At 35.8% G+C, this 70948-nt stretch overlaps 1 protein-coding gene across 1 annotated transcript; it reads left to right on the forward strand.

The window, feature by feature from the left end:
• Window positions 1-16416: 16416 nt before the first annotated feature.
• On the forward strand, window positions 16417-58043 carry IL7 (interleukin 7; the record flags this gene model as incomplete). Its single annotated transcript, XM_080694757.1, has 5 exons — window positions 16417-16451; window positions 22299-22422; window positions 51953-52033; window positions 53071-53202; window positions 57930-58043. The coding sequence occupies 5 exons, from the start codon at window positions 16417-16419 to the stop codon at window positions 58041-58043; spliced, it is 486 nt and encodes a 161-aa protein (XP_080550883.1).
• Window positions 58044-70948: the final 12905 nt, after the last annotated feature.

Here is a 70948-nt window from a genome sequence, read left to right on the forward strand (position 1 = left end):
TAGCCCGGAGGTAGAAAGCCTATGGGTTCCACCCCCAGTACCACCAAAAAATAAAAGAAATAAAAATAAAAATAAGCTACTGAATTGAATACACATTTATCAGAAGAAGAGCTACAAATGGCCAATAAATAAATGAAACTTACAAAACAGTAATTGACAAAGATAGTACTGGTTATTTTTATTTATTTATTTATTTATTTTTATTTTATTTTATTCTATTTTTTTGGTGGTACTGGGGTGGAACCCAGAGGCCTTCTACCTCCGGGCTATACTCCCAGACCTTTTTTATATTTTAGTTGGAAACAAGGTCTCACTAAGTTGCTGAGAGCCTCACTAAGTACCTGAGGCTGACTTCTAACCCGTGCAATTCTCCTGTCTCAGCCTCCCAAGCGCGGGGATTACAAGCGTGCGGCACCAATTCCGGCTATGCTGGTTATTTTTAATTATAACAATAATCAACAGACCGATTCCATGTAAAGTTTTGGTGGCTATTTCTTTGGAATTCTAAATAGTGAGTAACATTTTGAGCTAGCACTGTAGATCTTTGTTTTTCTACAAATACAAAACACTGGTAACATGGCCACTATTATCTGCAATTTTGCTGTTGATGGTACTCGGAAAACCATCTTTTTTCTTCTCAGAACCATTACAGCCCAGAAATACTGGAGTAATCAAAGTGAGTTGGGGAAAGGCATGTCGGGGATTCATCTCATGAACAAAGAAACCTGCTACTGAAGCAGAAGACTGTTGATTTGGTAAGTAAACATGCCTCTCGAAGGGCTGCATTTGGTTATTTTCTCTCTCCTCCCCTCTTCTCTCCTCCCTTCTTCTCTCCTCTCTCCTTTCTCCTCTTTATTGTGAATGCATACACACACACACACACACACACACACACACACACACACACCACCCTTATCTCACCACCACCATCACTACTTTGATACACTGCAGATAACACACTTCTAACTGCATTTTCTAAAATCTTAGTCTTTGTAGAAGGAGTATCTACATGAATTTCATTAGAGAACCAATTATCACTACAACTCCGTATAAATCTTAGGATCCTGTGGCATATCACTGAAAAAATACTAAGATCCTTTTTCACTATCTGTACTGTTTACCTCTAAGGATGGTGAAAGTCTATGACTATAAATTATTAAATTGTTTCACAACTGCAAAAAATCAGTGAATCAACCAAGGGTATTTCCCATTTACACAGCAATATACTTCTAGGTCTTCAATCTATTTTTTACCACCACATAAAAGACTGAATGACTAAGTGAAGAAATAAAGTGCCAACTAAAGAGATACCAAGGAAGAGAGTGATATGCCACATTTCTCCCTTGCAACTAGAATGGTCTCCACTCCCTGACTGTCATCCTTCAGTATCTTCTGCATCCCCAGAGTTACTGGACCTTCAGAGTGAGCAAGTTATCCTGAATGTACTAAGTAGATATTTAATATCCTAAGATGGTAGCTTAAGGAATAACTCAAAAGCATATCACCAAAATTGTCTTTTCCATTGGGACAAAGAGCCAAATAAATTTTAAGATGAATGTATTCATCACACAACTATATCCCTATCAAACAGAACACACTTATATAAATCACATATATTATAGAACTTCATGTTTTAAAAAATAGGAAATAAGCCAGGTGTGGTGGCGCATGCTTGTAATCCTGGCTCTTGGAAGGCAGAGACAGGAGGATCCCGCAGGTTCAAAGCCAGCCACGCTGGCTTAAGAGACCCTGTTTCCAAATACGAAAGTATAAAAATAGGTCTGGGAGTGTAGCCCGGAGGTAGAAGGGTTTCCAGGAACCCCAGAACCACCACCAAAAAAAAGGAAATAAGAAAAATAGAAAAAGTCAATTGATCTCATTTAGATAGTCTTTCTCATCATGAAAATGGGGAAAAAACTTTTTTGTCATGTTGGGGATTGATCTCAGGGCCATTCTACCTCTCAGCTCTACCCCAGTCCCTTTTTATTTTATTTTGAACAGAAACTTGTTAACATATGCTGTCCTCAAACCTGCAATCCTTCTTTCTCTGCCTCACTGTGTATAGCTGAGATAAAACAGTTTTAAAAGAACCATAGAAGCCGGGCGTGGTGGCACATGCTTGTAATCCCAGTAGTTGGGAGGCTGAGACAGGAGAATCGCACAGGTTTGAAGCCTCAGGTACTTAGTGAGGCTCCCTGCAACTTAGTGACACCCTGTTTCCAAATATAATAGAAAATAGGTCTGGGAGTGTAGCCCAAAGGTAAAAAGCCTCTGGGTTCCATCCCCATCACCTCCTAAAAAAAGAACTATAGATTTTTGTTTCAAAAATCTTTGAGTATTGAAATATATTATTAAATTAAAAGGCAAATACTAAAATTGAGTCCTTATTACCAATGACACAAAAGTGTTAACATGACCTAATACATAAATATGTTTTACAAATTGATATGAATAGCTTCATACAAATATAGGCTAAGTTCTTGAACTGACATTTTATTTAAAAAGCAATAAAGATAATAAATAACGTAAATGTTCAACAAATATGTGAAAGTTCAGACTCGCCAATAAGAATAAAAATAAATATTAAAATAACAGTACAATATTTTTATGACAACCTAGGTTATGATGATGTGGGTGCTATGTTATTCCCCAAATCTCAGTAACTTAATGCAAGAAAAGTGATTCATGCTACAAGTGTATCACAGGATTGATGAGGGAGTTAGTGTGTTTCGGAGGCCCTTAGGGACCCACATGAGGAAACAACCTATGAATTTACAGCTGCCGCACCTGGGATTTGTGACTTTCATAGTCTTAGTCATGAGGTATGACAGAAGACCAGAGGATCACGTAGTCTTTTATCGGCCTTGATACTTTTGTTCTCAATTACCTTGGCTAGTATTAGTCACATGCTTTTCCAATTCTAGCCTTGCGCTCTGTCTGCCATCTCTCGAAGGAAGGAAGGAAGGAAAGAAGGAAGGAAGGAAGGAAGGAGGGAGGGAGGTAGGGAGGGAGGGAGGGAAGGAAGGAAGGAAGGAAAGAAGGAAGGAAGGAAGGAAGGAAGGAAAGAAGAGCTGTGTTAAACTATTTCTTGTGAAAAGATAAAGTGAGATAAGGGAAGGGAGACATGAGAATATGATACATATGAAATTCTTCAAGATATTTAGCTGAGAGAGAATGAATGATAGGATGTAGGGAAGATAAAGAGAGGCCACCTGATATCAATCTCAAGGAGATGAGATTTCATACTGAAGATGATCAGGATCACTAAGGATTTTTAATCATAACAGTGTTATAATCAAATAAGCATTTTGGTAGATTGCTCTGGCTACTGTAAAAAATATGAAGGTAGAAGAATTGGAAAGTGAGGTATCAAGGAAGATAGTATTACAGAAAATAATACAAGTATTCATTTAAAATTAAGAATGTCAACTGCATAAAACATTTAAAGCTATCTCTTCTATTATTGCAGGAAGGGATCTCATTTTCTCAAATATGCATCTTACAAAAACTAAGTATTATAAACCAACTTTTTCAACCAAGCTAAAGAATTTAAAGTTGTTATTATAGCTGATACAAGAAGTTGCCAGAGCCCTTTTCCCAGCTATTCATCCTACCACAATTGTATTCATCATGAAATGTCTTTTTCTACTATGCCCTCCTTTGTAGTTACTGTGATGATACGGGTTTCCACTAGCTGCAGCCTCCAGTAAGCAACCACCTTCCATGGGGGGAGACCTTCTTTATTTTGACTATATAGGCTACACAAAATCCTCGTCTGATTTCACAAAGAGAGTTCAATCTTTAGTGTCATCATTTTGCAGTAACTTTTTTTCTCTTTCTTTTGTGTGGAGCTTTCTCTTTTGAAAAGTTACTTCAAAACACTTCTTATCATTTGCCTTCCCTCTATCATTCTTTCAACTGATTTAATGTCCTTATTAAGAAAGAGAAAGTCCAATGTAGGAGTTTAAAATACAGACTGAAACCAGACTTTTACCTTTTCTTTAGTCCATGTTCTTGAGTTTATTTCTTAAATTTCTCCTTCCTGGTTTCTTCTGGAATAAGGATGATAATAACACTCATCTATTGGGGGGGAAATTGCAAAAGTAGTAGTAGTTATTTTCTCCTACACTTAGCACTTTGACTTTGTCTCTTTTCTGTCCAAAATCAGAGTCTGGTCCCCAGCCCTTGAACCTGGGATAGTGTCTTGACTGCTCTATCCCATAGAATACATAGAAGGTGATGTGCAGACTGAGCCTGGGCTTCAAGAGGCATTGTGTACTCCTCTCTTTCCTCTTAGAACCTTGCTATGGCCATGGGGTAAACCCAGGATAGCCTTTTGAGACATGAGAGATGAGCCATGTAGTCCTAGCTGAGATTAACCAGCAGCCCCTGCTCCCATCCAAGGAGTCAGCTGACGATGGACAGGGGACTGAACTGAGACAATGTTATTTGGACTCAGCCTAAATGGGCACAAATGGTGACTTGTAAAACAAATATTATCACTATAATTTTTAATATATTGTCAAGTTTCATAGTGGTTTCTTATATAGCATTATTTTGGTAATAGAGAACTGATACACTGTTTCACAGGGTTACGGCTTAAATCAGAAAATATCTCAAGTACTTAAAAGAATTTGATGTTGAATAAGTGTTCTCCTAGTAGTAGAAAGAGAATAGAAATTGGATTGGAAATACAAATCTGAGAATAAGCACAAAGTGGTCACAAAACAAACAAAAAAACATGATAACGGATGGGAGCTTTTAGAATTGTTTACAAAATTAATTTCACCTTCTTTTTAAAACATGGCAGGTTGAAGTGCACATCTATTTCTGATATGACTGAAAACTTTCCAAAATGTAGAGAAATAAAAATTATAAAATTCCACAAAAGTAATAAGAATGGGAGAGAAAAGAACAGATGAGACAGGTCAATATTTTTTTTTTAATATAGAAGCATGGTAACTGACTTAGCAGAGTGAAAGGAGCTATAAAAGAGGTGATAAAAATGAGAACAGAATGAGATGCCTTTAACAGAAAGATTTTGTCCAGGTTCTATGGAAGGCGAGAGTATCACATAGTCTTTAACAGTGTAGCTTAAAGCCAAGGGTTGAAGACAAGCATCTGTATAGCTGAGTGGGATTCCAGTCCCACGATCCTACCTACAGAAACAGGCTACTACTCTTTCTATTCATCTTCCCATCTTCTCACAAGGGTGTGATATTTTATATTCTTTAAAAACAGAACCTAAGACAGTGGAACTTTAGAACAGAAAGCATAGTAGAAAAAGGACAGTGATCAGGAAAGGGATCGGGAGAATGTGCATGCGCAGGAGTGAGACCTACAGGCCTCTCTCTGATTCTCCAGGATAATACCAACTGCCCCCTTCAAAGAGACTGGAGAGGTATTCTCTGCTTTTAGCAACAGAAATAAAGGGAAAACAAAGAAATAGGAAAAATAGACTCAAGTAATTAAAGATAACACACGTAGAAAGTAGATATATAAAAATCCCTGTCTCTCCATTTTTCCCAACATAAAAAATATTACAACCACTAAAACATAAGTAGGTTGCTACACAGAAGCCTAAAAAAGAGTGCTTAGGAATCAGAAATATAAATCATAATTTGAAATGCAGTAGAAAAATAGGAAGATGAGATCAAATAAATTCTTCATATAATAGAACAGGAGAAGTATAGGTAATAAAAGACAAAGAATAAGAAAGAAAATTATCCCAGGAAGTCCATTATCTCACTAGTGGAAGATCCTGAGGAGGAAAGAAAATGAAGGCTAAGAAATTACGAAACAAAGCCTTCCACAATTGTGGTACATAAATCTCCAGATTTAGAGACACTTAAGCACAATGAATAAAGTAAAACACAAAAAAGCAGCAAAGGGTTGTGAAATTTTAGAATACTGGGGATAAAAAGATGATCCTAGTACTTTTGTTGAGAAGAAAATGTCACATCCAAATTATTGGAACCAAGATTAAAATTTGACTCTTCAACAATAATGAGATCTAGAAGATTATGGAGAACGCCTTCAAAAGATATAAGAAAATTTATTTTCAGTGTAGACCTCAAGACACAAAAAGCTACTCATTAAGTAGAAGAATAAAATAAGGTAAGAGTATTTTAAGGCAAATTCTCAAAATATTAATCTTTGTTTGATTCAGGGTAATGGATGACTTAAAATTCAGAATAATCTTCCAAGTGAGTAAAAATAAAAAGTTAGATCAGGCATGGTGGCACACGTTTGTAATCTCAACACTTGTGAGGCTGAGATAGAATCACAGGTTTGAGGCCAGCCTCAGCTACTTAGTGAGGCTCTCCACAACTCAGTGAGACCCTGTTTCAAAATAAAGAATAAAAAAATAGGACTGGATGTGTACTCAGAGGTAGAATGCCCCAGAGTTCAGTCCCCAGTAAAAATAAATAAATAAATAAATAAATAAATAAATAAATAAATAAAATAAAATAAAAATGATTTTTTTTGTACAGAGAAGTAAGCCAGAGCCATTCTACTTCCAAGCTAGATACTCTCAGCCTTTTATTATTTTATTTTGAGTCAAGGTCTTGCTAAATTCCCAAAGATCACGCTAAGTTGCTGAGGCTGGCTTGTGATCCTCTTGTCTCAGCCTCCAAAGTATTGGGGGATCATAGGTGTGTGCTGCCATGTCTGACATAAATAAATAAATAAATAAATAAATAAATAAATAAATAAATAAAATTTAAAAGCATCTGTGTTAATAAGAAAGAGAGATAATCCAGAGAGAAAACAAAAACCCAAAGAGGTAAGCCTAACTTTTCAAAGAAAAGGCTCTGAAGTTCAACTAAACCTCATATGCCTGTAAGACTAAACTCAAAGCCTGAGTCCTGCCAAAAATTAGTACTTTAATTAACCATTCACCGTTTTAAGCTGAAACATCAAAAAGTTGTACCTTTGCTGTAAGCAGTAACTCAATCCTTGCATAGACTTTCAGCACGATTCTTATCATCTGGATCAACTGGGTTATGTTAAAGCATAAACTCAGATTAATAGTCTCAGACAGGAAATGCCTCCACTTACATAGGAAAAGCAAACAAATGTGCTCTCTGGAGGAATATGTTCATTGTCCTAGACCTCCAATTATTCTTGCAAATTAGGTTCAAAAGCAATGTCCAGCACACAGTGCAGTAAAATCACTACAAAACAAAGAAACAGCAATGCATGAGTAAAACCAAGCAGAAACAACAATGAAAAGGAGCATATCCAAAATACAAAGAGATGTAAAATATAGTGGAAGATGCAGGAGATTTTGAGAATTTAATGAGAGTATAACATCCCCAGGACAAAAGAGAATGTGGCAGAAAAAATAATTTAAGAAATAATAGTTGAGATTTCTAGAACTGCTTAAAGATACCAAACTGCAGTTCAAATAGATCCATAAATGTAAGTCAATATAAATAAAAAGAAATCCACATTTAGACACATTATAGCAAAACTTTAGAAAAATCAATAACAATAGGGAAAGTCTTAAAAGTAACCAGAGAAGAAAAAGCAGGTTATTTTCAAAGGAGCAACATATCCTATGGTCCAGCAATTCTACTATATGAATAAGTTATATAATATATAGCCTCAAAAAGTGAGACTAAATACTCTATCAGATACGCTATTCCATTGTTGGAAAACTTTAAATATAAGAAAGTGCTTTCTTTGGCCCACTATCTCACAAATCTTGTATTCAAGGATATGCCGGTGACAAACATGTATGATTTGCTAATTTCTTTGGTGAAATTAATTGCAACACAGCTGACCTCAAGCAATCAGTGAGACGTGTGAATTCAGAGTTGAGTAGAGATACACGCTCATCACTTCTCATGGGCCAGAATTCATCGGATGCTCTAGATATTTCCCAGGTAGTTCACTGACTCAGTGAGCATGGAAGGGTTTATTATTTGCCCATAAATGTTCTAGGAAGTAAGGAAGCACAGAAAAGACTCCACCTGGAGTTCATGATGTGACCATGAGAAAAAGACAATAAACAAAATAATTAAATATTCAGTCTACCAAATGTTGAAACATGCTACCAGGAAAAATATGTGGGGATAAGGTAGGGGGAAATGCTGTGTTAAGTGGGGAAGACCATATGATGTCTTTCCACTCTGCTCATTCATTACCATGTGCTACAGATCACCAAGTGAGGAAAACGCATGCTATGAAGAAATCTGAATTTATGAAAAGTTCAGATAAAACTTGCAGACGATAAGCACTTTGAAAAGGCGTTATAGAAAGCAGAGATCACAAATTAAGTATTAAAAAAAAAACTAAGCCAACATTTAAAAATGGAGAAGGTCCAGTAATATATACCGGTTTTCAGCCTAGCCTGCCAGACTGGAAAGTTGGCACGGCAGATCCTGCACTCCAGAGACATTTAGAGGAGGCCTGTGCTCTCCTGTGCTGCAGTCCACAGCAGGCGCACAACACCCACTTTACACACCTACCTGGCCTCCATGGGCACTTGAATTTGGAGCAGGCTGAAGTTCATGTTTTGTTTTGTTTTTCAGAATTCTACACTCTTTTTTGTTTCTGAATTTTTTTTTCACTGTTCTTGAAAATTAAACACATTATTGAATCACAAGAATTTAGAAAATAATGTTTTGGAGACTCTGAAACCTACTCTAAGAGGTTCCGAGAAACATTTTGAGGGATGGTAGCAAGAGTATAAAATAGATCTTTAAAGTCACAAGGTAACGTTGAAAGGGAAAAATAATCAGAAAATAAAACTTACAGTTCATTAAAATATTCATAACATGTTATATTAATAATTGAGAGATATAATATGTAAATACTTATAGTGTTTTTCAATATGTATCTGTCCCAACATAAATTTTAGTTTTAGAGCACAATTTCTTTCTGTAATCACTCTACCCTATTAGCATTACTAAAATATAAATATGAGTGATATGGTACATTTTTAAAATAGTCAAAATATCAGCTAGATTTGTTACAAATAAGTGCAAAGTTTATTCAAAATTGAACATATCATAAAAATTATCAAATTATTCTTTATTATTTTTAAAAACATAAAATTATCAAATTATTGTTTATTATTTTTAAATTCGAAATTCCACAACACAAATAAACTTCAAAAATCAACAACAAACTCAACACCTATACTAGTTTTTTTTTTTGTTTTGTTTTGTGGGTTTTTTTGGTGGTACTGGGGTTCCTGGAAACCCTTCTACCTCTGGGCTACACACCCAGACCTATTTTAAACTTTTTTTTTAAATTTGGAAACAGGGTCTCTTAAGCCAGCGTGTCTAGTTTCAAACCTGTGCGATCCTCCTGTCTCTGCCTCCCAAGCGTGGAGATTACAAGCGAGCGCCACCACGCCCGGCCATAGTTTTTAAAACATATTTTATGGATTCAACTTATGCAACATAACCTTCTATCTGCTAATAAACTTACAAATCAATTTATAATGCCACCTAGAAGTTACTCTTTGTCATCAGAAATATTGCGATTACCAAATAACTCCCATAAAATATAGTAAATAAAGCCGCCCAATTTTAGAATACTATTTTGATCCAATTCCCCAATTTGAAATGTCTTATTTGTTATTCTTTGAAAGTAATGGGAGGAGAGTAAAATAACTATAACTTATATTATAATAAAATAAAAACATTTCAATTTCATAGTATTACTTAAAAGAAAATATTTAGGTAAAGGTTTGTTGTTAATCACGATTTTTATCAGTGCATCATGATTATATATAGTAGTGGGATTCATTGTTACATATCTATACATGTACATATACAATTTCATCAATTTAATTCTCCTTACACTATAAGAAGATATTTCATATCTAACTAAATTATCTTCCTCTTCACAGCTCTGTTTTAGCATATCTATTTCTCACTGTAGAACATACAAGTACACACATGCATTTGGTTGATATTAAATCCAACAAAAATCGTTTAAAAAAACAGTCATGTTTCATCTTTACATTGTTATCCCATCTAGATTATATGCGATCTACAGATAGAAACAGAGAATGTGAACAGTTCCATCTATTTAGAGCTATATTTTGAACACAGGCTTATATGCTACTTAACCATGACTGATATTAGATATGCATGATATAATAATATGTGTGAGTTTAAATATACAATTAAATTGAATGCATCTAAAAGGTGGAATCAGTCTACAATAAAATTTCTATGGAGAGAGGTGTTTCAATTAATCTATACCTTCTTTACCTCTGATGAGACCAGAATGAATAAATCTACTTCTAACACAATTCTGATTATACTCTTAATGATAATCCCCATGATGTCCTGGGACATGTAACTGACAACCCGATAGCTGTCTGCCCTTAGCAAACTGTGGGAGTTTATTCATATGACTTATGTAACAGCAGAAAAAGTCATCCATCCATTCAACAAACATCCATAAAATACCTGGTACAAGACAAACACTGTGCTAGGCTCAAATAATATCACAAACAGGAGAAGTCTATGACTTCAATGATCTCTCATTTTAGAGTAAAAACTGTCCAAACAACTACAGTAGAGTTGATAAATATGTGACAGAAAAAAGCACCTATTACATACAATGGACACTAGACAGAACAACCCCGAGGAAATAAAACCTGAGCTTAACTGAAAGGATGAAGTGAGAAGGTCGCTAGGCTGGAGGACAGCATGTAAATGGTGAGGAATCTGAAAGTCTGAGAGGACTGAGGGCTCCGGGTGCCTCTAGGATGTCTAAGTAATTTCAGGATGGCAGGAGAATGTTGAGTGCCACACAGTGTCCATGGGCAGAACCCTAAGGAAACAGGAAGTGATTGAAAAACTTTAAGCAGAGACAATTTTCTCAAAAAGATTTGTTAAGAAGGTTTTATATCCAGGGACAGATTTTTTTTTTTAAAGACCCTAAACAAAGCTAGTAAGAATGGATGAGAAAGGACAGTTATTATTAGCATTGGTGCAATAGTGCTTTATGATTCATTTTGTTCATGCCAGATTTAGATCCTGGGTTATAAATCCAAAGTACATATTCAGGGTAGGTAGAATGAGGTAGAAAATCAGTACCCTTTGTGTGTGCTGGGTTTCAGAAAACTAAGAAACTTAGGTAGAGATGCACCATACTGTTGGACAAAGCTTGAAATGTAGCAGATACGTAATGTATGTAAAGCTGTGGTGGAAACCATCCAAGCAGATGAGGGGACACAGGAAGTGCATGAGAGGAGGATGCTGCAAAGGGCAGAACCCTGGGGAACAGAAATATTACAATAGGCTGGCAGCAGAAGAGAATCCAAAGAATAGAAAGGGAAACTTAAGTGTATCAGATGAGAATGAATTAGAAAAGTGGAAACACAGGAGGGGAAAAATCCAAAAAAAATGTCAAATGCTTCATCAACGTTATATAAACGATGGCTAGAAATGTGCCCAAAGTGTTTTTGCAAGACTGAATCCAAACGTAGTGGCCTGCAATAGATACTGGCAAAAACAGATGTTTGTTAATAATATAACAATTACAAAAGAGCTAAATTTCAGTATGAAGAATATATTTATCAATTTTCCACACAAAACTTTGATGGGATGTCTTTCCATATAACCAAGTTTTTAGACAATGTAATTGTTAACAAATAAAAACAAATGAACCTAATCATATATTGTTAAAATAAATATTAAAGGAAAGATTGATTTTGACTCACTTTAGAATATAACATTTTGATAATACCTATGTCCTAAGAAGGATGTTTAAAGGAACAGAAGGAATTATATCTAAAGATAGTATAAGTTTCCTTTAGAAGTTACACTGTTTTATACAATGTCTGTTTTTGTAACTTAATAGGCATCCAGTGTTAAAAATAAGTAAGTTAATAATAGTAGGAGTCATTACTTTCAGTAGAACAGTAAACGGATAAAATTATAAATTTAAATAATTTAAGTGAAACATTAAAATATAACTAAAAATAGTAATACTAACTCATAATTTTTCCACCTGTAACCATTGAAATAGCTTGCTGGGGCAACAAGCACTTGTCGTGCCCAAGTGGAGAATTCTAATATAATAAGCTAATAAAATAAACAAGAGCTCAAAAGTATTAGACATTCCCAACTACCTGAATATTATATAAGAAAAGAACTTCCTGAAGTATAAATGTGAAGATTGTTGACTAAACAATGTACATCGTAATCTCATTTTGGTTATAATACATATGCATGCACACTTATGTGTGCTGAGAGATTATCATGATAACTAGTGTAATTATCACAAGAAAGATGGTTAAATGAAGCTTTATTTTTAAATTTTGCTTGTATTCATTCACAAAAGTTTATTTTTTTACATGATTTACTTTTATAATCTTTGAAAGGTCTATTTGAATAGTTTTCAACTAGCCAGTTAGTTCACTAGTGACCTTGGACATGGTAGATGAAACCAGAGTGGAAGAAGGTGAAGAATTAACAGGGGTGGAAACAGTAAGTATAAGCTCATAAAGGAAACATGACTAGAAAAGCTTGGGTTAAACATTAGGGAGAATTGCTAACATAATAAAAGGAACAGGGAAATAGAAGCATACAGCTGCCATTTAATAAGACATGTTACTCAAGAAATATATGACACTCAGTTGTTTGAAGAAATCATCATCTGACATAAAACTCAATAGAGTAGTATTTTGATGACTTGAATATTCTAATTTTTGTGCTCTTCTGACATGAATGGAAGTTACGGACTTTTCGGATGCAAGTAAATTGACACATAGTTGGCACATAGCAATAAACAACCTTCTAGGAATTCAGCAAGGTATAAGATATTGCTAGATTACTATTTACTTACTCAGTCACATATATTTTGGAGTATAAGAAATTCGATCCAGGTAAACTTTATCACCAAGATATGCCCCAGGTTTTTTTTTTTTAATGTTTTTGTTTAAGAAAGGATTTCATTAACCTTGAATTTGCAATCTTCCTGCCTCTGCCTCTCTAGGGGTTGTTCAAAAATTGAACACTTATCAAATCACAAGAATTTTTAAAACAATGTGCTAAAGACTCTGAAACCTACTCAAAGAGAGTTTCAAAGTAACATTTTGAAGGATGGTAGCATGAGTATAAAATAGATGAGAATGGTGTGTGTGTGTGTGTGTGTGTGTGTGTGTGTGTGTGTGTGTGTGTGTGTTATTGGGATTGAACCCAGGGGCATTCTACCTCTAAGCTATACCCCAAGCTCTATTTTATTTATTTATTATTTTGAAATAGGGAGGGTCTAAGTAGGTGAAATCTGGGATCCTCCTGGCTCAACCTCCCAGGCACTAGGATTACAAGTGTGAGCCACCACACCTAACTATCTTCCCTTTTAATACTTGTTGATTATAATTCTTAATATTTATGTTTGTCTCCTTGTTTACTTTTTTACAAAATCCATTGGTTCTATGAGCCAGCATAACAGGACCTACTCCGTTTCTTTAATTACAAATCATTAGTACTTAAAAATTTATAAAACATTTTATTTTTGCCCATTTGTGTAATGAAAAGTGATCACTGAAACAAGTTCACTTTATCAAAATAGCAACAACTAATGTGAGATTTTGTTTTGGAACTTTTTCCAAATAATATCAACTTTCTCATGGAATCTCCTCATCACTTGACATGGTGTATGCCCATATTCATACAATCATAAAAATACCAAACACTTTAGAAATATTCTCTTCGGAAAGTGGAGTCCAGGGAGGAATTTACATCTCCTCTTCTGGAGTTCAAAATAATCTCCCTTAAAAGTTTTTTTTTTATTTTTTTTATGCACAGGCTCTTATTCTGCCACGCTTTTAGATGATTGCATTAAAAAGGAAGACAGATTTCCTCTTGAGCAAGTCGTTGATGGATATTCTTTTGCTCTGTCCCTGGAAAGTTTAAAAACGGGAGAAAAAAATAAAAGTGCAAGCAGGCCATGAGCAGTTATACAAATCACCAACCCAGGCATGTTTAGTTATGGGATTCATCTTCAGTAGTCACTCCAGCCTGATCTCTGCCTCCTTCTACCTCCTAATTAGGCTTGTGTGAAATGAAAATACTTGGTTTTCCCCACTCCTGTCTCTTGGTGTCATTTGCCCCCCTTGTTTTCTTCCTCTTTCCTTCTATTTCCTTTCTCCCTGCACACACACAATCTTTCACAATACTAGATTCATACATTTTCAAGCTATTGTTTTCTCTTATCCTGTCACTCAGCAATACTGAATGCCAACCATGTGGTAGGTTAACTTTCTCATGGAATCTCCTCATCACTTGACATGGTGTATGCCCATGTAGGTAATATCTTAAATAGAAATGTACTTTCCAGGGCATGGGGAAGGGAAGGCCAGTGTGGAGCAAAATGAGGTTGAGGTGTGTACCAAGAAGGGTGTGGGGCCCAGATCCAGGCCTTGAGGACCTGGTGCACATGGGAAGGGGCCAGAGGGTAAGAAGCTCCTGTCAGATACCCTGCTGCTCTGTGCAGAATGCAATGGTTGTGGGAAAGAGGGGCAGCAGGAGGACCGCCTAGCCTTTGCGATCACCTGACAGGTTTTATTCTTGAGGTGGCACGGGGATGATTTGCCTGTAGATGGGATGTGGGAAAAAGGACTAAAAGAAAATTTAAAGATCAAGTTTCAGACTTGAGTCACTTTATCTCACTGGAATTTATCATTTTTTTTCCCCTGAGTTCTCTTTATCTCTTTTCTTTATCATACTATAATAGAACCTGGAACTCTGCCAAGTCCAAGTTCATTCCCATTCAGGTGTCAACTTAGAAGTCACAAACTCCAGAAACCTTTCCTGCGGTTGCTACACTAGGGAAAGGGCACGCCCATGTGACATCATCTTCCTCTTGGCATCAATTTCTGTATTACTGTATTATTCACCAGGGCTTCTAAAACAAGAATTCCATGGACGAATTTAGGAACCAGAATGTAGCAGGTTTTTATCCTAATTCTGCTAAGTGAACTTTGACATATTACTTAAGGAAGTCTCTGTTCCCACCTCTGTTAAGTGAAAATAAGAAATGGCTCAAGTCAAAGGAAAGTTTGCGTGCAATGATGTATTTCAAATGGTTAGCACAATACTGGCAGAGAAAGCATGCTAGATTGATGATCGTCGCTATTATCAACTCTGCTCTTACTGGATTGCATTATCCACCTTCTACAGCCTATCAGAAACCAAATTTAAGCAGGTAATACCTAGGTAATATACTCTCTCTCTCTCTCTCTCTCTCTCTCTCTCTCTCTCTCTCTCTCTGTCTCTCCTCAGTGATACACAGTAAAAATGGATGATTTGCCGGGCGTGGTGGCACATGCTTGTACCCCAGTATTCGTGAGGCGGAGACCTGAGGATGGCGGTTCTCCCTCAGCTACTTAGTGAGGCCCTCCGCAACTTACTGAGACCCTGTTTCAAATTAAGAATAAAAAAATAGGGCTGGGGGTGTAGCTTGGAGGTAGAATGCCCTGGGTTCTATCCCCAGACACACCCCCCACACACACACACACAAAAGGATGGTTTGATTTATTCGCCATATCAGGCCAACGCACATGTGGGAGTCATAGTTATTATAATTTATCTGTCCTCTACTTAATTTGAAGTTTAATTTTCCAGAGATAGCAAACCTACCGGATTAGGTGGGCCTACAGAATTGTTTTCCCTAAGGTTCCACCTGAGCAGGTGCATGTTCGGGAGGGTGAGGAGAAAGAAACTGATTAGACAGGTTGGGGGGCAGAGGGCGTGACCCTCTTAATCTTATTCTTCACTTCCTTTTTTTTTTTTTTTTTTTTTTTTTACAAAATGACTTGGCAACATCTGCCACATCCCAGGCAGAAGCGGCGACGCCTATTGTGTGGCGTTCCCAGGCAAGTGCCCAGCTTTCGCCCTGCACATTTGCGGCTTTTCCTTGGGCATACTAGCAACCAATGGTTTTTAGCTCCCAGTCGCCCAGAAGTTGCCAAAGCGGTTAGAAGTCATCTGGAAAGTCTTTTACCCCGAACCGCTCTGGTTTCAGAAGGCGAGCTGGTTTCTCCAGCGGCACTTCAGCTATTGGCACAGTCCTGGGTCCTGGTCCAGGTGCACGGGAAAGGCTCCCCGAGAACACCGGCAACCGGGACCGCGGAGATGGTGAAGGCGTCCAGGGCACAAACCTAAAGCCTGAACCTGCAGACCAAACGCAAAGTAGAAACTGAAAGTACGCTACCGGCTGATCCTACGGAAGTTATGGAAAAGGCCCAGCGCAGCGCGGGGCCGTGATGCGTGCCGCCCCTCCTGGGATGGATGAAAAAGCGGGCGCGGCGTGGGTGACGGGGACCAGCTGCACAGACTGCCTGGCCCAGCTCGGACTCGCGGAAAGCCCACGGAAGACCAGGGTCCTGGGAGCGATTATGGCTGCGAGCGTGCTCCTGTTGCTGTTGCTGTCAACATGACTACGCCGCCTCCCGCAGACCATGGTCCATGGTAAGCGCTCCTGGCCCGGGCGCACGGGTTCGCGCGCCTGGTGCACCTGGGCACTGCGGGACGCGCCGCCGCCCCCTCGGCCCCCGCCGGGGCACGTCCGGGAATCGCCCGGCCTTGCACTTTGGACCTGCTGGGAGCTCTGCCTCTCCTGTGGTCTGGGCTACCGCGGCGGCACCTGGGGTTGCAGCCCCTGGCGGGCTGGGAGGAGCAGTCTCCTGCGCCTGCTTTCGGTCCCCAGCCCCAAAGCTACCACCTCCAAGTCGCTTAGCGGTAGCAGCGGGCAGCCAGGTCTCAGTGGTTTCAGGCTACCACCACGGACCGTCCGTCTAGCCGAGGTAGCCCTCACCCACCGCCGCCCCAAACAGCCCTTCCCTCGCTCCGGGCTGCGCCAAGTTACTCACAGGTAGCCTGGGCTGGGCGAGTCGCGGGGCTCTTGCAGCTCTGGACTTCCTAGAGAACTGAAAGCGAAGTTCCCCCGGGACACGCTTTTAAACCCTAAGGGACAGATCTCTGGAAAACCCCGTTTTCACCCCTTAGTCAGGCTGGGAGTTTCCGACTGGGGCTGTACGTTGCCCTGTTTGCTGGGAACCCAAGCCCTGGGGTTGGCATTGAGGAAAAGCCAGATTTGGGTTTTTTTTTTTCCTTCTTTCTTGCACGTTTCCTGACACAGTGGGACTAAATGGGCAGGATGCTAAATTCCGCACCCCCGATGAGATACGATATATTTTATTTGCGTGGAATTGGGACCTAATATGGATAAGGAAAGGATTGGCGTGGGTTGGATTCCATTGGCAGCCAGGCGAACAAGGTAAAGAGCCTAAGGGGGGGAAATGCTAGGGGAAGGAGAAAAATGGGTGAGGGGAAGGATCTGCTTAGTGAGCACTAACTAGAGCAAGGGGACCGGTGGGGGAGGGAGCGGGAGAAAGGAACCAGCTCTGGGCTCTTCTTTTTGGTGGCCCAGCGCTTCCTGGGGACTCCATTAGATCAAGAGTCTTCCCTCGCACAGGTATTAAGGATCCAAGAATTCACAAAACTAGGGCGCACCAACCCAGTAGCAAAAGAAAGGAAGGAGGATGTGAGCGGATATCCAAGACAATTATGGCACAGTATTTGCAAGGGAAGTCCTCCAGGAGTTTAATAGAGAATTAAAAATCAGTGTCTTCTGAATGTCTCTACTAGCCGTGCATCATAAATTGTTATTAGAAAACAGAAAATAAAAATCCTAAACTTCTAATAACATTTTATTATGACTGACTTTCTACATTTTGATTCCAAGAGATTCAGTAGAGATTTTAAGCTCCATCAGAACTGAGCATAGAATTAATGGTTTACATTTTTTTTTTTGTAATGTTATTTCTTTGGGGAATTGAAGTGGATGAAGATCCACAATGTCGTGTTCAACTGTATCATGTTTGGAGTGATTTCATTATATTTGGGAACCAAATGAAATAGTAATAAAGATGGAGAACTGAGAAGAATTAGCCTTAACAGTTACAAATGGTACCACCTTAGTGTTTAAGTATGGAAAAGGTTTTTTGGGAGGACTGTTCTGTTAGTCTCGCCACTGGCACATAAACTACTGTAATAAGAGCAAATATCTAGTGTCTTTTTCTTTGAAATAAGAGTCTATGACCGTTTTAGAGCTTGGCCAGCAAGTACCTTAGTGAGGGTCATGCAAAAGAAAATACAGTTCGGACATTCCTTTATTCCCTTCCTTCCTTCCTTTCTTCTTTTCCATTCTCCCTTGACTACAGGTACACATTTTCTTAGAAAGCAGTATAGCTCAGTAACTAAAAACTAATATAGACTCCTTAGCATGAGCAAACCGGACTCGAATCCTGGCTCTTACTAAACACAGTGTATATTGAGAAAATGTTCTGTGGGCCTCAAATTTTCCACCTGTTAAATGTAAGTAACTTGTAGATAAGTACCATGAACTGGAAATGGAATTAAATTCCCAGTGAAAATAAGGCTATATAGTGGACCATCAATAAACACTTAATGGTCATCTTAGAGACATAAAAGACTGGATTCAGTGGAAGGCAAAAACCAATTTATTTATATTCACTTTGACCCCATAACTTAAACAGCTAAGAGTTGAACGTATTATTTGGCTTAAATTAAAAACAACAAGAATTTTTAGACAGCCATCATTCTGGTTTAACCATATTCCCTACTGAAAACAAATTCTTCAGTTTCAATCCCTCCAGGAGATTTAAAGACAATCCCACAAGTCCACACTTGCCTTGCACTGTTCCTGATGGTTTGTCTTTTCTGTAACCTGATGGAAAGGTCAGGAGGGGGAGGAGTGCCTATGTAGTAGGAAACAAATGCAAAGGAACCCATTCCCATGGAGACAATGTCAAAGGACCCTCAAACAAGAAAATCAGAATAGATTACTCTGTATGTGGTGTGGGAGAAAGAACTTCAATTACAGGACAAACTGTTTACCATTACTAAGGCCCAATGTGGTTTACAGAATTGTCCCTGAGGCACTTTCAAATCTAAATAATTTCTCTAGTTGGGTGGCTAAGTAAAGATAAGATGCTTGAGAGCTGAAAAACAAATTAAGAGACCATTTAATCTAAAGTTTTCATCTTAGAAATCCAGTGACTGAAGCTTAAAGGAAATTTTGCTATTCACTCGGTACACAACTCACTGTCATTCCAAGACAAAATTCCTAAGTTTCCATATCCCAAACTCATGCGCTTTCCATTGCTCTAGTCTGTGTGGTCATATCTGGTTCAACGACAATTATGACAACAGAAGAATCTCTTTGCAGCCAAGGAAAATTATGTTTTATAATTAAGAAATTAGTTGTAGTACACAAAAGACTGGTTTTTCACCAAACCATCAGTGGAAAGCATTGGCAAAATGTTACCTAAGGAGTTGGTAGGTTGATGTGATTTTTTTTTTTTTTTTCCTGTACTGGGGATGAAACCCAGGGGCATTCTACCTCTGAGTTACACCCCCACCCCAGTCCTATTTTTTATTCTTTATTTTGAAACGAGTTTTCACTAAGTTGCAGAGGGCCTCACTAAGTAGCTGAGGCTGGCCATGAACCATGATCCTCCCAAATGCTGGGATTACAAGCATGCACCACCACAACCTGTGGTAGATATAAATTTTGAAAGTACTTATTACTGAGAATTGGGATGAAGAAAATAGGTAGTGTTATAGAAAATGAAATAAAGTCCTTTATCATTAAAAGGTAGAACTTTGAAATAACATTTATGAATAGTAACAAAAATAACTCTTTTACTCTAGTATTTAATTATTTCAGTATATTGTCCTAAAAGTTCATTGCAAATAATGTGCCTTATAATTTTTTCTTTTTTGTGTGTTCTTTCCAAAGAATAACTTTGGAATACCTGGAAGACAATAAGAAGTGAGAAAAGAAAATAAAAAGTGTGTTTCTATATAATCTGTATAGATCCACTATAAGGTTAAAACCTTGTAATTAATTAGCAATTAATTACTTTGAGAATCTTCAGGAAGAAGGAATCAGAGTAGAAGAGAGAGGCAGAGCTGAATAATAGTGCATGGAAATGGTTTTCATTCAGAAAAACAATGTGATTACATGTTACCAAAAGATTATAGCTATTTCTATCAAATGTTGCTGAGTCATTAAACTCAAGTTAGCATCCAGACTTAGCACTTACTACCTACATATTATAAAAAATATTACTTCACATTAAGAGCTTTCTTTTTTGTGTGTGTGGTACTGGAGATGGAACCCAGGGGCATTCTACCTCTGAGCTACACCCCAGCTCTATTTTTTAGTCCTTTTTTATTTTTAAAACAGGGTCTTACTGAGTTGCAAAGGGTCTTGCTAAGTAGCTGAGGCTGCCCAAGAACAGTGATCCTCCAGTCTCCACTTCCCAAGTGCTGGGATTATAAGCATGTAATCCCATGCCATAGTAATAGCTTTCTTTAACAGTCCCTGTTACATGGTAGAAACACAACTAAAGGTAACTGGAATCACATGCTTGTAATCCCAGCATTTGGGAGGCCGAGACAGGAGGATCGCGATTCGAGAACAGCCTCAGCTACTTACTTAGTGAGGCCCTTTGGAATTCATTAAGGCCCTGTTTCAAAATATAAAAAATAGGACTGGGGGTGTAGCTTGGAGGTAGATGCCCCTGGATTCCATCCCCAGTACCACAAAGAAAAAAAGGTAGCTAGTACCATAATCTAATCATTATATCCCCTAAATGAATTCTTGCTCATCATGCATATAGATATTTAGTGTCAGGGCTATGAAAAGATTTCTTGACACGCTGGTGGATTTTTTAATTCTCTATTTCAAGTACTTGCCACATATGACAATGGGAAGTAGGATTCCCATTTTTTGTTCCCAAAGTGCTACCTAACCTACTTTTCTGTATTTGTAAAAATATGGGTCACTAAAAGCATAATTTATTGGGGAATGCTGCTGATTTTTGTATGATCAGATAATGTTATAACTGCTGACAGTGTTTTTGGGAACTTTATGATATCCTGAACAAGTTTTAGGCTGTTGTGACAGTGTTAGTTCCTTGGGTTTGAAGGAGAGTTGTTTGTACTATTAATTAGAGAAGGCACATATATGAGATAGCTTGCACTGAACAAATAGAGTTAAAATTCACAGGAAATATATTGTCAACATAACTCACAGTTCACAGAAAGATAAAAACAAGACACTCTGGAAGATTTATGAAGATACATTATCAAGTTTAATATTTCTGGGTATCATTGGATTTCTACCTAGTGTATTTTTACTCCCCCCCTCAAATAATGCCACTTAGAATTTAATTTCTTTTGATTGCAAAGTTGCCTCTATTTGGGGAAGGCTTATCTAAAGCAGACATAGGTCATTGACTAACAGGGTGTGAATCCACTTATTGAGTTTTTCTAACGTGGCAAGAAATTGAACAGAGATATATTTGAACAGAATGTGGGTCTCCAAGCACATAGACACAGAAAATAGGGGGACAATAGGGACAGGAGTCCCAAAATTCAAGTGGAACTTTGTAAGAGTTTGGAAACAAGTAAATCCTCTAAGCGCCATCATTAAAAGGAAAGAACACAATGGCAGTGCAGTGCCATGGGAATAATCTTTCGGGTGCCACCTCCAGGGAGGAACTGAGCATTACTTCAACTGAACCACCTTCCAGCTTTTACATAAAGGAATGATCATGTGCTTTGAATCACAAAATGTCAACAACGTGGACATTCATAAACTGTGGTGTACTTCTTCACTTGTAGATATCTTCTCTTATGGGGATTTTCAATGTCAATCTAGATTGACTAAGTCATCATTACACCCTAGTGTCTCGCAGACGCAGTCTTTGATTTGATCACACCTCTACATTTTTTTCCTAAGAGTAATTTCTACATTAACAAAGCGAATGAGCGAGGCATGGTGGCACACGCTTGTAATCCCAGTACTTGGCAGGCTGAGAAAGGAGGATCCAGGTTCAAGGCCAGCCTCAGCTACTTAGTGAGGCCCTCCGCAATTTAGTGAAATCCTGTTTCAAATTAAAGAATTAAAAATTGGGCTGGGGGTGTGCTTCGGAGATAGAATACCCCTGGATTCAATCCCCAACGCCACACACACACACACACACACACACACACACACACATACACACACACACAAATGAAACCTAAACTCCAAAACATTGTCCTGCCTTGGTTGATACATAATTTCAATTTTTAGAGTTATTCAAATATTATTGAAAAAAACTGAGGTGCACTTTATTTAGAAAAAAAAAATAGTCAAGCCCATTGAAAAGCCAGAACCAAATGTAACATGACATAACCCTTAACTCGTTCTCATTTACTGTTGAATTTAGTTTCTTTTAGGTATATCTTTGGAATTCCTCCCTTGATCCTCGTTCTGTTGCCAGTAACTTCATCTGATTGTGATATTAAAAATAAAGAAAGTAAAGATTATGGAAATATTCTAATGGTCAACATCAATGAATTGGTATGTGCTTGTTTTTTTCTTACATTTTCACTCCTTGGGAAAAATTGAAATATCTTTTGGTATACAGTTTTATAATCAAATATCTATATTTTGACAAAAAGTTAAATAACTACAAAATAAAATGTAATGAACAACCAACTACATACTTTATAGTTGGGAACATTATGTTCTTTAAAAATAAATCTTAACCTAGATGCTAAGATTCTCACTATTCAGTTTAGTCCTATTTCCCATTAGGACCAAATTTTATGCAGGAATAATTCAGCATCACTGCCCACAGTACCTCACCACCCATTTACCATGCTAGTCTATAGGTGTACACACTGGGGGAGAGAAAATAACAGAATATCACATCTAAAAATTATGTGAAGAGAGATGTCATTATTTTATGTAAATGTATATACATGCATATGTATATGCATGATTACATTTTTATGCATGCGCACACTATATAATTTTATATAAGTTAATTATTTGCCAAATATAAAGCTTTTAGTTAGCAGATTTTATATTTTATAGCAGATTTTAATTCACAGAAAAAATAGGCAAAAGATAGCGTTTACTTCTTTTCTCCCTCTGCAGTTTCTCCTGTTATCATTTTGCACTACTATGGCACATTTCTTATAGTTGATGAGTCAGTATTTATACAAATTATTAAAACTCATAATTGACATTCAAGTTCACTCTGTCTTGTAAAGTTGTGTGGGTCTTGGTGGACATAAAACATTATATATCCATTAGTGTGGTATCACACGGAATAGTTTCACTGCTCTAAAAATTGCCTCTGTTCCACTGATTCATCCTTTCCTTCCTCGCCCTGAACTCCTGGCAACCACTGATCTGTTTACTATCTCTCTAGTTTTGCCCCTCCTAGAATGTTATGTAGTTGGAATCAAGCAATACTTAGCCATTTTAGGCTGAATTTTTTTTCACATAGAAATGTGCATCTAAAGTTCTTCCATGACTTCTTGTGATTTAATAGCTTTTTTTTTCTGATATCAATGGATATCCCAGTTTATTCAGCGATGAAGGGGATGTGTCCTGGTTGCTTTCGATTTTAAGCAATTATGTATAAAGGCTTCTATAAACATTTGTGTGCAGGGTTTCGTGAGCACATTAGTTTTCAGATCTTTGGGTAAATACCTACGAGTCTCATCTCTGAATCATACAGCGTGATAGTCAACTTGTTGCCACTGTGACCAAAATAACTAACAGAACAAGTTAGAGGGGGAAAATTTTCTTTTGGCTCAAAGTATCAGAAGTTTCAGTCCGTGATGGTCAGCTGGATTCATTGTTTTGGGCCTGACATAAGGCAGAACATCACGGTAGACAGCCATGACAGAGGAAAGCTACTCAGGTCATGGCAGTCAAGAAGTAGAAAGGAGGAGGGCCAGGGACATTGTTCCCAAGAACATGCCCTCTACTTCCTCTAACCACAGCCCACCTGCCTACTGTTCCCATTTTCTCCCCATAGTTCATTAAAATTATGAATCTATCTACTGAATCAACCAGTGAGGCTTGGGGCCTCATGATCCAATCCCTTCCCAAGAGCCACACCTCTAGACAGTCCTGCTTTGGAGCCCAGTCTTCAACACACAAGTTCTTGGGAGACAGTCTAGATCTAAATATATCATATGGTAATTCTGTGTTTAGCTTTGTATAAGACTGTCTTCCAAAGTGATTGTACTACTTTGCTTTTTTTCCCAGCAATAAATGAGTTGCCAATGTTTTCCACCTATCCCAACATTTGGTATTGTCAATGTTTTATATTTATGCCATTCTTATAGGCATGCAATACTACCTCCTTATTGTTTTAATTTGCAATTACCTAATAACAAATGATGCTCAACACTCTTTTGAATTACTTACTGTCATTTGTTTATATTTTTTGCTGAGGTATCTAAACTCATATCATAACTGATATCAATATTGAGTCATCTAGCCAGAATCATAGAATAGCTCTCCATTTGTGTTTTTTTTTTATTTCTTTGAACATAGTCTTGTACTATTTTTCATACAGGTCCTATATTTTGTTAGACTTCTACCTAAATTTGTCTATTTTAGTGCTATTGTAAATGATATTGTTTTATATTTTGTATTCTATTTGTTTATTGCTGCCATGTAGAAATATGAATTATTTTGGTTATTAACCTTGTATCTTACAACCTTACTATGGTTGCATATTTGTTCCCAGAGTGAGCTCTTGATGATGGTTCTTTGGAATTTCTACATAGGCAATTATGGCATCTGCAAAATTTAATTTTATTTTAGTGTTGAAGAGCTATGTAAATACAACATGATACATTGATTTAATATATAAGCAGCTTTTTAAATCAGATTGAAACCTTATGTGACAAAGAAAACCCCTCTCGAAAGTTCATAAGATGGAAGAAATTGTCTAATTTTTCCCTCTATTTTGTCTTCCACATACTCATACAGAAGTGGCATGATGTCTTGGGAAGTTAAGTGTTTTGCTTTTTGGAAGGGTATGGGAAATTCAAGGTGATATTGAACACTATACGACAAAGGTTCTTGGTTTTGATCATTGACGAAGAAAAGAAAAAAAGTGCACACTAAAGAGCAATTGCTGCATTTTACATTTCAAGCTATTTTTTACATTGACCACATTAATATTTATTATTAAATTTTATTAGCTTGGCAGAAAACCAAATAACATTATGTCAGCAATATATACAAATAATTATTTGTATAAACTATGAAGAGGGAGCAAAAGAGGGAGGGAGGGAGGGAGGGAGGGAGAGACAAAGGGAGTGAGGGAAAGAAAAAGAAACATGATGCTATCAGATATTCAAAAGAAGCCAAGATGGTATATTTTTTCTGGAAATGTAAAGGAGCTGATGTCATTAATACACACAATGTGAAAAGCAGCAGCAACAACGACACTTTATAAAAAGCACAGCAAAGCATGGCTACTCTTCTCAAGGAGACCGATTCACGAGACATGGAAGAGTTCACAGTAAAACACAGAATAGTGCCAAAATAGTCATAAGAATGCTTTTTGTGAATAGAAGATGATAAATTTGGGGGGAAAAAGAAGTCACAGAGAATTAATATCAATGAGACTGGCAGAACATATTCAGCCACTCAGCCTTTCCTCAGTGCTTTGATGACATTAAAAGGTTTAAGTTTCAGGGAGAACATAATGAAGCTAATATTTGTGGTGTGTTTTTCATGATCTAAGTGCTTTTCATATGTTAAATAATTGTCTCACAATATTCTTAGGAGAAATTACTCTTCTTATCTCCATTTTACAAAAGAAAAATTTGAGATCCAGGGCAAAACCAGGACCTTTGTCTGTGCTCTTTACTGCCACCCTCCTGTTTCCTAATGACAATCATTTTTCAAACCTGATATGTACAAGTGACTATGGAAAACCATATTGTGTGGATAGTTTTATGGTTGGGTGTAGATATAATGATGAACCAGGAATAGAATATTCTTTTAAGTAACTTACATGCTGATGAATAAGTTTTGCTTGTAAAGAATGCAAATGTTAGCTTTAAAAGGAGGGAGAATGGCTACTAACTTGTCATTTCAAACAGACTGGTTGCACACCAAACCTGGAAATGAAGAGACATAGACTGTTCTGGGAATAGCACAGCCAATCGGTTGGGCTGAAGGAGAGAGACTCTGTGGTGGGATCCTGAGCTGATCTCTAATGTATTTATATAACATTTTACTAAAATGTGCTGATCCTGCATTTCCAATATACATTTAACATTCTTTTACATACTATAATACTCCCATAGTAAATTCTAGATATATTAATAATGATATACCCAGAAATGAAAATTTACAAAGAATGAGATGAAGACTAGATATAATTTCCAACATTTCCTTCAAGTGGATTTAATTAAGAAAGAGTTGTAAGAGTAGAAAAAATGGAAATGATACAAACTCTAATGTGTAGCTCAAATAGGGCCCAGAACAAGGATGAAATTCATCCTTTCTACCTAACGCCTCTTTGTCACCTCTAATTTTATTGATTTGTATCTTTTGTTTTATTGTTTGTCTGGCTAAGGTTTTGTCAATTTTGTCTATGTTTTCAAAACATCATCTATTAGTTTTATTGATCTTTGTATTGTTTTGTAGTTATGATTTCATTTGTTTTTGCTCTGACCTTAATTAATGTATACATAAACTCTGCTCTGACCTTAATTACATAAACTTTGCTCTGACCTTAATATATACATAAATTTCCCTTTTTTGTAGTACTAGGGATTGAACTTAGGGGAATTCTACTTTGAGCTATATCCCCAGCCCTATTTTATTTTATTTTGTATTTTGTATTTTATTTTGTATGTGAAATGGGGTCTCACTGAGTTGCAAAGGGCCTCACTAAGTAGCAGCTGAGGCTGTCCATGAACCGTAATCCTCCTGTCTCAGCCTCCCAAATGCTGGGATTACAAGCATGTGCCACCATGCCTGACTGGTTTAGTAATTTTTTATATCCCTTTTAATTTCACAAACCACTCACAGGCCATTTAGTTAGCATGTTATTCAATATCCATGTATTTGTGTATTTTTTATTTTTCTTCTCATTCTCTTTTGTGTATTTGTTCTGCTAGTGAGTTTCATACATTCATGCATTTTTATGATGGTAATTATCTTTTTGTTTTCAGTAAGTCAGTATAAGACTTACTTAAAATTTTCTTTCTTTCTTTTTTTTTGGGGGGGGGGGTACTGGGGATGGAACCAAAGGGCATTCTCCCTCTGAGCTACACCCCCAGCCCTATTTTTTATTCTTTATTTTGAAACAGGGTCTCACTGAGTTGCAAAGGACCTCACTAAGTAGCTGAGGCTGGCTGCAAACTGAGATCCTCCTGGCTCAGGCCTCCAAGTGCCGGGATTACAAGGGTGCACCATCACACCCAGCTCCTTAAAATTTTCTTGTAGGGCTGTCTGTTACTGAAAAGTTCTCTTAGTTTCTTTTTTTTTTTTTTCTGGAAATACTTTATTTTTCCACAATTTATAAAGGATAGCCCTCCTGGGCATATCATTCTTAGTTGGTAGTTATTCTTATGTTAGCACTTTCAATGTACGATTTCATTCTTTTCTGACTTGTAAGGTTTCTTTTGAGGAATCTGCTGCTAGTCTAATGGGGATTTACTTCTATGTGGCTTAATGCTTTTTTGTGCTGTTTTTAGAATATTATATTTGTCTTGTGCTTTTGACATTTTGTCTACAAAATATCTTGAAGATGGCCCTTTTTTTGTTTGAGTCTAATTGGGATCTTTTGAGCTACTTGAATCTGGATGTCCATATTTAAATTTTAAAATATAAGCCGGGCATGGTGGCGCACGCTTGTAATCCCAGCATTCGGGAGGCTGAAACCTGGAGGATCACGGTTCGCGGACAGCTTCAGCTACTTAGTGAGGCACTCTGCAACTCAGTGAAACCCGGTTTCAAAATAAAGAATAAAAAATAGGGTAGGGGCTGTATCTTGGAGGTCAAATGCCCCCTGGGTTACATCCCCAGACCCACAAAAATAAATAAATAAATAAATAAATAAATAAATTTGAAGATATAGAAATTTTTCATCTATTATTTCATTAAATAAGGTTTAATGTGTTTTTTCATTTCTTTCTTTTTTTAATTTTCATAATGTGAATGTTCATTCACTTATTGGTATTCCATATATCTTCTAATCTTTTGAAATTCACATTTTAAAATTCTTCACATTTTAGAATTCATTTACTCTTTCTTTCCTTTTCTCTTTTCTCTTCCTTCCCCTACTTCTTTCTGAATATCAATACATGAACTCTTTTAGGGTAGATTCTATATCTAAATCATAATATATAAGTATATGTCTTATTTCCCTTTAGTATCCTATAAGCATCTTTAAAGACAGATTTTATGTTAAGTTCATCTTTATATCTCACAAAATTCTCAACACAGGAGAATCCATATATTTTCAAATAGGCTAGGTAATCTTTTTTATTAAAATTTTTTCTTTGAAATTTTTTTATAAATAAAATTTTAGGTACTTTTTTATGAGAGCCAGTTTGATACATTATAGAATATTATTCCACCTTTAAAATTTATTTTACCTAACTCTAGCTCATATAGTTGCATTATGTAACTCTGTTACCAGAACAGGAGCTGTTTCAAAATATAATGGTTGCTAGAAATGGTCAAACATTTTATCAAAATTATTTAGTCTATGTAATCCCAGCATTTGGGAGGCTGAGACCAGAGGATTGCTTTTTTCCGACAGCCTCAGCTACTTAGTGAGACCCTTTGCAACTCAGTGAGACCCTGTTTCAAGATAAAGACTAAAAAATAGCGCTGGGGTGTAGCTCAGAGATAGAATGCTTCTGGGTTCTATCTCCAGTACTGCAAAAAAAAAAAATTATTTAGTCTAATTGTGGTCATATGAAAGGCTGTCTTGTTGTTACAAGTTTTTAACTTATAAGATCTTATGACTAATGGGTTATAACAGAGTTTTACAATGTCTAATGTCTTTAACTTTGACTCATTTTTATTCTAGGAGCCCTCACAGATTCAACTGCCATCTTTGCACTGATAGCTCAAATCTCATCTCATCAGGTCTACATTTTTTCCCATGAATTCAAGAACCATTTCAATCAAATATCATCTAGAAATATCTACCCAGTTGTACTATGGTGCACCATTCCAAATATCACTAATTATAACTTTAAGCTCATTCCTGTTTCTTTATTCTCTAACTTAGGTAATGGCTTTAGCATTTACCCAGGCATTTAACCCCAAAATATTTTAAATAATTATTGACATCCTCAATCCTTCATTTTTATCTATAACCAAATTATATAGTGTCTTTTCTTAATGCCTGTGTTGGTCAGTTCACTCTATTGTTTTCCCCTACCACGTCTTAGGTCAGGTAGTCACCAGATCTCACTGAGACTACTTCCATTAGTAGCTCCTGGCTGTTCTCCCAGCCTCTGCTGTGCACCTGTCCTCTTAAGTAGCACTTGAGTTATCTTTCCCAAATTCAACTCTGATATTCTCTCCTTCCCAAAAGACTCAGCCTTTAAAATCTCTCTCCCTCAATACTATGGTGCCTTGGTCTTGCATTTGATTCGTTTGCTAGCAGAAGTGGCCAAAAAAAAAAAGTATTAAGTTCTAGTCAAATATTGCTTTAAAATATGTCTAAATATGTTGCTTTTAAATAATTATAACAGATAAATAAAAATAAAGCTGATGGTATAGCTCAGTGGTAAAATCCTTCCCTCCCTGGTTCGATCTCTAATACAGCCAACACACACATACAAAAAAATAAAGAACTGATAAACAAATTGGTCTTCATTAAATTAAAACTTTGCTGGGAGGCATTGTTAATAGAATGAAAAAAGAAGCCAAAGACTGGGAGAAAATAGTTACAAAACATCTATCTGATAAAAAAAAAATACTTAAAGAACTGTTAAAGTCAATAATTAAAATAAGTCCAATGAAAATGAGCAAAAAATCTAATAAATACTTCACCAAAATACATATAGGCAATTAGCATAATAAAAAATGCTCAATATCATTTCATTAGAGAATTGAAAAATTAAAACAGTGAGATAATACTAAACACCTATCCAAATGTCTAAAATCTAAAACAACCCTAAATGCTGGCAGAGAAGTAGAGCAATAGGATTCTCATTCATTGCTCAAGGGAATGTGAAATAATACAGTCCGTTTGTCAGTTTCTTACAAAGATAAACATGACCATAACCATATAAAGCAGCAACCATGTTCCTAGCAATCATGCAATCCAGACATGCTAAAAACTTATGCCCATACTTCAACTTGCACACTGATGCTCATAGAAGTTTTATTTATTCATAACTGCCAAAAAATGGAAGAGCCAGAACATCCTTCAGTAAGTGAATGGATAAACAAACCAATACAGACACAATCATTCAGTGCAGTCCAAACAATGATAACAGGTAATAAGCTATGCAGCCACAAAGGCATGAAGGAACCTTAAGCACATATTGTGTAAAAGAATTCAGTTCAAAGGAGCTAATATTGTGTGATTCCAACTATATAATATTCTAGAAATGGCAAACTATAGAGATAACTAAAAGATCAATGATTTCTAGAGGTTCAGAGGGAATGATGAAGAGATGGTGCACAAGGTAATTTTGGGGCAGTGAAACTACTCCCTATAACACTGTAATAGTGCATATGTGACTATACAGTTGAGAAAACTCATAGGACTTTACAACACAAAGAGTGAACCCTAATGCAACCATGGATTTAAGTGAATAATGTTTCGGAACTGGTTCATGAATTGTAACCGAGGTACCTCACTAACATACGACATTAAAAATAGGGAAACTGTCGGGCATGGTGGCAGACGCTTGTAATCCCCGCGCTTGGGAGGCTGAGACAGGAGGATGGCACAGGTTCAAAGCCAGCCTCAGTTACTTAGTGAGGCTCTCAGCAACTTCGTGAGACCCTGTTTCCAAATAAAATATAAAATAGGTCTGGGAGTATAGCCCGGAGGTAGAAAGCCTCTGGGTTCCACCCCCAGTAACACCAAAAAAAAAAAAAAAAGAAAGAAAAAGAAAAAAAGAAAAAAAAAATAGGGAAACTGTGGGGAAAAAGAAGAGAACAGGGAATATATGTGAATTATGTTCTTTTTTTCTAGTTTTTCTGGAAAGCAAAAATTGCTTTCTTAAATGCCTATAAAATCTAATATAAACTAAATATATTTTTAGAAAATTAAATAAATTAGGGGACACTATCAATACAAATTCTCAAGATAGATCATTCCTTGGTATCCAAGGCTAGTTTCTAAAAGAAACTAATTACATTTCCACAGATGTTTTCTGGGCAGAATGAATTTAAGAACACACCCGTATGGGTTTTTTTGAGTTTCCATGATACTAGGACCTTTGTGAATGACTGAATTGTTCCTGGATGAGATCCACTGACAAGGGAGAATTCATCGTGGGGGAAAGGATGCTTGATTGTTCATGTGATCTGAATGCCAAGTTCAGGTGGATGGAGAGACCTTAACCTGGGAATGAATGTTAAGATTAGCATTGTTTTTCTGATCCAAGTATCCTGCCATTACAAATCTTTTTGGAGACAATACTATGGATATAAATATGAATTAAATAACTATAGAATTTATATCTCAGGCCAATGCACTGTTGGAGCTTGTACAGATATCTGAACCAGCAAGAATATCAGACTATGTTGCATTCTTTTGCTGGGTTGATACTTAGTGATTGCAACAGAAATCAAAAACAAAAAGAAAATAAAAGCATAAGCCAAAAACTGTGGATAGTTCATATAGTCTTGTTTCCCCTACATAGTATATAGAAGAAAACCAATTTATTTTGAATTAAAGAAACCCACTATATTCTTGGAAAATTCAGAAGATCGAAAAAAGACTTCTAGTATAACAGGGAGATAGCACTAGTTTCAATGAGAAACTGAGAAGATCTGATCTTATGGGCACTCTGTCTGCTGAAACTTGTTATACCTGTTTCGATAGAGCAGTATGATCTCATTACAACAAAGAAATAACAGGACAGATTTTTAACCTTTATGATCAGTCTTCATATACTTTATTAAGTGGTCACACAATAGGGTCCAAAGGTATTCATAGCATTGTTATTCATTCTTTAAAATTTGTTCTTGGGATAAAATATTATAGGGAACATTAAAAGAAGCTAAAAGTGATATATAAATATATAAGTTTATATAATAGAAATCTAAAAAAAGTATGAAGTAGAAACTCAGAAAAAGATACTTCTTTGTCCCCAAAGTCATTGAAAAGTGGCAGCCACAGAATGTGAAAAATGATTCAAGAAGCCATGTGATTAACAGCATCCCCTAACACATCAGTTTTCTCAATGTAAGCATATAGATGGCACAATGGATTGGATAATGGTGCCTCAAAGGATATGTCTACCTGGAACCTGTGAGTGTCACTTTATTTGGAAAAAAAAGAGGTCTTTGCATTCATAATTAACAATCTCCAGAAGAGATTATCCTGGATTGGCTAGATTCTAGGTCCAATAACAAGTCTTCTTAAAAGTGAAGAGCAGAGAAAAGACACAAAAGAAAGGTCATTTGAGGACAGTGACAGAGACTAGAGTCACAAAATTACAGGCCAAAGAATGCCAGTGTTCGATGGCAGCTACCCCCCCCAAAAAAAAAGAAACATGGAATGGGTTCTTAGCACCTTGAGGAGAAACCAACCCTGCCAACACCTGCATTTTAAACTTCTGGCCTCTAGAACTATGTGGTAATAAATTCTTGTTCTAAGATTTAAGGAGTTTGTTAACATCAGCCATGGAAACTCATACTGATAGTGTCACAAATGGACAACATTCTGAAAATGTCTCACTAATGCTCCATTTTGGAAAGAGTTGGTGGAAATGCCTGCTGGAGAAAGACAAATAAAAAGAGGAAATGGTTTCCTGAGCATGAAAGCCTCTACCAGAAACAAAACACTTCATTTTCAATGGGAGAAAAGTCCAGATCACAAGAGACAACTATCTCACTATCTCACCAAGGAACTCAGCTCACTGAACTCCATGACATGATTTAACGAGAAATAAATTGTTAAATGGGAGTGTATTATTGATAATGGGGAAAACTGTGCATGTATGAAACACCAAATCTATGGGAAATCTCTGTACCTTCCTCTCAATTTTGCCATCAAGTGAAAACTGCTTGAAAATGAGAGAGAAAAGGAAAGAGAGAGAGAGAGAAAGAGAGAGAAAGAGAGAGAGAGAAAGAGAGAGAAAGAGAGAGAGAGAGATTGTACTTTATTATGTTTAATATTAAAATGTTTAAATGTCATTTTTAGATTATAGTTTAAAGATGCTAATATAAATGAGTGGCACTCTTGGTCATCTGTCTATGGTGGCCATATCAAAGTAACACAGACTGGATGGTTCATAAGCAATAGAAATGATAAGGAGGAGAAACCATAATTAAAGCAGAATGCCATCCATACTGGGAGGCAGCATATCAGCTGTCTGGTGTCTCTTTTATGAGTGCATTAATTCCACTCCTGAGAGCTCCACCCTCATGGCCTAATTTCCTCCCAGAGGCCCAGCTTCCAGGGCCATCATATTGGGGTTAAGAATTCAACATATACATTTGGGGGCACACAAGTATTCAGACCATAACAGAGACGCTGTAAAATGATTATATGAAGTGTAGTCTTTACCATATTGGTGTAGCGACAATGTCTTACAACTTTTGGTTTATGTGCTACTGATAACAAGCTCCTGAAGACTACCTCATGGCTTGCTTATTGATGCTGGACGAGACAGTGCTTTGAGTTACACTCACAGAATAAAGAACTTCCTTCTTGTTCTTCATGGCAGTTTGGTCTACCAAACTTTATGTTATTTGTGCTGGACATTTCTTTCTAGCAAATCTTTATATTTGTTATACCTATGACTATCCACTTCAGCTCACCAGTTCTCTGAATATACTTATTCTGGCACTTGATTCTTTATATGGTCTCATTAATAAAATCCATGGGTCCTATAGTTGAAATAATACATAGAGTTCAGACACATAGCAAGGCAGTTAAAAAGTAGATCATATAAAGACTGATGATTACAAATTCACATTTGGCACAGTTTTAATTGCAGGTTAGATTGCCCCTTCTAGATAGTGTGCAACCATTACTGCATACTAACCTTAAGACTGATGAATGGTTACAATCTCCTAAATGATCAATATGCAGAAGTCGGTAGATTTGCAATCAGTTTTTCTAGACCTCTATAAAAACCTCGATTTCTGTTCCTTGATGGTTCAGTTAATGAAACATTTACTAAGTATTACATAATTATAATCTGCCAGTTCAATGATGAATGACATGATCTGCTCTCCAAGAACTCTAGTGACTAAAGGGAGAATTTCAATTGCATAGAACATTGAAGAATGAGTAAAGCATTTTTTTGTGGTACAGGGGATGGAACCAGGGGTATTGTACCTCCGAGCTACAACCCCAAGCCCTATTTTTTAGTCTTTCTATTTTTTGAAACAGGGTCTCACTGAGTTACAAAGGGCCTCACTAAGTAGTTGAGGCTGTCCTCTGTGATCCTCCGGTCTCGGCCTCCTGAAAGCTGGGACTACAAGCATGAGCCACCGTGCCTAGCCATGAGTAAGTTTTAAGGAGACTAAAATGAAAGAGAAATCTGTTTCATCAGAAAGGACTACTTGAGTTAAAGATTTCCAATAGAATTGTGCGTGCATTTATGAATATCTGTTAGTGGCTGAAAGCGAAGTTTAAATAAGATACACAAGTATAAAAAGGATCTGTCTATCATACTGGTCACAGTCCTTCATATTTAAAGTTTTGAAAAGGAGTTAGACTCTTAAATGAAAAAAAATTGACCTTGGGGCTTGGTAGTTACATTTAAAAGTCGATGATCCTGAGAATGGATTCCCTAGATGAATCCTATAACATTTCTACACACCCAGGGTAGGATATGCATACCTTTGTGATCTGTGGCACTGTATTAAGTGCAGGTGGATACGCCGCCAGGTTCTCAGTAATGACATAGTGTCTGCATTTGACACAAACATTGTTATCTAAGGAAATCTGCCAAATGCTGAATCATAATTTCTGGAACAACATTTATAATCCCAAGTCTTACATAACCTTATCTTAACTAATGCAAAATTAATCTAAATTAATTGATAAAGTTGGAAGTGCATCCCAACAAATAGAATATAGACATTCAATTCACCTCCAGAAAAAGAAATACAATTCATATACAACTTCACAGAAGATAAAGAATAGACTTAATAACTAAGATTTAGCGATTACTCTTTTATGAGATTATTCTTTGTTCTGTACTCAACACTATTAGTATTTCTAACAAAGTTTACCGATAATTTTATTTTTACAACTTAAGACTTATAAAAGAAGTTCTATAAAGTTATTTTCTGCTATACAAGCAGAAACTAAAACCTATTTTTCTTTTCTACTTCTGCATTACAAAAGAATTTTGGGGGCACTCAGGATGATTTACTGTGGTGTATCTTATATTCAGAATTATCATTTTCGAGAATATAGTTGTTTTCAATATTATTTTAGACTGATCTTTTAAATTTTATTCCTGGTGTTCTCTACCATACATTACCATCAATACCAAATTTTTACCTTTAAACTTTATATTTTTGTGACTCTTGTGTTATGGAGACATGAAATATAAAACATCCTGCTTTACATGTATGCCTTAAGGGATTCTGCATGGAAAAATAAACTTCGTGAGAACTGTTTCACTTGGGCTACTCTTGATCATAAGAAGAACTGGGAAATTAACATAATCACATTTTTGAATATTCAAAACTTTTAGTAATTAATGTAGTATGTATAGTCACCTTAGAATTTCAAAGTAAAACTTAGTGGGAAATGCCTTTTTGGTTATTAAGTTACTATATTAAATATCTTATGTTTTGACTATCTGAAAATAGTACTTATTCGTGATCATAACAATGAAATAATGCTTAAGCCAAAACAATTGCAGCTATTCTTCTTACCCCACCCCTTTGATAACCTAGCAGTGTTGGCAGTAGATGAAAAAGAGACGAGAGATATAGGTTTGTCTTCACAAATGCTTATTACCTGACACCTTCTCAAAACTTGTCCATTAGGATGACTTATTATAATAAAGAAATTCAAAATATTAGACAAAGTAAATAGATATTTGTAAACTTAACTGTATTACCTGATTTTCTTTCCCCTACTCTTTTGGTAGCAAATCTAGAACATGGCTTATAAGTTTGGAGGTGACTATTTTATAATTTTGTTTTAGTGTCCATTCCAAACTAAAGAATCCATATTTGCCTGATAAAATATTGCCAAACTGTACTCAATTCCCTCAGATGCTTACAAGAATCTTTCCTTTTGATTTTTGTGCCTTGGTTCCTTCTCATCATTCATAGTTACCCATCACCTAATTTGATGCTCTTGGAAAAGCATATTAAAATACTTCTAGTATGATATTATGCCACATCTCAATAACTTTCCATAGGTTAACCACTCATTGTTTACCACATGCAGGACTAATTCTAGGGCATTTGAGAAACACAGTCTGACTATATTTCTACCCTTATTACTGTTCTGTATTTGAATCATTGACTATTCCCAAGCAAGTTTTGCATTTTTGTCCCACAGTTCCTTTGCTCTGTTTTCCTATTCTGTAACTTCCTAATTCACTTTTATTTTCAGTTATTCACATACAGAAGTTTAAGAATTGTTGAAGCTCAGGTTCTACTTTGTTCAAAAGACCAGCCAAAAATGAACTTTCTCTTTGTAGCATTTTATCTTGATTACTACTAAAGCAGATGCCCTTATATATTTTATGCATAATAACTGAATATGCATGTACATACAATATTTTAAAGTAGACGCATTCATAAACAAGTAAATAAAAATATCATAGGTTTCAGTATTTAGGAAAGAATGTGTTCTTGATATGTTTTACTAGAACTTATATCCTCAGTTATTCTATTAAACTTTATTGATTGACATTTTCAAATGAAGTCCACATTACTATATGGCAAACTTGCGATATAGAAAGGCCATGGAATTTATCATCCTGTGTGCCTGCCAGCTCTGCCAGTGCTAGTCATTATGCTCCCTCTTAGTCTAGGACTCTGCTCTCTCTGGGACTGTGGCATGTAATAGTGATAGTGATGACTGTTCGGTATTATTTTCACTGTCAGTTATTGTAGGAAGAGTGATTCCTGGGATAAGAAATGTGACCATTTTTTTTTTTAACAGAAGGAGGAGGAATTTGGAGCTGGAAATGAGTTTTCCCAAAAATCTTTTAAGAAAGGACTAGAGTTGATCCCATGCTCCTCAGCATGTGAACATGTGGTAGGAACAGGCCATGGATCTTCATTGTGGCAGTGGTTGAATCAAAAGGAGGATGGCAGTTTTTAGAGTAGTCAGAACCCAGGGAATCAGTTATAAGAGCCTCCAGGCTGAAGATGTGCTTTTACAGGATGTAAGTTATTTGGTTCAGTATGTTTTCGTGTACAAGTAGAAAACTGAACATTGAGGAGCATTTATTGACTTGTAATCACTGAAAAGTCCTGCAGTTGAGCCAAGTTGTGACTCAGTCAGAACTTCAGCTTTATTTCTTTGAATTCTCTTGGCTTTGCATTTCTCCTGTGTCATTGAGCGTCATGCTGTGGCTTGCTAGTAGCAACCAGGGTTTCTTGTTTTCTTATATGCAGAAGAGCGATTGTTCTCATGTTAAAATTAGCCAAGTTCCTATGTCTAACTTGGTTGCATTTTCCCTGTGAAACAATTATCATGTCAGTGAAAGATGAAGACTCTGACTGCCTTAGACCTTGCTTAGTTGAGAAGATTGCTCTGGCCAGGGAAATGGGATAACTCATTGATTTTATATATGTCTTTGATAAGTCTAAAAATGCAGGGTGTGTTGGCTCACACCTGTACTCCAGTTACTGGGGAGACTGAGTCAGGAGGGTCATCTGAGCACAGTTTCAGAACAGCTTGGAAAACATAACCATACTTCACATAAAAAAAAATCTTAATAAACAAGGACAAACATAAAAAGTCCAACACAGAGTTTAGAGTGAGATTAGCTTCCCAAAAAATAATATTAACATGGCTACTAAAAACTAAGAGAGAGAAACAGATAAGATATGGAATGAAAAGCACATGGCCATTACAATAGGATTTTTTTTTAAAAGTTCTAACAAGGCAAAAGCCAGGAAAATCTTTTTGGCATAGTAAGGTCTGGTCACTCTTCACAATTTGAACTGGAATATTAGTGCTTCTCACTAGAAAAACAGCTTTGCCCATGAAAGTGGTGAGTTCATGAAGGTTGTTCTCATCTCCAAGTCATGATAGCAGGCTGTGAGGACCAGTTGGAAGAACCTACAGAGTTTACTAGTGATCACGCAGTAGATAACACTTTGGGGAATTTCAGAAATAACAGGAACTTTGAGAGGAGTTTATCTTCATCAGATAGGAAGTTGAAAGCTTATAATAGAATAACGTGTGCATGAAAAAGAGTGACGTTATGTTGTACTCACTAGATATACTCCTTTGTATGTGTGTGTTGATCTGCATATGTGTGCATATATACATAGTATAATGAAAGGAAAGCAATTAATATTAGGGAGAGCAGAGAGCCAATCTGTGAATAATAAATGTTTCTGAATAAAAAAAGTTAAATCAAAGTAAATGTTCCAGAGTTGCTGATCTAGTTTTATATTTATATATGTATAAACACATTATATATATATATATATATATATATCCATTGATTATGAGTCATAAACAAGAAAAAACAAACGCTAAAATATAGCAAGGTGAATTTTTATCAAGAAAAAAATCTTTTCTGTGGGAAAAGGAAGACGGGTTTAAGCAAATGAAAATAATATTAGACTACCTTAAATATTTTACCAGTTTACTTCCAATTTCTACTTAGTTTTATGATAATTACTGAGTTTTGTGATTATGAGTCCATAATCCTAGACCCAGGCAAATTTATTTAATTTTAGCCAAAAGTAAATAAATAAATGCACACATAACAAAAACCTGACTCTAAGATGAATAAAACTAAATAAGATATTAATAGATATCAATAGTAGAGAAATGGTGATATAAAATTACCAGTAATGAATACTGAAATATTTGGTAATATTAAGATGAGAGTGGTAAAAAGTATAGAAACATGCCGGGCGTGGTGGCGCACGCTTGTAATCCCCACGCTTGGGAAGTGGAGACGGGATTGAGCATGTTCAAAGTCAGCAGCGCTGGCTTAAAAGACCCACTTTCCAAATTAAAAGATATGTAAAATGGGTCTGGGAGTGTAGCCCGGAGGTAGAAGGGTTTCCAGGAACCCCAGTACCACCAAAAAAAAAAAAAAAAAAAAAGTTTCACCTAAAAACTAAAAATAAATAAAGTATGTTGTCATAGAAGGACTGAAAATAAAAAAAGATCAATTCTTCCTCATATCAAAATGAGAATAGATATGTGCATTAGTTAGACTGATGGAAAATATGATTTTAATAATTTTTTGGAAAATATTTAAGAGAATTGCAGTCAGTTTAAACCACAATATAGAGAAGATAAGACAGTTATTATATCAAAATTATAAAAAAGCAAAAAATTATGACTGTTAAATAGTATATATTTTTATTATTGTTTATTATTGTTTATTATTATTATTATTATTATTATTATTATTATTATTATTATTTTGGTGGTACTGGGGTTCCTGGAAACCCTTCTACCTCCAGGCTGTACTCCCAGACTCAGTTATATATTTTTATTTGGAAACAGGGTTTCTTAAGCCAGCAAGGCTGGCTTGGAACCTGCGCGATCCTCCTGTCTCCACTCTCCCAAGCGCAGGAATTACAAGCTTGCGCCACCACGCCTGGCTGTATAAATTATTATTATTATTATTATTATTATTATTATTGTTATTATTATTAATTATTATTATCATTTTGTGGTACTGGGGTTCCTGGAAGCCCTTATACCTCCGGGCTACACTCCCAGACCTATTTTATATTTTTGAAACAGAGTCTCCTAAACCAGTGCGCGTGGCTGGCTTTGACCTTGTGCGATCATCCTGTCTCCGCCTCCCAAGCGCGGGGATTACAAGCGTGCACCACCACTCCCGGCTGTATAAATTTTTTTAAACTCTGAAACCACACACGAAAAAAACACAGATAAAGAGATATATCTAAAGTAAAACGAGATTTTTAAAAAATTCTAATGTATAAACAAATCCCAAAATGATAAATATGATAAAAAAAGGAAGTGCGTAAGAACGGGGTATTTATAGCAAAGAAAATGCAAATTGAAAATTAAAATGAAATGATGCTTATCTTCTAGGTTTCAAGGAAATGCAAATTTTAGCTATAATGAGGCATTTTTTTACATATTAAGATTGGTAAAAATTTTCAAGGCTGATGGCATCTGGTACTGCAGGAACATAATTGAATAAGCTTCTTTATTTGCTGGTAAAAGTGTCATGGAAATGTGATCACTTTAAAAATGGACATAGTCTTTTATTCAGCAAATTTCACTTTTGAGAACCAGTTCTACAGAAATGAAGGCATTAATATAAAAGGAGAAATAAATATATAATTAGCATATAGTTACATATAAATGGTATATGTATATTGTATATATATTTGTATATAATTCTATACACAAAGATGTCTATTATGGCATTTTTGTAAGAGCAAATACTTGACTATTCATAAGTAAATAGTATATTAGCTAGAACTAATGGTGTATACCTGTTATTCCAATATTTGGGAAGCTGAGACAGGAAGATTACAAATTCAAGGCCAACCTGGGCAACTTAGGAAGACCCTATTTTAAAGTAAAAAATAAAAAAGGGCTGGGAATGCAGCTCAGCGGTAAAGTGCCCATGAGTTTAATTCCTAGAAACACACACACACACACACACACACACACACACACACACACACACACTAAAGAAAATTATACTGAATAAATGGTATAATAACTTTAATGTATAATTTTACATTAGTTATGAAAAAGAAGTGGTCCTCAATGTGTCTGACCTGGAATGATTTATCATATAAAACAAAGTGAAAATAATGGAAAACAAGTTGTGCTTATGTGTGTATATATATGTATATAACTCCTGCATGTGTGTGTATACATGTATACATATATATGTGTGTATATATTAAATATCATGATTCTATTTTTAACAAACAGAAAGGGAAAATATTTATATAAACCCTATATATGCATGTAAATTTTTGTCTTGGTCAACATTCTTGCTGCTTGGAAAACACTTAGCCATACAACTCAGAAGAAGGAAGTTTTATTTGGTCACAGTTTCATGGAGATTCTGGTTCAGTCCATGTGAGGCTGGGATCTGTGGATCTCAGAGCATAGCAGCAGGAAGCTGGGGGAGAGCACATGGGCTCAGCTCTCATATTATGGAGGCCAGAAGCAGGAAGCGCAAGCAAGAAAGGGGATTGAAAGACACAGGCCCAATCTCTAAGGTCTTACCTCCAGGGACCCATCTTCTCTAGCCACAACCTACCAGCCTAAGTTACCACCCTGATAAATCCATTACAATGAATTTATCTACTGATGAGATTACAATTGTCATGAATCAATTTACATTAACTCTGATCATCAATTTATGAGCTCTTCAGAAGACATTCCATATCTAATTACAACAGTTGTGTATGTTTGTATGCCTAATATGCATGTGCATAATATTGTGGTATGTGTGTACATGTATGTAATATGCAGGCATAGAAACTGAAATTTTTTTCCACCCTGGGTTATGTGAAAGGGAAAAAAAAAGACAAAAGACAAACCTTGAATGTTGAGGAGCAAAAGAGACCTTGCTGGTATCTGCACTGCCTGTTCCCAGCCTAGGTGGAACTAGTCATTGTTAAAATAAGAGAAAAAGTTAGTTAAAGCAGGTCATCAGTTAAAATGAAAAGATAGATAGTTTGGAGCCCAATGCAACCATGCACACCTGAAATTCTAGTACATGGTAGGCTGAGACAGAAGAATCAAAGTTTCATTCCAGCTTCAGCAATTTAACAAAACCCTCAACAAATTAGTCTTCATTTCAAACCAAAAAAACAAAATAGGACTTGGGGTGTAGTTCAGAGGTAGAATGCTCCGAGTTCAATCCCCAGTTTTTCCCCATACACACACACACACACACACACACACACACACACACACACACATACACACGATAGATAGCTTGATTTTTTTTTTTTTTTTTTTGGTGGTACTGGGGTTCGTGGAAGCCCTTCTTCCTCCGGGCTACACTCCCAGACCTATTTTATATTTTTGAAACAGGGTCTCTTACGCCAGCACGGCTGGCTTCGAACCTGCGCGATCCTCCTGTCTCCGCCTCCCAAGCGCGGGGATTACAAGCGTGCGCCACCACGCCCGGCAGCTTGATGTTTTTTAATATTAACCATATAAATGTACAACTGTTTGCTACTCTCTAAATAAGGGGCCAATGCTTTTTCTTCAAATATGAATTTGCTAATTAAAGTTTTCTATAATTTTTCTTATGAAAGTCAACACTCATAATGTATCCTCTAAAATTTTTAGATTCAATCTATATCAGGATCTTGGACACTTGAAAAATAACGTCACTTTTTCTCACGTCTTTTTTTATTTACCTCAGCACTTAAGTTATCTCACCCATACCTATTTCAATAATTTTCAAGTTGCTCCAATAAAATTTCCTGTTCACAAAACAACTGTTTTTATCATTAATAAGCTTTAGTTTTAAGAGCAACTTTAGGTTCATAGGTTCACAGCAGACAAAACTGAGCTGAAATTTCAGGGTTTCCATATACCCATTCCCATAGACAAACTAACAACAAGCTCTGCCATAGTGGTACATTTTTTATCATCAATGAATCTACAAATCATTATCCCACTCAGTCCATAGTTTATGCTGAGGTTCACTCTTGGGATTGTAATTATAGAGCTTATTTACCCATCAGGTATCCATATTATAGTACTATAGAGAATAGTTTGCTGCCATAAAAATTCTCAGTGCTCCTCCTTCTCATCTTTCTCTTATTACTACCCCTTGACAACCACCAATGTTTTTACTGTATCCTTAGTTTTTTTCTTTTCCAGAAAATTATGTAGTTGGAATCAGACAGTATGTACACTATTTAGATTGGCTTCTTTCACTTAGTACTATGCATTTAAGTTTATTCTAGGTCTTCTCATGATTTGATAGCTCATTTATTTTTATCACTAAAATATAATTCCATTATTTAGAAGTGTCACTTTATTTATTTATTCATTTACTGGGAGACATTTGTAGGTTTTATGTAGGCATAAGCTTCAAATTCTTTGTGTAAATACCAAGTATTAAATAACCAGACTCTGTAGAGAGTTTGCTTAATTTTGTAAGAACCACCAAAGTGTCTTCCATTTCAACTTCCCACTAGTAAAGAATGAGAGTTCCTGTTCCTCCACATTCTTGCAAGTGCTTTGGTGTAGTTAGGGTTTTGGATTTTGTCCATTGAAATAGGTGTGTCATGGTAGCTCATTGTTTTGATTTACATTTCCCTGGTGACATGTGATGTTAAACATCATTTCCAATGCTTTGTCATCTGTGTTCCTTATTTAGTGAGGTGTCTATTCAGGATCTGTTCAGGATTTTGTCCATTTTTTTAAACTAAATTGGTAGTTTTTTAATGCTGAGGGTTTTTTTTGTTTTTTGGGTTTTTTTTCGGTCTGGGGATGGAACCCAGGGGCAGCTCGAACTCCGAGCTACACCTCCTGCCCTATTTTTTATTCTTTATTTTGAAACAGGGTCTCACTAAGTTGCAGAGGGCCTCACTAAGTAGCTGAGGCTGTCCGTGAACCACGATCCTCCGGTCTCAGCTTCCTGAATACTGGGATTACAAGCATGCACCACTATACCTGGCTTGAGTTTTTTAATTTCTATGTATAAATGATGTCCTTTATAAAATAAGGCTTTTGCGAATATTTTCTACCCGTTTGTGTCTTGTCTCTTTATTCTCTTGAGATTATCTTTTGCAGATGTTTTGAATTTTTCTTCTTTTTGTGGTCCTTGGATTGGAACCCAAAGGTATTCTACCTCCAAGCTACACCTCCAGCCCTATTTTTATTCTTTATTTTTAAACAGGGTCTCACTGAATTGCAAAGGGTTTCACTAAGTAGCTGAGGCTGTCTGTGAACTGTGATACTCCTACCTCAGCCTCCTGAATGCTGAGATTATAAGCATGCACCACCATACCTGGCTGATGTTTTAAATTTTTTTTTTTTTTGCGGGTCTGGGATGGAACCCAGGGGCATTTGACCTCCAAGCTACACTCCCTGCTCTGTTTTTTATTCTTTATTTTAAACAGGGTCTCCTTAAGTTGTGGACGGCCTAAGTAGCTAAGGCTGTCTGCGCACCTCGATCCTCCAATCTCAACCTACAAAATACTAGGATTACAAGCATGTACCACCACACCCGGCTTGATGTTTTGAATTTTAATAAAGAAAAGTTTATCAAATTTTTTCATGAATTGTGTCTTTAGTGTTGTATCTTACAAAGTCACTGCCATGCTCAAGAACATCTAAGTTTTCTCCTAGGTCATCACCTTCTAGTTTTTTATTGGTATATTTTACATTTAGATATATGATTTATTTTGAGTCAATTATTTTGAAAATTATAAGGTCTAGATTCCTATTTTGTATGTGGCTGCCCACTTGTCCCCAAATCACTTGTTGAAAAGGCTGTGTTACTCTGTTGTATCATCTGTGGTCCTTTGTCAAAGATCAGTTAACTGTATTTATGCAGGTCTATTTCTGATTTTTCTTTTCTGTCCTTTTGATCTATTTGTGGATTCCTTTACTAGTACCAAACTATTTAACCTATTCATCCATTTCTTCAAAAGTCCCAAACTATCACCATTATTAGTATCATAGTAAGCTTTGAAGTTGAGTAGTTTTAGTCCTCTAACTTTGTTATTTTTCAATATTGAGTTTGCTAATCTGGGTCCTTTTTTCTTTCAACATATACTTTAGAATCAGTTTGTTAATATCCATTAAATAATTTAATGTGATTTTAATTGGGAATATATCAAATCTGTAGATTAAGGGAGAAAGAACTAACATCATGACAACATACTGTTTTTCTGATATGAAATGAAATATCTCTTCACTTATCTTTTTCTCCTTTGTTACCTTTCATCAATATTTTTAGTTTTCCTCACATAGATCTTATATGAATTTCTATAGACCTGTGCCTAAATGTTTCATTTCCAAGGATGCTAAGGTAGATAGCAGTGCATTTTATTTCAACTTTCACTTATTAATTATTGATAAAGCAATTCCAATCATTTAGTTGGCATTATGCTATGAACCACCACCTCCTCAAAATAATCTCTTCCCTTGGATTTTGTTATAACTAACTAGCATCATTTTGTATCTATTTGATATCTGTTTTAGATCTTTGAAGGTCAGCTAAAGCATCTTCTGTTTAAAACCAAATGCATAATTTATCCACTCTGGCTCTTCTACTAGTCTTTATCTCAGTGCAACAACGTAGTATATTGTGGTGTATCTATTCCATATACCAGAAAATCTAAGAGTTTTTCTTGATATAAAAATCTTTCCAAGGCTGGGCGTGGTAGCGCACGCTTGTAATCCCCGTGCTTGGGAGGCGGAGACAGGAGGATTGCGCTGGTTCGGAGCCAGCCTCGCTGGCTTAAGAGACCCTGTTTCCAAATTTAAAAAATATAAAATAGATCTGGGAGTGTAGTCCGGAGATAGAAGGGCTTCCAGGAACCCCAGTACCGCAAAAAAAAAAAAATCTTTCCAAATTTTCATTTTTAAATCATGTTGTTTTCTTACTAAATATTTTCAAATCTTTTTATCTATCTCTAGATTCCCTCCCACCACCAACCACAATAAACCACTATTCAGAAATAGACTCTATAATAGTCTCATAAAGCCACCCACATAATCTCTCTTGAATTCTTTGAAGCTATCCAGCATGAAGATATCAATATGATCTTTGAAGAAGGTAAATCTGAGAATATCATTCCTCTGCCAATTAAATACATTTAATTATCAGTTATCAGTTTGAAGATTGAGAAAAGGCTCATTAATATCTTTAAGACTTGGGTCTTTTCCATACCCTCTGATTTTACTAGAAACCAACCTGTGCCTTCTCTTGCTCTCTTAGCTATATTCCTGCTTTCTTTTACTCTTTTTTATCCAGCTCCCTTCCTGCCATTATCTCTTTCACTTCAAGGCAGCCATGTATACTGTTTTTTACATTTTAAATTCATTCATGTTCACCTTTACCTAGGTGTTCATGCTTCAGATCTCAGTTAAAGTATTCTCTTCTCCAGATAGTCTTCACAAGACTCCAAAGTAAAATCTCCTTGACTAGGCTTTCATGGTAGAATATATAACAATTTCAAGTTGAGAACTAATTGTGGTTATTGAGTTAATGTCTGTCTTTACTACCAAACAATAAACTTCTTGAAAGAAGAAATTGTTTGTCATTTCCATTACTGTTATATCCTGAGTAAGTGGCACATGGTAATTGCTTAACAAATATTTAAATAAAGAATAAATAAATTTTCATTTTAACTAGAAATGATTAAATGCTAATTTATATTATAATCTGCTAAGCTACTTGACAAATGGTAAAAACTTGTACCAATTGAAATAGGAATTTCAAAATAAGTATTAACCTTTATGAATTTTATAGAGTATGGACTTACTAAAAATAAGCAGCACATTTTATAAGTCCCTAAAATGAGCCTTTATCTGACACACAGTTGGCCCATGTATGGGTTGTGATAAAGATAGTCAGAAATTAAGAATATCTATGTAGGGACCAAATTTATTTTAAAAATGGGCAGAGACTTAAGATTGAATCCATTTCTTTATCAAAAGTTCCCAATCCTTACAACTAGCCTCACAAAATAAATGGAAAGTGGAGAGAAAGGAAGCAACAGGCAGTTATGTAGCTGCTGACTAGTTAGCTATGAGCAATGAATAGACACTGGTTAGCTTAGAGCAACTGTGGCCATGAAGATTCATGGTGAGTCATTCTGAATTTCTCCTCTGATAAGAAAAACAGGTGAAAACTGAGACCTATCGCGTAACAGAGAAGATAGCTATTGGGTAAGAGGGAATAGCTGCCCTGTTCATTAATTTTGCCCCCTCTAACTTCACTTTTGGAAAATTCATGGAAGAAAACAGAACAGTCTTTATCAGTCAGATTTGCTGTATTAATAATAACCACAAAACAACAAAAGAAAATGCAATTATCTCTGATTCACATATATGCTGGTTGTCTAGGGATACCATGTGCCCTCAAGTTCCTTGATTCTACTTTCAAAAGGTGGAGTTTAATTTTCTTCCCCTTGAATGTGGGCTATTTTTAGAGTCTACTTCAGACCAGTAGAGTAAGGTGAAAATGGTAGCATGTGACTTCCAAGACTAGATTGTAAGTGGTACAAAGCCTTCTCCTTGCACTCTTGGCATTGCACACTTGGAGAAATCCAGATACCATGTTGCAAGCACACTTAAAAAATTCTGTGGAGCTGGGCGTGGTGGAGCATGCTTGTAATCCCCGCGCTTGGGAGCCAGAGACAGGAGGATCACGCAGGTTCGAAGCCAGCCTCCCTGGTTTAAGAGACCCTGTTTTCAAGTAAAAATATAAAAATAGGTCTGGGAGTATAGCCCAGAGGTAGAAGGGTTTCCAGAAACCCCAGTACCACACACACACACACAAAAAAAAAATTCTGTGGAGAAGCTCATGTGGTGAGACATTGAGGCCTCTTTTCAATAACTATGCAAATGGGGGATCCTGGAAGTAGATGCAGGAGTCCTAGTCAAGCCCAGGTGAACAAAGCCCAGAACAATGTCTAAACTCCATCCTCATGGAAAATTCAGACCGAGGTGCTTTTAGCCAAGCTTCTTCAAAATTACTAACCCCATACTAAATTTACAATAAAAACATTTATTAGTTTATGGTACTTTTGTTATAAATTTATTATGCAATAATAGATAATAAATTGAAGTTGCTACCAGATACTCATCTACATGTTGAAGGCCAAGAGTACACAGGGCAAAACTTAGTTAAGTACATTTCAGCCCTGTTCTCTGTCCCAATCTGTTAACAGCCATTATCAAATGTAAGTTTTTGGTCAAATCCAACATCAATGAGCAGAGGAGCACACACCTCTAGAGTATGCTAATGCCCATCCAAAGGTATTAAATTATTATTATTATTTTTTTTGCGGTACTGTGATGGAACCCAGGGGCATTCTACCTCCAAGCTACACCCCCAGCCCTATTTTTCTTATTTTTATTTTGAAACAGGGTCTCACTAAGCTACAGAGGGCCTCACTAAGTAGCTGAGGTTGTTCATGAACTGTGAATCTCCCGTTTCTGCCTCTCAAATGCTGGGATTACAAGTGTGCACCATCAAGTCCAGCCAAAGATATCAAATTCTAATCCCTGGAAATTTTAATGTAGACTCTACAGACATAAGGTAAGGATTTGACATGGAAAGGTGCTCTTGCATTATGTAGGTGAACCCTAAATGCTATCACAAGTGTCCTTATGAGAGAGCATCATAAGGAGATTTGAGACACAGACAAAGAAGGAAATGTGAATATGGAGGCAGAGTCCATGTAGCCACAAGCCAGGAAACACCAATGAATCCTGGCAGCCATCAGAAGATTCAAAGACAAACAATGACTCCCCCCAGAGCCTTCAACTGATAACTGGACTTCTGGCCTCCAGAAATGTGAGAGAATAAATTTCTATGGTTTCAACCAAGTTTTTGGTAATTTGTTACAACAATCTTAAAGAACTAGTACAGTATCCCATGCAGTGGGTAGAGATGTTGAATACTACCTGAAAACCTAATCTGTTTTACATCCCTTTAGGAAATCAAAAGAAAAAAAACTAAATATTTATATTATCAAAATAAACAAACACATAAATATATAAGCAAAAAAAAGGAAAGTGAAGAATTTAGATCAAAAGATTAATTATCAATAAAAGCAATAGATCATATCAATTATTTTCTTCTTAACTCTACTTAAAAAAACCCAAAGTAAAAAAGCAAAAAAAAAAAAATACAATATCAGAGAAGAGAAAATAGAATAAAAATGAAGGTGAGCTCTTTAGATTTCAGAATAAAAAAGGAAGAACCAAAATATGACCCACTAATGAGTGTCGATTAAAACAAACACGGTAGAAACATGGTAAAGAAAACCACACAAAATGAAAAAAAATAAACGTTAAAAGGTAAATATATAAAAGAAAAAGTGTTTTAGGAGATCCACTTTATATATAATTGGTGTTTCTAAAGAAGAGATTTAAATACTTAGTAAATTTCAAAGATAGAATAAAACTGCTGAAATAAAAGATCTAATTCTACAAGTTGAAAATAAATTATGTATTTAAGAACAACTTGGCATCATGTTTTATATTGAACAATATAAGCTGGGCATGGCATTTGGGAGAGAAGAAGAGCATGGTTCGTGGACAGTCTCAGCTACTTAGCGAGGCTCTTTGCTGGGGGTGTAGCTCATAGGTAGAATGCCCCTGAGTTCTATCCCCATATTCATCATCAATTAAAGTTCTTATAAGAAATGTATTGTGACATTGATCAGGTAGTTCTACGTTTTATTAAAGAAATGGGTAGCTAAGCTTCTTTCTTACTCATATTATTCTATAATTCTGATCTGAGTTTCTCTTCTGATATAGTTTTAATTAAAAATAATTTCAGAAAGCAGCTATAATTGGCACCATATAGACCTATGTTAACTTTACTCATAAATTTTCCTAAAGATAAATTGCAACCTTTAGATAAGCCAAATTTTAAAGGGTATAGTAACAATTTTATGCTCTATATCAAGCATTTGGCAAACAAATTAACTAGCCAAACATTACTTTTCTACAGAACTTTCTGCCAAAAACAAATTTTATTAATTACGTGGATCACTGGACTACTATGCACTAAGGCTTTTCAAATATGCATATGTCATGTCATAACATTTGTTAAAAATGCTGCAGAAAGGCAGGGAATGGTAGCACATGCTTGTAATCCCAGCATTCGGGAGGCGGAGACCAGAGAATGGTGGTTCAAGGACAGCCTCAGATACTTAAGGAGACCCTTTGCAACTCAGTGAGACCCTGTTTCAAAAATAAAAAGACTAAAAAAAAAAAAAACCAAAACTAGGACTGGGGGTGTAGCTCAGAGGTAGAATGCTCCTGGGTTCCATCCCTACTACCACTAAAAAAAGAAATTCTGCAAGAAATTTATGCTAATTTGTGACATATTTTACATAATATTTTGGAGAATAAGAAAATATACAGATTATTTTTGCAATTATCTACCTTTTTACAAAGATGACATGCTCAAAATTCAGTGTTCCATGTTTTACTAAGGAAAGATGTATAATTGTCTTGTTATCCTTCTTGGGATTTAGTGAAAATCAATAGGAAAATGGCTTTATAGGAAAATATTAATTCTTCACTTTATACTCTCCGGAAATGTGTGAAATGGCAACCTTAAGGCAGTTACAGAAAATAAACCTTTTGCACTTGAGATATTTGCAGTATGACTTGGTTGGCTGGCACCAACAGGTCTTCTATTTTAAAAATCAGGCTTTTATAAAGATAGGAGGTAATATAAATGTGTCCAAGAGATGAAGGAACGACTCTATCTACTCTTTCTATGAAATGGCACAAGAATCAGAATGGTTGGTTTTTTAAAATATTTGTTTCCACATATTGTTTATAGAAGACCCAGCACTTTGGGCTTTAGTAAACACTTAATGGTTAATTAAAACAATTATGTATTCAGATATTACTTCCTGTAGGCAGGATAAATTGCATATACTTTTTAATTCAAGATAAACCTAGAGATCACTTACACTATTGATTGTTGATATGAGAGAAGCATGCTTTTCTGAGAGGCAGATGACGATTAGAAGCAATGACCAAATCCTGCCTTACTCTACTTCTTATCTATTTTCTTTGTTGATATTATATAGGCTAATATTGCTTGAAATCTTTTTAGAAGATGTTAGCATGGGATTGCTCATTTGCTTGGCAGAGCTAGCACAACACAGTGCATAAGAGAATCTGAATCCACAGAATGTTTGTAATGTATCAACTAAATTCTTGATTCAGACATCTCTGACTTCTTGTACGACATTCCTGAGGAATGAAAAATCCGTATATACCAGTCTGCCTTCCCAATCTATGTTTATAATATATATTAAATCCCCTTATTTTTTAGCAAAATTCTACCTAAACCATACCATAGAAATTATTACTAAAATGTTATAAATGTATTCCAACCTTACCTCTGACTGTCAAGAGATTTTTTTTCCTTCATTTTAATGTAAAATTTCCTTTCCTGTTTGATGGGCGGTGAGATACTGGATGAAATAACCTTAAATCCATCTCAACATCTTAATTTCAAAATTTACAATATTATATCTATATAGAATAACTTCCAAAATAGGTACTTGTATCTTTCACGAGGCAGACTCTTTTAGTGAATTCTGGTATTAAAATAGTCCGAGCCAGGCATGGTGATGCACACTTGTAATCTAAGTGCTTGAGAGACTGAGACAGGAGGATCCCACAGGTTCGAAGCCAGCCTCAGCTACTTAGTGAGGCTCTCAGCAACTTAGTGAGACCCTGTTTCCAAATAAAATATAAAATAGATCTGGGAGTATAGACCATAGGTAGAAAATCCCCTGGGTTCTACCCCCAATACTACAAAAATATATATATAAAGAGAGTCTGAGAAGTGCTCTAACTATATGAGGGAATTATTATTACTTGTTTGTTCTTTAGCTATAAAAACACTTTTTATGCCTAGTAAGCTGAATCAGGAAAACATTGTTTTCGTTAAAATAAATATACAAATGCCATATATAAGGTTGTTTATAATTACCACATATTAGAAAATTCTTCAGTTTTAACCATACTACTTTATATTATTTATTACAGGACAGAATGATAGAAATTGGTAGCAATTGCCTGAATAATGAATCTAACTTTTTTAAAAAACATTCATGTGATGATACAAAGGTAATGGTAATTATTTGAACTTTGTCATTTAAGTTTGATTTTCTAGAAGCTGCTTCTTTTGTTCCTCTGTTAGACAATTTTACTAATAACATACACTTCTGGTTCTAACCACACAACTCTCAATGTTCTATTAAATTATAGTATAGTCTTCTTTTATACTTCTGTTATGAAATTAACTCTATACCTAATAGATAACAATTTTTCTTTGTACTGTACTATTTTTTAATTAAAAATACTAGCACTACTCAACAACTACACTAACATCTCTTTTTTCTAAATTTTTTGTGCAGGAAAGACATAGTAAAGTGATTGCATAAACATAAACCTAAGTCATGGGTCTAACTTAGTTGTAGGCATTTTGAATTTTTTTCTTTCAACATTTGCTTAACTTTAAGCCAATACCACTTCCACTTGGCATAACATTACAGTGTACAAAGTCTCCAAAAGTCCGTGTTGTTTTTCTCTACAGACACTCTTTTGCTATTTGGTAGTTGTTGTTTTGTTAAATTCAAAGTAGCTGAGTTAATCTCATGGCAGCTCATGTTAAAACCATAAATTCTTTATTTTTAGTTGTTTACTTTAAAAGTTTGACTATCTAAAAACCGTATGTTTTACATGACTTACAGTTCTTTATTTTCATAGCTATTCATCAAAAGGTTAAAAAATAATTTCAGTAAGAAAAACTATACCTACCTTATTGCTTCCAGAATCCTCCTTTTGTTTATCCTGTTTAAAATGAAATAATCTTGTAATGTGCTCACCCATAAATGATAAGGGCACACATACGTGACAGAGAAAAGAGACTTTACAAGTCAGATAATCATTAAACCGAGTTCTAGGCATTTCATGCTATCTCCTAGGAGCTAAACAATTTCAATCCTCTTACTTGTCAGTCACATGATTAACTGGAATAGACAGCTGGGGTGGAGGCGGGGCCTTACTTAGCAGTACAGCTCTGGCTTTAGGCTCTTTACAAAAGTTATAATTTCTTAACATTTTCTTTGAACCACAGCCCTTCTGACTTTTTTCTATAACAGGAAGCTGCTTTTCTAAATCGAGCTGCTCGCAAGTTGAAGCAATTTCTTAAAATGAATATCAGTGAAGATTTCAATATCCACTTATTAAAAGTTTCAGAAGGCACATTAAAACTGATGAACTGCACCAGCAAGGTAAGCTGGGACTGTTTACTTTGGAAAAAATATATAGACTATTCCTGTGCGAGGATATTGTCAATCTATCATGATCATTTCCATTATCATAAAATTCTAAGTGTTTAGGAGTACTTAAAGTTGGGAAATATTTACTTGTCTCTAGAAGTCATCTCTACTTTAAAGTGACTTTTCATCCCCTGGCTAAAATAATTAAGTTTGTGAAAAGCAACTGAAAAGAAAATGATTATTTTACTGCCTTATTTATCACCCTTACTTATCACAAGGGTAATAAATTGCATGAGGAATGGTAAATTTTTATCTCTAAAACTTCATTGCTTTAATCCATCTGTGTCTACAAGTATATAATTTCTATTCCACAGGGAAATTAAATGTATTTAACAAATATCTTTTTAAAGTTATTTTATTGATGTATTGCAATTATACATCATAATGAAGTTTAATGCATTAAAAACATATGTGCAAGCCGGACGTAATGGCACACACTTGTAATCTCAGCGCTTGGGAGGCTGAGACAGGAGGATCGCACAGGTTCAAAGCCAGCTTCGGCTACTTAGTGAGGCTCTCAGCAACTTAGTGAGACCCTGTTTCCAAATAAAGTATAAAATAGGTCTGGGAGTATAGCCCGGAGGTAGAAAAGCCCCTGGGTTCCACCCCCAGTACCACAGAAAAAGAAAAAATATATATGTATGTGTGTGTGTGTGTGTGTGTGTGTGTGTGTGTGTGTGTGCCTATAGCTCTTTTGTGTTTTTCCCTCCACATCCCACCAAGTCAACTCCTCCTCCCTCCCCATATGAGTTAGTGAAATTGGTAATGACATCTTCGTATATTGCCATGGTATTATTTGAGCTGTTTTTCTCCCTCCTCCATCCCTAATTCTCACCCCTAACCTCTTCAACTACTCTACAGACCTTTCTTTACATTTTTTAAAAGTTTCTTATGTTTCCTATTTTCTCTCTAGATTCCACAAATGAGAGAAAACTTACCACCCTTGACTTTCTTTTTTTTTTTTTTTTTTTTTTTTTTGGTGGTACTGGGGTTCCTGGAAACCGTTCTACCTCCGGGCTACACTCCCAGACCTACTTTTATATATTTTTTTTATTTGGAAACAGGGTCTCCTAAGCCAGTGAGGCTGGCTGCGATCCTCCTGCGCGATCCTCCTGTCTCCGCCTCCCAAGCGCGGGGATTACAAGAGTGCGCCACCAAGCCCGGCCCCCATCCTTGACTTTCTGAAACTGACTGATCACACTTAGCATAATATTTTAAATCCATTTTCTTGCAAATGACAAAATTTTATTGTGTGTATATGCCACAGTTCCTTTATTTATTCATCTGTTGACAAAGACATGAGTTGGCTCCAAATTCTGGCTATTGTGAATTGCGCTGCTATAAACATGGATATGCCTATATCACTACAGCAGTATGACTTTTTTTGTTGTTTAGAAATTATATTGACATGAATGGTATAGCTGGTTAATGTGGTCTTTTCATTCTTAGTTTATCGAGGAACCTCCATACTGATCTCCATAGTGGATGTCCTAATTTACACTCCCACCAACAGTATATAAGAGTTCCTTTTTCCCCACATCCTTGCCAGCATTTATTATTTGGATTCTTGATGATTGCCATTCTATTTGGAGTTAGGTGGAATCTCAGTGTAATTTTGATTTGCATTTTCCTGATTGCTAGTGATGTTGAAAATTTTGTAATATATTTATTGACCAGTTGTATCTATTCAGTCTATTGACAATTTTTAATTGGATTACTTTACTTTACTTAGGTTTACTTTACTTTACTTAGGTTTCCTTTTTTTCGTTCTCAGAATATTCTAGCTATTCGTTCTCTATCAGAGGAGTAGCTGGTAAATATTTTCTCCCATTCCACAGACTTTCTTTTTCAACTCTCATTATTTCCTCTGATGCACAGCAGCTTTTTAATTTGATGTTATACCATTTATTGATTCTCAGTTTTATTTCCTAAGCTTTGAGGGTCTGATTGAGAAAGTTTCTTTTTATACATTAAAACTGAAAAATACAGCCTGGCGTGGTGGTGCACACTTGTAATCCCGGCGCTTGGGAGGCGGAGACAGGAGGATTCCGCAGGTTTGAAGCTAGTCTCTCTGGTTTAAGAGACCCTGTTTCCAAATAAAAATATAAAAAATAGGTCTAGGAGTGTATCTCAAAGGTAGAAGGGTTCCATCACCACTACCACCAAAAAAAAAAATAATAATAATAATAATCACAAAAACCTGGAAATATAGATTCATCTATTTTTCTTTTTATTTTTGGCTTTAATAAATTTAATACAATATAGGATTACTTTTCCCCTACTTTTCTACTAAAAGTTATAAGCTTAAAACAGCCAAAATTTGGAGGACATTATCTTAACACTAGACAATACTATTCTCATCTAAATAGTGAAGATAAATATAGCATCTATACTGTAGGATGCTGAAATAATCTAATAGCATAGTTAATGCTAAAAATGTTAGTACTTAAAGGTTTTCAGTGTGTTTTACTATTATTATTTCCCTCTTTAAGGAGTTTGCTAGATGCAACACAAATGCAAAAGGTTTCTTAAAGCTCTTAACATTTAACAATACTTTTATGACTAAAAAAAAGCATTTTGTTTTGAGTACCAGCAGTTTCGCATAGAAAGAAAATGATAGGATTATCTCTGAACCCTATCTTCAGTGATGAAAATAGAGATTATATAACTTGGACAGCTTTATTGATTTGATGGAAACCATTCTCTTTTTGGTATCCTAGATTTACCAACCTTATTTCCAACTTTGTGTGCTTATTTATTCTGGTTCATGTAAAAAGAAAAGTCATTATTGTGTTTGTACATAAATAAAATTTAAAAGAGCATCCATTTTATACTTATTCTATTACAATATATTATACAGTATATATATGATATATGCTTATATGTAAATATTACTTATTTGTATATGATATTTATATATACTATTATACAGTGTTAGAAAATTATATACAATATAAAATATTTATGAATTAAAAAGGTGAAATACTTAATTGAATCTGATTAAACTTAAAATATATGTTTAAAGTGGGGTGGGACATGGAAAAACCAGCATCATGGTTCAGGAAAGTGATAAGTTCTCCTTTTATATTTCTATTTTTTATGTTTGACAATAAATATATGGGAGCATGGAAATTCCTTACTCTTTTTAAGAAGCATTGTGAGTTTACATACTGGAAGTAAGGAAACTCTAGGCATTCCACCAAAATTAGAAAATTTAAAGCAAATGAGAAGAATGCACATCCAGAAGCAATGTAAATATACTTAAGGCTCTAAAGAGAATTTGGAAAGAAAACTCCCAAATCTATGTTCCCAAGAGTGCAAAGGCAAAACCAAGCCTTTTTGCTTTTGTCTTGTATTTTCATATCTGTTTACAGTTGTCTCTTGGTATCCTTGTTGGACTGATTCTAAGATCTCCCCTCCCAGACCAAAATCTGTGGATTCTCAAGCGTCTTAATAAAATGAGGTAGTATTTGCATATAACCTATGCACATACTCCCATATACTTTACAATAAAAATACTATATAAATAGTTATTATGCTATCTTGTTTAGAGAATGACAGAAAAAATGCATGTACAATATAGGTGTATTTTTTTTTTCAATATATGATCAACTTGTGGTTGGTTGAATCCAGGGATGTAGAACCTGTGGATATGGAACTCCAACTGTATTCCTATTAGTCAAGATTATCTACTCACTCAGTTTTATTTGTACTTCCAAAAGATAACATGGGGTCCTCACGAAAGAATAAGAAAAATTTTCCATCGAATTTATCTTGAAATTTTTGTTGTCTAATCTTTGAAGTTATTTAAAAGATATGTGTTAACGCTAGTCAATATATAACTAATAGGTCTGGCTTTGTGAATAAATTAAAAATAGGACAAATGAGTTCAGCCATATAGTTACCCTGTATGTGGCTTTGGTAATTATTAATTCTCCTAGTGGCTCATTTTTCCTCATCTGTGAAATGAAGTGAAATCATCAAGTTCACAGGGTTATTAAACAGATAAAGTAATATAAGAATTGGGCACAATACTTAACCTAGAAAGTACCCAATAACTGATTTTCATCTAAACGAAGAATTACTTTACCCCATCAAAGGGGTCAGAAAAATATGTCTCTACAGAGCTGCTTCTTGTATCTCCACTTCATGCAAGCTAGCTATTTCTCCACTTTCTATATGTTGTATAGCTATCCCTTTTTAAAGATTTTCAGCAGGTGATAAGGACTACTTTATGAGGCAAACATTTGTCATCCTCAAGACCAGATTTTGGGGGTGGACTCTAGGGTATAAGTTCAAGCAGGTCATTTTATTAATCATCTACCAAAATAATTGAAGTATTTCCATTGTTAATTATTCCAAAAAATACATTTTCCATATTAAACATTCAAATGAGTAATTTCAGATATCTCTTAAATGAATGGTTAGTGTTATTATGCTCACTGTTGCATTGGTGACAATGAGAGCTGAATCTTAAAACACAAGGGTGTTGTACCTTGAATTTCCTATATGTCAATTATCACTATTATGGTTAGAAATCATACATTTTAAAATGTTATGCAAGATTATTTTTCATAACACCAAATTTTTAGTATGACCTAGTAGGATGGAAATTAAAGAATGAATTTTTAAAATATTTTTCAAAATTATAAAATTAATTTTTTTATCTATTCCTCTAGGAAGAAAAAGTTTTAAAGGAACAAAAAAAGAATGATCGGTGTTTCCTAAAGAAACTACTACAAAAGATAAAAACTTGTTGGAATAAAATTTTGAGGGGCATTAAAGAACACTGAAAACTATGGAGAAGAAATATAGGAACATATGCATCCTTCAAGAATTTATCTGCTTATGCAATTTTCAGGGTAGAAAGTCTCCTTGAAGTTACTATGTCCTGGTAGACATAGTCATAGACATGAGTAGAGCAGGTGAAAAGTCCATACTGTAGTACTAAAAGATGGACATATACAGTGTATGCTGGGAAAAATAGATGAGGGTAATTGAGAAATCTACATTCTACCACTAAAGATGGACACAGAAATGGAATCTGAATGCTACAATCAACAAACTATTTCATGTGTATGTGGATATATATCAATTGGTATTATGCCTGTACTGATTTTGTAAGACATTCCATGTAAGAGATTCAGCATTAATACTTTTAGACCTGTGCAAATATTTCAGAAAAAAAACCAATCTATGAAGTATATAAAGGTTACAAGGATTCAAAATTAACATTGTTTTATTATCAAAACAATTTTATGGCCCACTATGCATCAGCATTGTATTCAGAGTGGAAATTGTTATTTTTTATGCTGGAAATGTTTTAGGATTACCACTGATAATGGATCAGACTCGTAAGAAAGAAACTTAAAGAAATATACTTAAAGAAGTAGCAGCATAAAGAAGTTCGAGATACTTAAGAGTGATGTCAAGAGATATAATTAAACATGAATGTATAATCTAGTGCCTTCAATAAATAGTATAGCAAGTATTTTTAAATTAAAATTAAGGATAATTTCAAAATACAGAAATTCATTTAGCCTAAGGATACTAAGCCTTAGTACTTAGTTATTTCTGTCATTTATATATAATAAAATGTGTCTTAATAAGTTTTCAATTAGGGAACTATATTTTTAAGAGAATAATATATGTTAGCCTTTTAATTAATTAATTGTGCATATTTAATTTTTATACTATATCTGTATGTAAAATTATTTTTACAGTATTACAAGCAAATTGCTTACTTTGAATAACATTTCTCCTTTGATAATAAATAATCTATGTAGTAACACTGTCAAATTCACTTAATCCTAAGAGAATTTCTAATATTGCACCACTATCTGATCTTCTCCCACTTTCACTCAATATATGACATTTAATACCTTATTACTGAGAATAGATAATAGATCAGGACCCCAAAACTATGTAATAGTAGAAACATTACTTTTGATGTGATATTCTAGCCTTTTAAAAGGAACATTTTAAGCTCTGTGTGGTGGTAAATGCTTATAATCCCAGTATTTGGAAGGCTGAGACAAGAAGATCACAAGTTTGTGGCCAGGAGCTTCAGCAACTTAGGACCTCTGCAACTTAGTGAGACCCTGTTTCAAAACAAAGATTAAAAAATCAGGTTAGGGGCGGAGCTCAAAAGTAGAATGCCTCTGAGTTTAATCCCCAATACCACAAAACAGTTAAAACAATAAAAATGAAATAAAATAAACTTTTTATACCCTTACTAAACTGTTTAAAAATGTCTGAAAACAGTGTCTTTTTTATTATAACAGGAAATGAAAAAAACTATTCTAGGCAAGCCAAGGTCCTAAAACAGCTGTGAGTTTACATTTTGCTGAATTCAAATCCTTTGTGACATTTCACAGCCTAATCACCACCTAGATATATGCAGACTGGTTGTATTTGAGCTATAGAAGGTACTCCACTGACACTCTCAACTTGTGGTGACAACTCCTTCTCTTTTCTCCAACCCATATGGAGTTTCATCCTCAATGCTGCAGATAGAATAGAATTGGAGAAACCTGAGTATATAATTCACTGAACTACCTCATTAACAGCTAAGTTGTTGTTTGATCATCACTGTTTACTGCAGAAAAGAGAGAGCTGATTGAACTTGTTCACAGTGAATGATTCCTCACTAAACTTCTTTTCCTCACATGGACCTTTTTGTTTCCACTATAGGCTTTGTTTCCACTATAAAACATGGCCAACTATGTTGTACTTAACTGGTCTATTGGTAAGACATCAGCTAGAGGAAAGAGGAAATATACATTTCTAAAGGTAAACCCTTAACCTTGAACACTCTATATTTTCTAACAGCAAAGAAAAATTATTTCAAATTGTAGCAAAATAAGGGCCAAATTTTTTTAAATGCTTAATAAAAGAGTTATTAAAATCTTCCTTGACATTTATCATGTGTTTATAATATTTTCTTCTCATTGTTTCCTACCCACTAGTAAATAAAGTAGAGACAAGTGAAGCTAGTTAATAATGATCTTTTCTGATTCTACAATTACAAAGCTTTGTTGCAATGAACAATTTCTTTCAAAGATGTATGTAAATGCTTTAAATGAACATTTTCTAATGTGTGTCCCCAGAATTCATAATTACTGATGCTATGTAAGGAAAAAACAAACCAAATCCAATATAGAAGGGCACATTCTGAGATCTGAAGGTCATATAACTTTTCTCTTGGAGATTCATAATTCATATTTTTTAAATATATTTTTGGTGTATTGTATTCTCATATCACAATGTAGTTCAAAGTAATAAGGAAATACATGCACATAGCACTTGGTGAGCTTCCTCTGGCTCCCTTCTTACTCCCTCACTTTCTGCCTACACCAAATTGAGATTGGCATTAACAACTTTATGTTTGTACATAATATCAGTGGAAGTTTTCCCTTCATTAATTCTCCCCTACCCCAACCTCTCTTACCTTTTTCATTGTTCTACTGGGGTTTCTCCTTCATTATATAAAATTTTTTCCGTAATCCAATTACTCCCTAGTTTCAGGATATGAGAAATACATGACCATTTTCTGTGACTGGCTAATCTCACTTAACATATTGTTGTCCAGGTCAGTGCATTCCTGTAAATGACATAATTTTGTTCTTTATTGCAGAGTAGACTCCAACTGTGTGTTTATAATATATATATATATATATATATATATATATATATATATATATATTGTTTTTTGCAGTACTGGGGGATGGAACCCAGAGGCATTGTACCTCCGAGCTACACCCCCAGCCCTATTTTTTATACTTTATTTTGAAACAGAGTCTGACTGAGTTGCAAAGGCACTAAGTAGCTGAGGCTGTTAGTGAACTGTGATCCTCTGGTCTCATCCTCCCGAATGCTGGGAGCCACCACACCTGGGTTATCCTATATTTTTTAATCAATTCTTCAGCTTATGGACACTTAAGTTGGTTCCATGATGTGGCTATTGTAAATTGTGCTGTTGTAAACATGGATATTGATGTATCACTATAACCTTCTGACTTCAGCACCTTTAGAAAGATACCCAGGAGTGGTACAATTGTATCATATGGTAGATCCATTCCCAGTTTTCTGAAGAATCTCCACACTGATCTCTATAGCAGCTACACTAGTTTTTAATTCCACCAACAGTATAGATGAGTTTCAATTTCCCAAGATCCTTGCCAGCATTTATTTTTGTTTGTATTCTTCTTGATGACTGCCATTCCAATTGAGGTTAGATGGCATCTCAGGGTAGTTTTGATTTGCATCTCCCTGATTGCTAACGATGCTGAAAAGTTTTTCCCTACGTTTATTGGCCATTTGTATTTCCTCTTTGTGAAATGTCTACTTAGTTCAGTTGCTCATTTCTTGATTGTGAAATGCTATGCAAACTCATTCAGATAGGTTTTTTTAAAAAAAAGTTTAACATTAAGATAATATTTATAAAACTCATGTGGGAGGGCAATTTAGCTGAGTACCTCCCTTTAATTACAGAATGCCACTTTCATAGAAAAACTATGTCATACAAAGGAAATGCTGTTTTGCACAAAGAATTTGTTAGAAGTCTTTTAAAATAAGCCTTCAAGGAATAGGTTGAAGGAAATAGTGTTCAGGGTTAAGATAATTATCTCCTTTTTACTGAAACACAAGATGAATGTATTTCTGAAATGGCATGTGATTTTTAAATACATATATACATTGTGTAATACTCGAATCAGGATAAGTATTCATCTTCCTCAACTATCAATTACTTGAGGTGTGTCCCAGTCAGTCATCACAGTCATAATTCAAAATGACTGACCACACAACTTAGAAGATTTATATTTGTTTCCAGTTTTTGGAGATTTAGAGGTTCAATCCATATCAGGCTGGTTCTGCGGAGCTCAGAGCATGGAAGCGGTTAGCAAAGAGCTTGAAAAGCACAGGCTCTGTCCTCACATCATGGATGCTGGAAGCAGAGAACAAGCAAGGGGAGGAAAGGTCTTTTTATAATCCTCAAGGCCACACCCTCAGGGACCTCTACTTAGCTACCAAGCCCTGCTTTAAACACTGATACCTTGTTTCTGTGAGGGCTAGAGGATCACTCTAAATCTAAACCATTACACTCTGCCCTTGGGTCCCTAGAACTTATGGCTATCTCACAATGCAAAATACATTTACTCTATCCCTAAAAATTTCATAACATTAACAGTTCCAGCATCACTCAAAAGTCCAAAGTCTCCTCTAAGGTAAACTTTTAGTTATGAGCCTTTATAAAAGCAGAAACTAAAGCCAGTCATGCTGACACACACCTATAATCCCATTACTTGGGAGGCTCAGACAGGAGGATTGTAGGTTCAAAGCCAGCCCCAGCCAGGCATGGTGATATATGCTTGTAATCCCAGCATTAGGGAAGCTGAGACCAGAGGATCGTGTTTTGCGGACAGCCTCAGCTACTTAGTGAGGTCCTCCGCAATTTAGTGAGACCCTGTTTCAAAATAAAGAATAAAATAATAGGGCAACAGAGGTCAAATGCCCCTTGGTTCCATCCCCAGACCCCCTACACACACATAAAAAGGCCAGCCTAAGCAATTTAGCAAGTCTCTCAACAACTTAGTGAGACCCTGTTTCCAAATAAGAAATATAGGAATTCTGAAGGTATATCTTAGAGGTAGAATCCCCTGGGTTCAATCCATAGTACCAAAAAAGAGAGGAATAAGACCATAGAAAAAAGTAATAAGCCAGGCGTGGTGGTGCATGCTTGTGGTCCCAGCATTTGGGGGCTGAGACAGGAAGATTGAGGTTTGCAGACAGTCACGGCTTCTTGGTGAGGCCCTTTGCAGCTCAGCAAGACCCTGTTTCAAAATAAGGAATAAAAAGTAGGGCTAGGGGTATAGCTTGAAGGTGGAATGCCCCTGGGTCCCATCCTGGGTACCGCAAAAAAAAAAAAAAAAAAAAAAAAAAAAAGTAATAAAACCAAAAAAGTATAGAAATCCAGCAGGGCAAGTATTTGATCCTGCAGCTAAATTTCTGGCATCAGAGCACATGGTGGTGAGACATGATCTCCAAGGAGCCTTGGCAGCCCAACCCCAACAGCCCGGATGATTGCAGTGGGTGGTGTATATGCTCTTCTATCCTTTGTCTATGGCCTGCAGCCTTTTCTCCAGGTTACTCAACATTTCTGGCTTCTGGCATCTATCAATCTCAGAGGTTCTCCTCGCAACATTGGCTTTACCCTCACACCTTCACAAATTGCTTCATTTGGGCTTGCTTATAGAGATTCCAACCTTGCCGCACACTGTGTTCCCAGTGTATTCCTAAGTCTTCCTTCTAAATCAGGAAGGAAGCCTCCATGACCCATTTTATCCCAGCAAAGCTAGCATTATGTGGGCACTGATTAACTGCCAGCAGAAAGCAGGACAGGTAGGCATAATCTTCTTTCATTACTGTCACTTGGGCCCTTTTCAATCACAGCTGCTGGGCCTGTCTTTATCATGCCTTTATCACTAGCTCTGACTCCTTAATGGCCACTGCTTCCTCCTTTATTTCAACCATCTTACTTTCTTCCACATCATCATCTCTCTGAGCCCCAATTTTACACATACCTTTCTGGCCAAACTGCAAGTCTATAGTCTCTCTACTTTACTTTCTAATCCTGAAATTCAGTGTACAGTTTGCTGAATCAGGACATTAATATCCATAATATAGTTTAGGCACTTTGCTCTTTTGATATTTCCTCTTTCAGAATGATCAGTCTATCATCTTTAAATTTGGTGTCATGCAGTTTCAGGACACAGGAAAAATGCCCAAAATTCTTTTGCCAGAATGTAACGTGTGTGACCTCTATTCTATTTGCCCTCTGAAATCTGCTGAGCACATTCTCTGCCATCTTTCTTTCTAACCACATCTGGCCCTTCTAATTTCCTCTCACAAACCAATTCTAAAGACTCAGAATCCACAAGATCAAACTTAGAAATAACATTGATTCTACTCTCTGATACCAATTTCTGTCTCAGACAACATTTTCACTGATATAATACAAAATGACTGACCATACAACTTAGAAGAAGAAACATGTATTTGTTCTTATTTTTTGCATACTTAGAGGTTCAGTCCATGTGAGGCCAGGTCTGCAGAGCATAGGGGATGGCAGCAGGAAGTAGAGAGAGATCAAACTATCTTTATAATTCTCTTAAAACTAAATCATATAAAATGAACTAGGAAAGTTTTTCTTCTTCTAGTAGGCCAAACTTTCATTGATAATCAGCTTAAGGACATTCAAACTGGGCATGGTTTTCAAATAGTACTTAAGAGGCTGAGACAGAAGGATCGCAGGTTTAAGGACAGCCTCAGCAACTTAAAAAGACCCTGTTTCAAAAAATTTTTCTTAAATAAGGATGGGGGTGTAGTTTGAAGGTAGAATGACTTTTGGTTCAATTCCTAGTACAAATTAAAAAAAAAAAGAAAAAAGAAAAAAGAAAGACTGAACTTCAGTTTTACTATCAATATCTATTCAGAAACAAACCCTGGACTAAGTCAGATAGTCTTAATGGTACCCTGTACATGAAACTTTCATGACTTTATTAAAAGTTCTTATTGCTTAGAAAGTTTTTCCAAATTCTTTCTTTTTTGTGGTACTGGGGGTGAAATCCAGGGGCTTTTCTACCTTCAAGCTATACTCCCAGACCTGTTTTATACTTTATTTGGAAACAGGGTCTCACTAAGTTGCTGAGAGCCTCACTCAGTAGCTGAGACTGGCTTCAAATTTGTGTGATCCTCCTGTCTCAGCCCCCCAAGCACTGGGATTACAAGTGTGTGCCACCACACCCAGATTTTCCAAATTCTATGAAATTCAAGTTCAGATTTCAAGGAGACCACTGTCCCTTAAATATGAGAGTCCTATTGAGATAATTTCACAAATTTGCAAAAATAATAATGAAATACAAGTCCATTTATAAACATTAGAAATCATATTAAGAAAGAATTAATGACTAAACTTTGCTCCCCTAGTAAATCAAAGTAGTTGAGCCAATGGCAAATGGAGCTTTATTTGTAATGCTTGTGCCTCAAGACAGATTCATGGACTGAAGGGCAGCATTGTACAGCGAGGAAACACTTCTTTTTGTGCTATACTCAGCTAGGAAAGGAAAGTCTTGATTTGCATCACCTTTAAATTCTGTAGTGTGCTCTCATAACTTAGTAAATTAGCTTACCTAGTTTAGTAATGTAGTGCTAATGAACATCTTTAGATTATAGATTTAACACAGATTATGTCATATATTATTTCTCTTTTACTCTGAGTAAGCCATTCATGTGGGTTCTAAAGTATATACAACCTGATTGCCTTGCTATGTGACTAATTTCCTACTTTTGCCTCCATGTTCATTCCATTATAGAGGCAGTAGGCCCCACTTGAGAGCCTGTGCTCCTATTTTACCCTCTGCATGAACTGCTCTATCTTTGCTCGTCCACTTGCAAATTTCAGCCTTGTAGAATACTCTCATGAATAGACTAAGAGGGGAAATAACTCAATAAACAATTACATGCAATTTAAAAGGGATAAACAATAGTTCACCTACATTCAACTCTGTGGTCAAATATGACTTTTTCAATGAAATCATCCTTGAACACCCTATGTTCATCTCCCATCTCCCTTCCAACATATTTGTTCTCTGTAGCATTGCCACAGTCTAATATAAAATGTATTTATTATTCATTTTCAATATTCTTCCATTAGAATATGAATTTCAAAAGGGCAAGAATTTCTGACTGCTTGGTATCTGTATCTAAAATAGCATGTAGCAGAAGTTATATAAATAATTGATCAAAACATGACATGTACAATAGCCAAAATTATATGATGATAATTATTCTTATGCAGACATCACATGGTGTGCTTTCCGCTGGGTTCCTCCCTCTTCTTCCTCCTTGTATGTGTTAGTGAGACTAGAGTGATGCCTTCAAATAGAAACATACCTCTATTTGGTCTGTTCCCTTCAAGTCTCCTTTTATCCCTCTAATTTTCCCTTCTGCATTCCACTTCACTATTCTAGTGATCTCTCTAATTTATCTGAGTCCTTTTGTTTCCTATTTCCAATATAGCTTCCACATATTAAAGAACATATACAATCCTTGAATTTCTGAGATTGGATAATCTCATATAACAAAATATTCTCTAGTTCTATTTTCCCTGCTAATGACAATTTTGTTCTTTATGGCAGAGTAAAATTATATATTTTACTCTGTATATACATTTCTTTTAACAATCCTTCTGTTGATGAACACCTGAGTTCATTCCATAATTTGGTTACTGTGAATTGTGCTGCTATAAACATGAGTATACATGTATCACTATAGCATTCTAACTTTAATTCTTTTGGAAAAATACAAAAAAGTGAAGTAGTTTTGTTTAATGGTGGCTCCATTCCTAGTCTTTTGAGGAACTTCCAAAATGATCCACATAGTAGTGGTACTAATTTACATTCCCACACACAGTGTATAGGAGTTCCTATTTCCCCACATCCTTGCCAGCATGTATTATTGTTTGTATTATTGATAAATGCCATAGCTGAGAGTCAATAAATGAGATGGCATCAAATTTAAAAGCTTGGCACAGCAAAAGAAACAAGAGTCTGAAGAGAAAGCCTACAGATTGTGAGGAAATCTCTTGCCAACTCTTCTTCGGACAGAGGACTAATATCTAAAATATATGAATAATTTAGGGAGATTCAAAATGGCAACTGTGGGATGCAGCACATCTCAGTAGCTGAAGCAAGTAAAGTTGAACTATTGAGAAGGCAGCATCTAGAAAAGTAAAATAAATACAACTTATGAACCAAAACAAAAACAGGAATCATGGCTGAAGGAATCCAGTAACTCTGAACAGCGGGCTCCACTGCAAAAAGCCCGAGCACATGAGGGACCTGCAGACCAGCCACTGGTGCCATTGGGGGCCACAGGCCATGGGCCCAAACCACGAGCTTGAGTGCAGCAGCTTCAAGAAATCCAGATAAATAACCCAAGCACTTGAAAGTGGCCACAGACCTCCAACATCTTAAATGGCAAGTGGCACCCCGAACCAAAATCCTGTGTGCTCACCAAAGGTAACACCCGCAGTGGCACAGCCCTCCAGAGACCCAGAGTAACAGTATGTGCCCAGGAAAGTCTTGGGATCCAGCAGCAGAGTGAACCTTCCAGTGATGTAGACCAGGGCAGCCAGGAAATCTTGTGCCCAGAGAAGGGATCCAGCAGGCTAGTCCAGTTAGAACCTCCAGAGACACAGGGAAGGTGCTAAAGGTGCTGTTGCTATACAAAGTCACAGGGGGGCATGTCAAGTCTATATTAGACACCCTCTCCATAAATCTGTTAAAGGTAAAGAAGGGACTACAAACCTGGGTGTGGTGGCGCATCCTTGTAATCCCAGCGCTTGGGAGGCTGAGATAGGAGAATTGCACAGGTTCAGCTACTTAAGCCAGTCTCAGCTACTTAATGAGGCTCTTACCAACTTAGGGAAACCCTGTTTCCAAATAAAATATAAAAAGTAGGTCTGGGAGTATAGCCCAGAGGTAGAAAAGCCCATGGGTTCTACCCCCAGTACCACAAAAATAAATAAATAAATAAATAAGTAAATAAATAAGTAAATAAATAGAAAGGATCACACAGAGATTGGGTCAAAAGCTGAAAACAGGGTACAGAGCAAATAAAGAGACATTGGAATATCCTCCAGCATCCACCATTTATCAGACATACAAATATTATATGGGCCAAGCCCTATATCTGTAAATTAGTAGGAGATTTTTTGTTTGTTTGTTTGTTTGTTTGTTTTTCTTTTGTTATGTTTTGGGTTTCCTTTTCTTTTCCATTTTCTTTCTTTTCTATAGGTTTTTGCTGGTTTGGTTGTTTTGCTTTGTTGTTTCACATGGTTGCTAGTTCTTATATATTTTATTTTTTTTCTTTATTTTATTTTCTTTTTCCTTTTCTTTTCTCGTTCTTATTCCTTTTTTTCTTTTGTTTTTTGTCCTTGAAGCATAATTGTTAGCTTTTGTATCTTGCTTTGTTACTTTATTCATGTTTTTGCTCCTTCTTCCCCCATTCTTTTTACAAACTTCCTCACACTAGCCTATCTACTCTCTTCTCTCAAAACTTTATTTTCCCTTACTGTTTCTCCATGTTTAATATTCAAGGTATTTTATATCTCCATATTTAAATACTCTACTAATTATAAGAGTCCTACTACCTAACCTTCTATTATTCTCATCCAGATACTACCTTATTATACTTAAATCATACTCAACCTAATAATATCCTCTATGTTATCCAAATCCTGTACCCATAACCCCAGCTCCTATCTCAATACCCAACCCTCACTATTGGAAAAAGCACTGCTTACCTGTTGACACCTCTAAATTCCTAGTACTAAGATTGGATTAAAGTTAATACCCACAAATGATGGGAAGACATCCAAAAAACAGGTCTCAGAACCTTGAAAATAGAACTAGGAATAGTGAAGACAACAGAACTCACAGATACTGACCTAAAAGAAATGCAAAAAGGGGAGTTCAGAATCCTGATCTACAATATACGAAAGGCATTAAAAAAAAGTCTACAGAAAATGAAAGAGGAAATAGAAATACTAAGACAGAATCAGAAAAAGGTCTGGAATGAAATGAAAGAGTCAATAAATGAAATGAAGACAGCAGTAGAAACAAATTCTGGAAGATCAGATGAAATGGAAAGTAAAATATCTCTGTTAGAAGACAGTTCATTCAAAACCAAAAACACAGTCAACAGCATACAGAAGTCATTACAGCAACAAAATCAAAACATCCAACAACTATGGGACAAAATGAAATGTCCTAACTTATGAATAAAGGGCAATGAAGAAGGGATAGAGTTACAAACCAAGGGCATTCATAATCTCTTCAGAGAAATATTTCAGAGAATTTTCCAAACATGGAAAGAGACTTGGATCTTCATGTCCAGGAGACATAGAGTACACCATTAAGACAAGATCAAAGATGGACCTCTCCATGCCATATAATAATCAAAATGACTGACATAGAGGCCAAGGAAAGAATCATAAAAGCAGTGAGAACAAAAAGACAGGTGACATATAGAGGCAAAACATTAAAAATCACCCCACACTATACAACCCAAGTCATGAATGCCAGGAGAGACTGGTATGATGTGATCCAGACCCTAAAAGAAAACAACTTCCAACCAAAACTGCTATATCCAGAAAAATTATTATTCAAAATTGATGGAGAAACAAAAGTGTTTCAGGATAAGAAGAACCTTAAAAAATTCATGAATTCAAAGCCAACACTAAAGAAAATACTTAATGAAATAAACCATAAAGAAAAAGAATCAGACTTCAGAACCACAGAAGAGATAAAAGTTGATTAGCGGGGCACCTAAGAGAAGAAATAACAGGATACCAAACAGAAGACAGAACAGAAAATGACAAGAAACAAAAATCATATTTCAGTAATAACTCTGAACATCAAAAAACTTAACTCACCAATCAGAAGACATAGACTGGCAATGTGGACTTAAAAACAGAATCCAAATATATACTCTTTGCAAGAAACTTACCTTACAGCCAAAAAGATTTACAGACTGAAATTGTAAGGATATAAAAAGATATACCATGCTAATAAAGACCAAAAATGGGCAGGGGTGGCAATGCTGATATCCAACAAAACATTCTTTAAGCTAAAATATATCAGAAGAGACAAAGCAGGACACTTCCTTTTGTTAGAAGGTACAAACCACCAAGAAAATATAATGATAGTAACTGTTTATGTCCCAAATATGGGGCAGCCACATTTGTAAAACAAACCCTTATGCAATCAGATCTCAAATATGCTCAAATATAATAATACTGGAAGACTTCAAAACACCTCTCACACCACGAGATTGATCTTCAAGGCAAAATATGAGAAAAGACTCTTGAGAATTAAAGAAAACTATAAACCAAGTGGACCTAATAGACATATACACAATATTTCAACCAGGAACAACAGAATACACATTCTTCTCAGCAGCCCATGGAACCTTCTCCAAAATAGATCACATCCTGGGCCACAAAGCAAGCTCCAGCATATTCAAATGATGTAATATAATTCCCTGTATCTTTTCAGACTATAATGGAATGAAAGTAGAAATCAACAACAGGAAACCAAAAGAAACTATTTAAATGCATGGAGATTGAATGATACACTATTGAATGATGAGTGGGTAAGATTAGAATATATGAATAATTTAAAAATTAATACAAAACAGCACAAATAACTCAATTGATAATGGGCAACTCAACTGAATAAATACTTCTCAAAATAATGGTCTGTTCAGTTGTCCAGTCACATGGCTATTCCCTTACTGCAAAAAAAGGAAAACTAAATCTTTGGCAGTAGATTCAATAGAGAATTCAGCAAACAAAGGCATTTCAAAGGATGCTAGAATACATTTAACAGATAGTAACAAGATTTAGGGGTTTTTTTGTTGTTGTTGTTGTTTTGGTGGTACTGGGGTTCCAGGAAACCCTTCTATCTCTGGGCTACACTCCCAGACCTATTTTTATAGTTTTATTTGGAAACAGGGTCTCTAAAACCAGACCCCTGGAGAAACTGGGCCCAGTAAGACCCTGGGTCGTGGGCAGGGGTTTCACGGGGCACGATGGGCCCCGGAACAACCGGGGCCCAGGTTGCAGGACTCTGGG

Source organism: Muscardinus avellanarius (genome assembly GCF_963383645.1).
Source record: "Muscardinus avellanarius genome assembly, chromosome: 4".
NCBI classification, from domain to species: Eukaryota; Metazoa; Chordata; class Mammalia; order Rodentia; family Gliridae; genus Muscardinus; species Muscardinus avellanarius.